The 72089-nt window shown below is 40.7% G+C and overlaps 1 protein-coding gene and 1 pseudogene across 3 annotated transcripts; one reads left to right on the forward strand and one right to left on the reverse strand.

Annotated features, from left to right (window-relative positions):
- Positions 1 to 478: 478 nt before the first annotated feature.
- TAF1B (TATA-box binding protein associated factor, RNA polymerase I subunit B) lies at positions 479 to 56028 on the reverse strand. Of its 3 annotated transcripts, none has more exons than XM_055540959.1 (15): positions 55802 to 56024; positions 54010 to 54108; positions 50662 to 50749; positions 48482 to 48579; positions 46680 to 46775; positions 44406 to 44559; positions 38165 to 38321; positions 33188 to 33287; positions 14730 to 14877; positions 10996 to 11173; positions 10411 to 10457; positions 9552 to 9642; positions 5239 to 5309; positions 4495 to 4717; positions 479 to 1259 (listed from the first exon to the last, which is right to left on the reverse strand). In XM_055540959.1, exons 1-15 carry the CDS (start codon positions 55817 to 55819, stop codon positions 1055 to 1057), a joined length of 1773 nt encoding a protein of 590 aa, XP_055396934.1. In that variant the 5' UTR covers positions 55820 to 56024; the 3' UTR covers positions 479 to 1054. The 3 variants fall into 3 exon arrangements, with proteins under 3 accessions (XP_055396934.1, XP_055396933.1, XP_055396932.1); XM_055540958.1 differs by lacking the exons at positions 479 to 1259; positions 55802 to 56024 and adding exons at positions 3610 to 3886; positions 54456 to 54569; XM_055540957.1 differs by lacking the exon at positions 479 to 1259 and adding an exon at positions 3612 to 3886 and having other exon boundaries at positions 55802 to 56028.
- LOC129623468 (eukaryotic translation initiation factor 1-like) lies at positions 19502 to 19842 on the forward strand (annotated as a pseudogene).
- Positions 56029 to 72089: the final 16061 nt, after the last annotated feature.

Consider the following 72089-nt stretch of genomic DNA (forward strand, 5'->3'; position numbering starts at 1 on the left):
CAGTACTGTACCTCCAGAGTCTAGCGTGTGTCTGGAACACAGAAGTTGCTCAGTAAGTATTGATTGCACAAATAAACGAATGATGAAATCAGAATGCCTTTTTCCAATATCCACACCAGGTATTAGACACCTGTATAATCTTTGCCTACCTAATATGTGGGAAACAACATCTCTGTAACTTGCATTTAATATGAGTGACACTGACTACCCTGTTTTTAGCTTGGCCTTTGTCTTGTTTTTTCAGAAAGCTAGCTTTTCATATCCCTTGTTCAGCTATCTTTTTCCTATTGCTTTGCAAGCACTATTGATATATTAAAGGACTTATCCCTTTGTTCATTGTACACTATAATGGTATTTTCCCAGCTTTTCAGTTGCCTTTGACTTTGTAGTCATATTATTAATCTTTTCCTTTTGCTTTCTGGTTTTGAGACATCTTAGAAAGTCCTTCCCCATTCCAAGATCATCACAGCATTCACAGTTGTTTTCTTCTAAGACTTTATACATGTATATACAAAAGATTATAATGTTTAGATCTTTGATCCACCTGGGATTTACTTTGGGGTGTAAAGAGTAAGGAAGTGATCTAGTTTAAAAAGAAAATTTAGCTTTAAAATACAATGAAGCAACTTCCCTGCTGGTCCAATGGTTAAGACTCTGAGCTTCCAATTCAGGGGCCCAGGTTCCATCCCTGGCTGGGGAACTAGATCCCACATGCCACAACTAAGAGTTCGCATGCCACGACTAAAGATCCCACATGCTGCAACTGAGACCCGGTACAGCCAAATAAATAAATATTTTTTAAAATACAAAGAATACAAATTCCTGGATACCATTTACTTAACATTTTAACGAGAACATTCATAATTTAAAAATAAATTCAAATAAATTTCACCTGTTTTCCAACATACATTTTTTTGTTTGATATAGGTATTTGTATGTATGTACATGTATGCAATAAAGCTCTATTTTTCACCATTCTCTAGAATTTTATATTACAATGAAATTACTTTCATTATTAAAATATTTTCCCTGGCAAGTTTCCACTTCATTTCTTTCAGTATTTTCTTGTTTTCCTGGATCTTGAAGATTTCTTGTTTGTTTTATTATATTTTGCTTTAAAAAGTCTCTTTTCTATTAAGCTCACTTCTTCATGGAGAAAGGAAGTCTTTATTCTCAGCAAGAAGGAGAAGAGATTTAGTATAAACTGGTAACTCAGAGAAAAATTGGATTCTTCGTAGGTTGTCACATGCTTACAATGGCTAGAAGGGGAAGAAAAAAGACACCATGTTTAAAGGGCTATTTAGAAAGGTATGCACTGGTCCCTTGAATATCCCCCAACAAGCTAAAAACTGTATATGGTTAGACTTAAGATAGTACTGTGAGCTAGAAGGAAACAAACAACCTGGAAGGAATCCTACATTTTATAAAGGAAAAAAATGTTAGCACTGTCTGTGGCCATCAGGCGTGGGACACAGGTGGTCCATAGCCAGTTCTCACAGCTCCTCCTCCACTCCAGGTGGGCCCCTCCTCTTACCACTGTCAAGGCAAACAAAAGCACACAGGGAGAGATTCTGGACATACTGAAAACATACCAGCAAAATAATCCCCAGCTCCCAACCAAAATAGGATACCAGGCTTAATAATGTATGTTGCAATTCTGTATTATAGAAGGAAGAGTTAATGAAGCAATTTTGCTTATTTTAAAGTAATAAGTAGAACCTGAATCTGATCAAATCTCTAAAACACTAATGAAAACTGCTAAGTAACTCTGCCAATCTCTGCCTACACCACCGTGGAAGCAGGGGGAAAGGGGAACACGTTAAAAGGTGTCATGGGCCGTAATCAGCAAAATCTAGACTACAGGAAATTGTACAGGACACATGACCTGGATTACTCAAAAAGTAAACTGCAAGGGGGAAATAAAAGAGATAAAGGGGGAATTTATGAACTAAAGCATTTAAGGGCTATCTCTACCAGCGGCAATGTAAGGACTTTATGTGGATTCTGAGTTATTTAAAAACTTACTGCTGACAATCAGGAAAATCTAGACATTGACTGCATGTTTGATGAGATTAAGGAATTACTACTAGTTTTTAATGTCAGATTAATAGTATTCTGGCTTTAAGAAAATTATGAAGTTTGGGACTTGCTTCCAAATAATCTGGGAGTAGAGGGGTAAAGCAATGAGCTGGCTAGGGTATGGGGAAAACAAGTCTAGCCATGTGGAAAGTTGTTAATGTGAGGGTGACTATGGGTAGGGGACGTTAATTATACTGTGCTCTCTACCTTTGAATATACTTGAAGTTTTCCATAATAAATAGTTTTAAACAAGTGAACAATATATAGATGGTATAAGCATTTAGACAACGATTTATGTTAACAAATATGGCCCTAAATTCCTGAAAGAATGTTTGCATTTGCACCATAGAGCTCAGACACCCATGAGATGTGACTATGGATAACTACTCTTGGTTCTTTCATCTGCAAAACAGAAAAAAATAACTACCTCATAAGATGGAAAAGAGGATTGAATGAGACTATATATTAAGCACTTATCCAATAGCTGGCACAAAGTAAGGGCTCAAAAATGTTCACTTTCCCTATACTCCTTTAAAACTGATTTTTAAATTTTCACTTAAAATCTTAAGCCTATTTTAATAATATACAAAAAAGCCAATACCCTACTATGTTCACTAGTAGGAAATTTAAAAGCCTCAAATGTTTGTGCATTGATTAGTTTAATGGAAATAGAATGTAAGCCATTTATATGAATTCTCACAAATTAGGTGCCCTCTTTTCTTCTTTTCTAATTTTTAATTTTAGCTCTATGAAGAAAGATTCTTTCGGACAAAATATTATCACAAAAAGGGTAAAAATATTGTTTCCCTTGCCTAGGGACCATAAAGAAAGTTCTATTTTTACAACAAAAAGATAAGAAAAGGTGTACAGTAGGACTTTTTATTTCTAAGTTGAATCAACAACAGTATCTTTTAAGGAGGAAATGGCAACCCACTCCAGTACTCTTGCCTAGAGAAACCCATGGAGGGAAGAGCCTGGCAGGCTATAGTCCACGGGGTCGCAAAGAGTCGGACATGACTGAGCTACTTCACTTCACTCACTTCCCTTATCATAAACTCGGAAAATTTAAATTTTCCTAAAGCTTTAAGTGATAAAACCAAATATAACATACAATCATTTAAATTCAGACAAGAAGGATAAATACCCTCATGATCTGAAGGGCTCTCACAGCCTTTCTCTGCTTAGTTCTCAAGGCCTGAGTGTTCTCAAAATTATTTCCCAGTACAATGCTTGTCTCTTCTGAACCCTCAAAACTGAGTCCTCCTGCATAACAAAATTCTCCATATAGCTGAAGATCTGCTCTGTTAAGCATGAAAAGATTTCATTTTAACCATTTTGGATAGAGATCTTTTAAAATTGCGTTATATATTATTTGGTTATTATTAATCAGAGAACATTCAACCTATTTTCAAAAGCCTTTACAATTATATGGTGACAAGTTGTCCACTTTTATTGTGGAAATATTAGAAAATACAGGTAAGAAAAACAAACCCAAAGAGAATGCACATAATTTGGGGACATGCTAAAGCAGATACATGGTCAAGTTTATTTAGTCCTGTGGAGCTACTGTGTGTCATGAATGAACTTCAGACCACTGTAATTTGAGTTCTTTTGTCTGCTTCTGTGGCTGGTTCCTCTCTTGTTTGTCAAACGAGTACCACTTATATTTGCTGTCAAGACATTCAGCAGCAGATACCTCTCAGTCTCCCGCCTACTCTGCATCTTCTGATGGCGAGGAATCTGGAAATCAGACAACTCAGCCTGATGGACACACACCTCCCAGCAGAGTGAGGGACTAAAGGGCCTCCTGAGAAGAGTGTATATACGTTAGTTATGGACTCAGTGGCCATTTTATTGGTTAGCTGGACCCTTTTTTGCTCACTATGTGGTTTTAGGCTATGGACTAAATAGGTAAGGTAATTTGACAGACGATTTTGGTACATAAAACCATGGTGATAACCATGCTTGATGCATAGAGTGTATTGCTTAGCCTTATAACTCATGCAGAGAAAAAAATCTTGGTTGTTTCATCTCTGATTATACCAAGGTCTATTTGTAACTAATTGTCTTATGTTACAGGATTACATCCATTAAAAACATCCAAAAATGCACTGATCGTGCCATGTGAAGAGCACAAAGGTGTAGGTTCCCCACTAACCCCCGAGGACCGACTGCAGGCAGACAAGGCAGATGGTACTAACGCATCAGGTCCTAACTTCCTGTCCCATGTGTGGGTCTGGGTGGCTCACCATCTTCTAAAGTCCAACCAATAACCCATCTGTCTCTCATTATGACCAACTCCTTTAAATCATAGGTGGCCTTTTTTTTTTTTTAATGAGAAAAGACTACTGCTTCAGGCCAGACTAGAGGTTTCAGGGTGGTTTTTATCCCATTATTTCTAAGAGCATCGCATACCTTTTACAGAACTTCTGTGTACTCAGCCAGTAGAGGGAATTCTTGGTTGTCAGGGACTGGCCTTTCTGCTGCAGGACTCCCTGGAGGCTATGCCCATGGAAACAAGGCCTCTCGCTGTCCTCTTCAGTCCAGTTGAACTGAAAACTTGAAGGTTTTTTTTTTTCAATGTTTGGTGCTGAATCCACCAGTGTGCTAAACTGTTTCTGAAGACTCACCACCATTTCTGGAAATGAAGGGAAAAGAAATGAAATAAAAACTCACGTTAAATGACAAAGTCTGTAGTTTACTTGATAGTAATGCACCAATGCTGGTTTTGTAGTTTTGACAAATGCTCCATGATGATATAAGAGCATAACCAGGGGAAACTGACACTGGAAGAGGGATGGCGAAGAACAACTTGAAAAGGCTAAAAAGGTAAATTTTATGTTATGTATATTTTACCACACACAAAAAAACACCAAAAACCAAAAAAAGCAGTTCTCCAAATAAAGAGTTCTGAGAGTATAGATATATATAGCATTTAAGATTTTGGCGAGAACTTAAGTTCTGTTTGAATATTGCAATGTTCCTGAAATAGATTTCTATGGACATTTCCTACAGAGAAGGACGTTTCTCTGGATGTGCAATGGGACACTTGTTAAACAACTGAGAAAAGGACTTATGCATTCACTTTTCAATTTAAAACACTTAGCTTTTCTACAGCTGGGCTGTTACTTGGTGTTAACGAGACGAAACCCCACTCACCTCTTCTTTTATACACTACCGGCCTGTCAATGGCTGAGTAGTAGAGTGGCTTTTCACCCTTCCACAGAAACCTGCCAAGATAAAGACGCATTTAGAGCAGGATGGAGATGAAATGGGCCTCAGCACACTTCAGAGAAGTTTCTCAATGGCAGTATCTGAAATTCCTGATACTCATATAATAGTTCTGGCTTAGAATGACCTGCTGACATGCGTCTCTACAGCACTCATGACTTAGACGTAAGCTAGTGGCACTGCAGGAGGCAGGAAGTCAATGAAAGGATAAGTGCCACACAAAACCTCCCAGATGCTATAAGATCACAAAGAAATGACTGATTATACCATCATCATAAAATTCCCATGCCGCTTGTTCTCATAAAGTGAGGCCACCTAAGAAACAACTGTTACTCCTTGTCTTTGGCCAAACACCCTTCTGCTGCAGATAAGGTAGTGGTACTTCTGACTCTGATAACTTGCGCAAAGTGAACAGTAAGTGCCTGCCTTCTAATGCAGAGGTGTAATCACTGTGAATAGGTTATGGTCTTCCTGAAAATTATATGTGAACTAAATCATACCACATTTAAATATTCAGAGAGCTTGCCATTTGTGATTCTTTCAAATATCTTTTTGTTATTTATTTATCAAATAATAAAAGTGACAATATATTCAAGGTAAAAAAATCTCTTAATAATAAAGAAGTTCCCTAAACAGTTTAATCCCACTCCCTAGATAAACCCACTATTAAAAACGCCTTGTGACTACCTCATCTAGATAGATTTTCTTATGCATTTATAGTAAATGCCCATACAGGTTACAATTGTGCTGCAGTCAAGGAGGTGTTATTACTTCCTTGAGGTTATATGCCCAGAAGATGGGAAAGGTGAGCCATCAAAAATGATTAACACTCGTCAGACGGTCCTTCTTTAAGCATTTACTTTACTTTGTTTACCTCTTTTCAAAACTACAAAAAATAGAGGCCCAGCACGAAGCCAGGAAGCCACAGGGTGGCTTTTCTCCAGGAAGCCACAAGGTCCTATATGCTCTGTCTGTCCAGTCTTCCCTCGAGATGTGGTTCCCCACTGCTGTATATTAAGGTATAATTTACATGTAGTAAAACCAACCCTGTTCAGTGTATAGCTGCACTAGTTTAGATAAACACATACAGTTGTATAATCACCACCATGAACGGTTCCACACTCTCAAATCTCCCATGCCTCTTGAAGGTCAACTCCTCCCGACCCTCAGTTAAACTTGGTCTCAATCACCAATCTGTTTCTCTATTCTTACAGCTTAGCCTTTTCCAGAATATCATATAAATGAAATTAGACCGTATGTAACCTTTTGAGTCTTTCATTAGCATAATGTATTTATGATTCATTCATATTTTTGGATGTATCAGAAGTTTGTTCCTTTCTAGTACTGAAGAGTATTTCATTTTACAGATATGCTACGGTTTATCCATTACCACCTGAAGGGCATCTGGGTTGTTGCCAGTTTTGGGCCACAAGGTTTCTTTCTTGTGAATGAAGTATACAGATCTCTATATATTCATATATAGGTTTCTGTGTGAACTTACTTTTGGCCCATTTAAAAAACTGAGTTGTTTTCTTATTATACGAAAATAATTCTGGATACAAACCATATATTGGATACAAATCATATATTCTGGATACAAACCTTCTATCAGATATGTGATTTGAACATACTTTCTCCTAGCCTGTAGCTTTTCTTAACAGTGTTTTTAGAAGAGAAGTTCTTTCTTTTGATGAAGTCTAACTTGTCTTTTTTTTTTCTTTTATGGATCATGGCTTTGGTATCATATCTGAGAAAATTTTTGCCTAACCTAAAAGGCTGCAAAGATCTGCACACGCTTTTAAATTTTCCTCCATGAAAACTGGCAGGCAAAGCACTCTCTAAAGCTATTTTTAGGTTTTCAACTGGTTTACTAGTGTTTCTCACAATCCCATGCACAGAGACCTATGCTGCGCTGTAGAAAATACTTTAACAACTTTTACCTGACAATATGGAAGATGATGTCTAGAAGAATAGAGAGAAAAATTAGAAATTTATGTCAACAACAGAGATGGGGAAGGGCAGAACAGGTGATGGGCATACATGGGAGCCCTGTGCCCACAGAGCAGTCAGTAGTGACTTAGAAGTCATCTCAGTCATCCCAAAGCACAGACTCTACGAAGGATCTTGGTAACAGATTCCCTGGACAAGCTCTTCCCAGAGGCCTGGTGTCCATCTGGAAAATGCCACTTTGAAACTAGACATACGTTCTTTGGTCACTAAATTCTCCCTTAAAGTAGCTAAAAGTCAGTGAGCCTTTTGAAGCACAGCTGACTGAGGTACTGCAGGAAGAATCTGGGCTCTAACAGGTATGTCTGAAGTGTAAGTTGGTGCCTGGTTTGGGTTCATGAATAGGCACCTGTTCAACCCTGAGATGCCCAAGTGGCATGGCCTCTGAATACCTAGCCTTTCAGTACTGGCCAGGACCACCCCAGCAGCACCAGAAAAGAAAGGTCCGATGGCTGGTTCTCCAAGATTACCTAAGAACTCAGGACAGCATATGTTCTCGCTGCTACTCTTGTGCCTGCTGAGAGCCAATGACTAAAGACATTCCTTCTCCAACAGAAAAGAGGAAGGCCTCCGTTCCCCAGGTGCCCACAGCTGCCAGAAGCTCACCCTCACTATCTGTCCAACCTGAACAGGAAGAAACTGCCCATCTCCTCCCCTCTTCAACAAGGATCCTCTCTCCCACAGTGCTTTATTCATCCCCGGAAGTCTGTTTCTCGATTTAAAAGCTCTCTTAAATTCAGGGGAGAAATAATCTAATTCTATCTGCAAACACTGAAATTTAGTTCTTGATTAAGAATATCAAGGAGGCATTATTAGCCTTACTTTACTGATGAAGAAACTGGAGTTATCATTTTAACTAATTTGAGGAATCTTGATTTTTCTCAGGGGATATAAAATGACTTGAGCAAATGAGTACTGTTGCAAAATTACATAAACTACAGAAATGTTAACCTTTTCTTCAAAGTTTCACAGAGACTCAAAGTTCCAAGAACAGATATAAAATCCATTCAAATCAGAAACCTATAGCAATGTACCCTCTACCACATAACACAGTATCTCTGAAAATTTATGAGCTGACTACATTTCAGTGCACTGAGGCCGCAGTTAAACAGCTGGTTTTAAACAATCAGGATTCACCTCTGCACTGTCTCTAATGCTATGCTCTTTCCACTCTGCCACAGTGGACCTGGGTGGGCTTCCCTGTTGCTCAGTGGTAAAGAACCGCCTGCCAATTCAGGAGATGAGGATTTGATCCCTGGGTCGGGAAGATCCCCTGGAGAAGGAAACAGCAACCCACTCCAGTATTCTTGCCTGGGAAACCCCATGGACAGAGGAATCTGGCGTGCTGCAGTCCATGGGGGTCACGAAGAGTTGGACACAACTTAGCGACTAAACAACAACAATGGACCTACATGAGGAGGAGAGCTCAAGGTCAAACAGTGAGACTGACTGAAATATGCTACTCTCTTTCTGCTTTGCTTTGTTTGGATTTTTACAGGGAACTTTATTTTGGAGGAACAGTCCAGTTATAGAAGACACAGGCTGACGTCTGCAGTCTTCTGTAATAGTGGGAAGCGCAGATGGGAACTGAGCCACTGTGGGAAACAAAAGAGGGAGGAATACCAGAAATGCAGAGAAGAGTCATGCAGATTACGAAAAGACGAGTACTGGGTACAATAACAGCTCCCTGGACTGGATTCTGGATCAGGAGGAGGACACTAATATTACTATTTTTTAAATCTTCTGGCCACACCGTGTGGCATGTGGTATCTTAGTTCCCTGACCATGGATGGACCCTGCCTCCCTTGCATTGGCAGTGTGGAGTCTTAACCACTGGATCACCAGGGACGCCCCTAAAAGGACATTATAGGGCTTCTCTGATAGCTCAGTTGGTAAAGAATCTGCCTGCAATGCAGGAGACCCCGGTTTGATTCCTGGTTTGGGAAGATCCCCTGGAGAAGGGAAAGGTTACCCACTCCAGTATTCTGGCCTGGAGAATTCCAGGGACTATATGGCCCATGGGGTTGCAAAGAGTTGGACATGACTGAGCGACTTTCACTCACTCATTAATAGTTAATAGAAATATTTTAAAAAGTTTAGACAGAGGGGTTAATTCTAGAAAAAAGGGTCATAATGCTGGTGAATCTGAACTGATGAAACTTGAGCTTTCAGATGTAAAGCAATAGACTTGAAAAATAAAGTCGGTGAATCTAAAGCTAGAAGAGGTAACATACTTTGCCCTGGCTTCCTCCCACTTTTGTTTTTTCTCATCAATAGCTTTCTTCATAACTTGGTACCATTTTCTGAAATCAAACCATGGTTTATCTGAAAGAAATGAAATCCATGATTATTAACCAAATATGTCACATTATTATAACACATGTTGCTCATTTGAGTCTTTACTCACTGATCTGACTAAACATTTATATGCCAGCCCTTGGAAGTTATGGAGGGACTGACTATCTCCACGCTCTAATATGACTCCTGAGCAATCTGCTGTCACTCCCTTCTGTTCTGAGCTCTCACCTATACTGTGGCCCTGTATTACACCAAAACTACCTTTAAAAAAAAAAAAATTGGAATATAGCTGCTTTACACTGTGGTGTCAGTTTCTGCTGTACAGCAAACTGAATCAGCCATACATACACATATATCCCCCTTTTTTGGACTTTCTTCCAATTAAAGTCACCACATAGCACTGAGCAGAGGTCCTGCAGCTCTACAGTAGGTTCTCATTAGTGATCTATTTTATACATAGTAGTGTAGATATGTCAATACCAATCTCCCAATTCACCCCATCCCCCTGGCTTTTCCCCTTTGGTAATCATATGTTTCTTCTCTACAGCTGTGTTTCTATTTTTGCTTTGCAAATAAGATCTTTACTATTTTTCTAGATTCCACATATTGCAACCATCTTTTTACATGTCTGTTTATCCTAGATTTGACTATTACCTCCTTAAGAATAGAAGATATATTAGATAATTACACATATAAACAGTCTGATACAAGGTACAAGTTTCTTCTTCTCTATATTTATTGTATCTTTTAATTCACCTTTTACAATCACTTGATTGACTAAAAAAAAAAAAGTACCTTCTTTGTTCTTTTCATTATATTTCTCAGCAATATTAGACAAAGACCTGGAGACACAAATAAACAAATCAATTTATTTGGAAATCATTCATTTGAAGACAGTTAAATTTTGAATTCTTCCGAAAGAAAAGTATAGAACAGTACTTGAAACTGATGCCAACTTTTAATGCAGAAGCGAGCACTGAAATAGGGAAGAAGACACTGCCGCTCTTTGTTGGCATTTTAAGATTCTTTCACTTTCCAAAATAATCTTTGAGGATACATAGTGCCAAAAGGCACAAGATGAAGTGCTAAGTGACTCTTTAGAATTTGTGTATGATGCTTTAAAACTCAGGAGAATGAGACACATGTGTATCTTCCTAAAAATGGAAGAAAACATGATCCAAACAACTTTCTAAAGGAGAATGAAATCTCTGACAAATGCCTGAGCCAAAACATTAGGTAAGGAGTAACTGCTGCTACCAGTCAGTGTTCTGTAACAACTGAGTCTCTACTTTCTACTGAGTAAAGGATATGGAGTCCTTTACTCTGAATTAGTAGGGGAAAACAATACAATTTTTTCCTCCTAAGAGTACACGCACTTACCATTCTACATTGTCATCCAATAAAAAGAGCAGTTTCAACGCCACTACAATGACAGCTACAGCTTGCACATCATATTTAACAGTTTTTGCCTTTTTAGCTATAGGATCAAATCTTAGAAAATCCACTTCTCCTATTCCAGTCGCTTTTACCACTAGGCAGGTTAAATTATGCATTTCATCTGTTGAAGAATAAAACAGAAAAATGTGAAATTAAATTCTTTGGTTAATGAGACCATACTAATGTATACATCCATGAGATAAGCTTTATCTTAAAATATGATACTATGCCAGAACTCTGAGGTATACCATTTTGTGTATAAATAAACCAAAAAATGAAATGTGTATAGAAAAACAAATGGTCGAATCCTGGCAAGGTCTATCTTCTCCTATTCTGACTTCCCAAAATGCCTGCTATCTATGGCACATATCTTGGCACCAAATATACAGGCACACATCCATCTTCTATTGCTTCATCCACGCTCCTTGTCTGTGTTTCTACAGCAATTTGCATTTACCTGAAACTAACTTTCCTGTAAGACCAAGGGCTTCTCTAATATGCACTCACTCGGGAAGCTAGGGAGCCTGGCCTTCCAGTGTGCATCTCGCCCGCTGCACTGCTTTCCCAAAGAAATTACACGCTCAGCACAGACTCATTTATTATTCAAGGCTGAGTAACCTGGGACTTGGAGCCAGAACACCTACAGCCTATATATTTAGGCTTTCTGATCATGAGCTTTGTGACTCCGGACTACAGCCACTCAACCTCAGTTTCTTCATTTGTAAAAGTGGGTTATGGTGAGGATAAACATAGGACATAAAAGACAGGAGAAGTGAATTATGCTTTGAAAACTCTGAATTACTAAGCAAATTTCTTTACTTACTAACTGAAGTACCTATATTTTGATTAAATTCAAGTAGAACAGTTGTTCTTTACAAGAGCATAATAAGTTGTATTGCATTTCCTATATACTGTCAGTCATTATGTTCTATTGATTCTATTCTCTTAATGTAATAACAATACTTTTATAACAGTACAAATAATATTATATACAGTACATACATGTCTCTCTATATAGTATTATATATAGAATGTATTACTATAAAAATGGTATTTCTTGAAAAATGTCTCCCCTATTTATTTAAAATTAATATCTTCAATTGCTTCTCTTATACTAAAAGTACATAGTAATAAAAAGCAAATGAAAGAAATTATGAGGAAGGGAGCCAGGACAGGAGAGAAAAACAAAGATTCTGACCTGGAGTATTATGGGACCTGGACAACTATATGATGCCTCAGCTGTTGAGCAGCCAGGCGTCACTCAGCTTGCCTACGTTTCATCTGAGATGAGCACACCCGCCCGTCCTCCCTTTCCACCTTCACAGATGAGGTAATACAGATGAAGGCACTTTGGAAACTCTACAGGGTTCCCCACAAATTAAACAGACATGATTATGAAAGCTGCCAGGAATTCTCTCTGGCCGGCTTCTCAGTCCCAGGATGAGGGACAAAACTAAGGGATGTATTTGGAGTTCAGTCAGAGCCACAAAAGAGGCCGTGCTTACTCAGCAAGGGTGTGTGTGTGTGACATGCTTGCTGGAAGCTGCTTTCTGCTCAGTTCCAGAGACGACATTGTCATACATAAAGGCAGTGAGGAGGGGCATTCGTTGCCCCAGCATGCTTAAAACCACCTTTAGTTTTCTGGGAACCCGAAAACCTCTCTTTGAAAAAGGGCCAAGTACACAGATCTCTTCTTTTTTATCAACAGCCCAAGAGAACTGTAGAGTGCAAACTTTCAGCTTTGAAAATGGCAATATTCTAGAAGTCTTCTTATAATCTCATGGGTAGGAGGCCAATCAATGTCACATTTTAGAATGTAATTTCTAAGGTGAAGGGACCACCACATCTTAGTTTGTAGATATATTTTGTTTACTGTTTCCTCCCACTATTACATAATACAAACTCAGTATAGGACATTTATAAGATACATAAAGTGCAAAGATGGAAAAAATGCATTACTATAACTTAGACATAGCACTTCAATATTTGGGTAAATTTATTTCCAATATTTTCATGAATATTTTAATTTTATATAGCTATGATTATATTATACATAATTTATAATTTGGCCTATTTCCTTTTCTATCATGACATAAACATTTCCCATGCTTTTATATACTCTTCACAAACATGATTTTAAAAGATGCACACAGTTCCACTGAATATACAAAATATTTACTTAAACATTACCTTTCCATTGGATATTTATTTCTGATTTCTCAGTATTAAAAATAAGGTCAATAACATTTGTGTAGTTTTTTTATCTATATTCCAAATTATTTCTATTGAATGCTTTGTGAGAAGTAAAATTTCTCTATCCTGGCTATTTTTAATATGGTCTCTAAAACAGCACTTTAAAACATCAGATGATAGCAGTCCCTCTCTGTATATTATAATGGTTTTAATTCTACTTGTTACTTTCAGGAAGAGTTAGGTGAGAAATACTATTAAGTTACACACACTGGTCAGAAAACACTGCCACCATCGTTTCTGTCCAATAGCAACTATGTGAGCTAAACACTTGCCATAACCCAGCCCGAGCCAGTTATATTTTGCAAATTCCTTACATTCTTTCCATATCTTAGTGTTTCCATTATAAGCTTAGGATTTTGGAGTATATAACAGAACATAGGAACTTGCCATATTTTGAAAAAACCACTCCAAAAGTAAATCAAAAAACCAAAATCCAAAACAATAAACCAATATATGTAACATGCCAAAGTGCAGAAATCAGACTTCCCAAATTCTGGAATCTTAATCAAAGAGCCAGTGACTTCTAAAGTTACAGTAAGAGACATACATTCCTTAGCTTAATAAATGATACATTTGAGAAGCTTATTTTTTCCTCTTTAAAAAATTTTATAAGACTTGATATTTACATTTGTGTATATATGTTACTCCAATTTATGTTTATTTTTATAGCTAAAATTATATTATACGTGCAGTTTTGTATATTGTTTTTTTTATACAACATGTCTTTTCCTTTCCTATTAAAAACATATTCAATCACATTTTTTTATATTGCATAAGCAATAATATAGTCACGCCATGTTTGTATTTTCTGTTAAGAATAGAAGCCCTGCATTTCTCACATTTCTAGTTTAGCAAGAAATTCAGGAATAGATTCCATCGGCGAATTCCGCTGGGGTGACCTGTGTCTTGGTGTATTATGAAGAAGGGCTAGTGAGGCTGCCTTTGCATCCTACCAGACCTTCAACTCTGTTTGCTTCAGGGACTGGAAATAGCAATATGTTACTAAACAATAAAAATATCACTGTAGATTAACTTCTGGGATTTTAAAAATTAGAATTCTTTAATAATTATGCTTCATGCAAATGGAGGAGTGCTGCCCTTTTTTGGTGGAGGTTCCTAAGTAATTAATAATACATACTAAATCATGTGTTACTTGTATTCAGCAAAAACTTACTGTAAAAACCAAACATTATCTCTCAAGCTTATCCCTTTCATTCAAAATAGAACTCATTACTTCTGAATAGTGTCCTTTTAACCATTTTAAATGGTCCAAAACATTTTAAGAAAGAATTTTGAAATTAAGCTTCATGTTACTGTGGACCCTGTCAGGTGACTTTAATAGTCTCTGATTGAGAGGATTCAATACATTTTTCATAATAATTCAATAAGTCAAGGCTTACTCACAATATATACCTCATACTTACCAGGGAGATTGACCTCCATCAAGTATTTCATACACAAGACGTTTGGATGAAGATAGCAGTTTTCAGTTATGTCTGGAAAACGCGGCAAATCTAAAAATGTGGCAACTTCAATTATTTTTTTAAAGATAACTTCATAGTTAGGCCAAGACTGGAATGAAAGAGATAGTCAAAGTAGCAATTTTTGCAACATAAATTATTTTTAAAACTACTTTCTGATTTTAAAAATAACATGTATTCACTGAATAAAACTTGGAGTATAGATTAAAAACATTAAAGAGAAACACCCATAAACCCCAAATATCCTCACTGAGCTGTTTTAAACAGTAATAGTGATAAATTAAAAAGCCGCTAAAATTCTATCTGGCTCAAACAATTCTTACTGGCCTTGCCCATGATATAGTGAAACCATTACTTCTTGCCAATCATGGAAAATCTGAGATAAAGCTGCAATCCTACTGGAATTATGATGTCGTCATAATCCCGGCAAAGCAGGACTTCCCTCTCGCCTTCCCTAACCAGCACCCTCTCGCCAACCTTCAAATTCACAGCTAACAGATTCAGTTCAGTGTCACATAACATTCACATGCTTCTATGTTGGAGATGACACCAGGGCTTAAGTCTATTAGTTAGAAACGTGTGATTCAGCTATTTTCTCACATGTTAGCCTGTAAGAAAGAGTATCTTACAGAATTTGGGGAAATGTATGAGCCAATATTAATAAAATAATTCTGTTCATTTTAAGAGCACCCTTGTAGTTAATTTGGTATGCTATTTATATTTCTGCAATTTCTAAACATTCTTCTCATTGATACTACATATAATTTTTCCTCATTTACTTATCCATTCACATAAAAATATTAAATTTAGAGTCTATTCTATGTAAGATACTTGGGGAAATATAAAGATGAATAAAGTGATCTCTTCAAGGAATATATACTCTAGAAAAGGAGGTCAGTGTTCAAAAATAACTATAGGATAAGATAGCTGTTGAGTGCTACAACCAAGATTTTTTTTTAAGATCTATGGGATTTCAGAAAAACTAACATTTCTGACATGGTTGCTGCTGCCAAGTCGCTTCAGTCGTGGCCGACTCTGTGTGACCCCATAGACGGCAGCCCAACTGGCTCTCCCGTCCCTGGGATCCTCCAGGCAAGAGCACTGGAGTGGGTTGCCATTTCCTTCTCCAATGTATGAAAGTGAAAAGTGAAAGTGAAGTCGCTCAGTCGTGTCCAACTCTTAGCGACCCCATGGATTGCAGCCTACCAGGCTCCTCCATCCATGGGATTTTCCAGGCAAGAATACTGGAGTGGGGTGCCATTGCCTTCTCCTTCTGACATGGTTGGACCTCGTTAAAATTAGGCCGGAATACAAACATTCTGGAAACCTGTTTGGCAATATTTATTAAAGTTGACTGGAAGTCAAGAGTGAGATTACTCTCAGGGTGCAGGTGATCACGACTGGAAGTAGGGATTGGATGGAGCTTCTGGGGTGCATAGATCGTTGTTTCTTGATCTAGGGGGCTGGTTCAGGTAATGAAAGTTCATCAGGTTGGGTACATTTGTGATATGTTCACTTTTCTGTATGTATGTCTAGCTTAAAAAAACATGGTAAGAGAGAAACTTCAGTAAACTATTTTGTGCAACAATCACTTCATACATCACCCTATAGGAGAAATGATCCAACCAGCAAATTCAGAGTTGGCAAGGCCTTTAAAGGTATCTGGTCTAAATTTACAAAACCCCTAGCAGCTGTATATCTAGCTCTTCTTTTAAATCTCCAGTGATGGGAACGCAATACCTTTCCTGAAGGTAGTCTATTCAATTTGTAATGCATTTAATCATTACAAAGTTCTTCCTTATTCTAAGTGAAAATCTGTTTCCCAGCAATTTGTACCAATAATATTGCTCTGTCATGTCTTGCCCATTTTCTAAATGTGTGAAGATGTTTGGGAACCAAGTGAAGGGAGGAATACTTCTCTGTTCAATGTTACTTTGGTACGTTCAGCTTACATGCAATTATAAAGCACAAGGGAATACATTATAATGGTACTGGCTCAGATGGTACAGCATCTGCCTGCAATGCTGGAGACCCGGGTGCGAACCCTGGGTTGGGAAGATCCCCTGGAGAAAGAAATGGCAACCCACTCCAGTACTCTTACCTGGAAAATCCCATGAACAGAAGAGCCTGGTGGGCCATAGTCCATGGGGTCGCAGAGTCAGACATGACTGAGTGACTTGACTTACTTACAGAAAACAAACTGTAAATTTCCAGAATTTATAACTATGTCCAATTTTACTTTGCCTGAGGTTACAACCTTCTTTGTACTGTACTTATTTTGATACCAGTATTTCAGTATCTAAACTTTTAATTCCTTATGACTATACAGTGGAAGTGAGAAATAGATTTAAGGGACTAGATCTGATAGAGTGCTGATGAACTATGGACAGAGGTCCATAACACTGTACAGGAGACAGGGATCAAGACCATCCCCATGGAAAAGAAATGCAAAAAAGCAAAATGGCTGTCTGGGGAGGCCTTACAAATAGCTGTGAAAAGAAGAGAAGCAAAAAGCAAAGGAGAAAAGGAAAGATATACCCATCTGAATGCAGACTTCCAAAGAATAGCAAGAAGAGATAAGAAAGCCTTCCTCAGCGATCAATGCAAAGACATAGAGGAAAACAACAGAATGGGAAAGACTAGAGATCTCTTCAAGAAAATTAGAGATACCAAGGGAACATTTCATGCAAAGATGGGCTCAATAAAGGACAGAAATGGTACGGACCTAACAGAAGCAGAAGATATTAAGAAGAGGTGGCAAGAATACACAGAAGAACTGTACAAAAAAGATATTCATGACCAAGATAATCACGATAGTGTGATCACTCACCTAGAGCTAGACATCCTGGAATGTGAAGTCAAGTGGGCCTTAGGAAGCATCACTATGAACAAAGCTAGTGCAGGTGATGTAATTCCAGTTGAGCTATTTCAAATCCTGGAAGATGATGCTGTGAAAGTGCTGCACTCAATATGCCAGCAAATTTGGAAAACTCAGCAGTGGCCACAGGACTGGAAAAGGTCAGTTTTCATTCAATCCCAAAGAAAGGCAATGCCAAAGAATGCTCAAACCACCGCACAACTGCACTCATCTCACACTCTAGTAAGGTAATGCTCAAAATTCTCCAAGCCAGGCTTCAGCAATATGTGAACCGTGAAATTCCAGATGTTCAAGCTGGTTTTAGAAAAGGCAGAGGAACCAGAGATCAAATTGCCAACATCCGCTGGATTATGGAAAAAGCAAGAGAGTTCCAGAAAAACATCTATTTCTGCTTTATTGACTATGCCAAAGCCTTTGACTGTGTGGATCACAATAAACAGTGGAAAATTCTGAAAGAGACGGGAATACCAGACCCCTTGACCTGCCTCTTGAGAAACCTATATGCAGGTCAGGAAGCAACAGTTAGAACTGGACTTGGAACAACAGACTGGTTCCAAATAGGAAAAGGATTACGTCAAGGGTGTATATTGTCACGCTGCTTATTTAACTTATATGCAGAGTACATCATGAGAAACGCTGGGCTGGAAGAAGCACAAGCTGGAATCAAGATTGCCAGGAGAAATATCAATAACCTCAGATATGCAGATGACACCACCCTTGTGGCAGAAAGTGAAGAGGAACTAAAAAGCCTCTTGATGAAAGTGAAAGAGGAGAGTGAAAAAGTTGGCTTAAAGCTCAACATTCAGAAAGCTAAGATCATGGCATCTGGTTCCATCACTTCATGGGAAATAGATGGGGAAACAGTGGAAACAGTGTCAGACTTTATTTTTCTGGGCTCCAAAATCACTGCAGATGGTGACTGCAGCCATGAAATGAAAAGATGCTTACTCCTTGGAAGGAGGGTTATGACCAACCTAGATAGCATATTCAAAAGCAAAGACATTACTTTGCCAACAAAGGTCTGTCTAGTCAAGGCTTTGGTTTTTCCAGTGGTCATGTGTGGATGTGAAAGTTGGACTGTGAAGAAAGCTGAGTGCCGAAGAATTGATGCTTTTGAACTGTGGTGTTGGAGAAGACTCTTGAGAGTCCCTTGGACTGCAAGGAGATCCAACCAGTCCATCCTAAAGGAGATCAGTCCTGGGTGTTCTTTTGAAGGACTGATGCTAAAGCTGAAACTCCAGTACTTTGGCCACCACATGCGAAGAGTTGACTCATTGGAAAAGACCCTGATGCTGGGAGGGATTGGGGGCAGAAGGAGAAGGGAACAACGGAGGATGAGATGGCTGGATGGCATCACCGACTAGATGGACATGAGTCTGGGTGAACTCCAGGAGTTGGTGATGGACAGGGAGGCCTGGCGTGCTGCAATTCAGGGGGTCGCGAAGAGTCGGACACGACTGAGCAACTGAACTCTACTGAAAAATTTGAGTTTTATTAGGTAAAAAAGGCTTTCAGTTTATGCTATATTATTAACATATGATCAACCTGTAGCTGAAGAATACAAAGTAAATTTCTGTCTAACCAAATAACAATGTGGCCTTTTAAGTCTGTTTCTAAATGCTCAGGTACAGTAATTCTATTTGTATATGAAAATACTATTAACAACTGTATTTTAATCTGTAAATTTAAAAAGGAAAAAATGACCCAGTCACTGAGCTGCCGCCAGGGACTCAGCGGCCTCCCCTTGCCTCCCAGTGGAGGCTTTGTCCCCCCGCCCGCTTTTTCCCGCCACCACCTTCCTCAGGCCATTTCCACCGAGGAAAAGGAATCATACTGCATGTCCCCTATCCAGAACATCCACTCTTTCGACCCTTTGCTGATGCAAGTGAGGGTGATGATCTGCTTTCTGCTGGCACTGAGGATTATATCCATATAAGAATTCAACAGAGAAACAGCAGGAAGACCCTTACTACTGTCCAAGAGATCACTGATGATTACGATAAAAAGAAACTAGTGAAGACGTTTAAGAAGAAATTTGCCTGCAATGGTACTATAATTGAGCATCCAGAATATGGAGAAGGAATTAAGCTACAGGGTAACCAGCACAAGAACATATGCCAGTTCCTGGTGGAGACTGGACTGGCTAAGGACGACCAGCTGAAGGTTCACAGGTTTTAAGTGCTTTCGGCTTACTGAAGCTTAAGTGAGAATTTCCTTGCAATGAGTAGAATTTCCCTTCTGTCCCTAGTCACAAGTTTAAAAATCTCACAGCCTGTATAATGTAACCATAATTTGGGGTTTGCTTTTAACTTGGGACTAGTGTAACTCCTACATGCAATAAACTGAAAAGAGCCCCCCCCGCCAAAAAAATATAAGTTAAAAATGAAAACATATACTCTCAGTGACCTTTTGGAAAAGCTGTCTTTTTATCTTTATAAAATCAACTCATTTAGACATCTGCTTCATTTTGCCCAGAATTTGAAGTATCTTCTCAAATTAACAATTAACGTTACTGACAAGATTTATGGTAACCCTAATCCTGCTTCCCTGGTGGCTTAAGTGGTAAAGACTCTGCCTGCAATGCAGGAGACTGGGGTTCAATCCTTGCATCAGCAAGATCCCCTGGAGAAGGAAATGGCAACCCACTCCAGTATTCTTGCCTGGACAATTTCATGGACACAGGAATTCTAGTCATGGAGCTGCAAAGAGTCAGACATGACTAAAGCGACAATCCTTTTAAATAATGCAGGTAGGAGATGAAATTAAGTACTTTTACCTGCAAACAAACAAACACTAGAGCAGTGAATGTTCCTCTTTGAAAAATAATCATCTCAGAAAACCAACTTAATGGATAACAAATTCATGACAAGTAATTGTAAGATCATTAATGAAAAGGAATCTAGTAAACAAAAAAGAATTGATGCTTTCGAACTGTGGTGTTGGAGAAGACTCTTGAGAGTCCCTTGGACTGCAAGGAGATCAAACCAGTCCATCCTAAAGGAAATCAGTCCTGAGTATTCATTGGAAGGACTGATGTTGATGCTGAAGCTCCAATACTTTAGCCACCTGATGCAAAAAGCTGACTCATTGGAAAAGACCCTGATGTTGGAAAAGACTGAAGGCAAAAGGAGAAGAGGGCAGCAGAGGATGAGATGGTTAGATGGCATCACTGACTCAATGGAAATGAATTTGAGTGAACTCCGGGAAATAGTGAAGGACAGAGGAGCCTGGTGTGCTGCAGTCTATGGGGTCGCAAAGAGTTGGACATGACTTAGCAACTGAACACAAACACAAAATATCCACACTGACATCCGCTACCTTCTGCCTCCAACATCATGTGAAATGGTGGCCCAACTGGCTCTACAGGGCTTGGCTACAGACTAACCTCCCCACACATCTGGTCCTATTCCAACCAAGCCAGGCGACTCTAGGGGCCTGCACCACCAGCTCAGCAAAGCATCCAACCTGGGGCAGGAGACCGGCAGGACTATGACATGGCACCGTTGTAGAGAATGTCATCACAGGATCACATTTTTGTTTTCGTGCCATTGTCCTTAGCCCAGAATGCGGAAGCAGGCTGTCATTTTGACAAGATTCCAAAACATGGATATAAAATAATTACAGTAAACATTTAATGACTGTATTAGAATAGTCTTATTTTGACTTTCAGAAAAATGTATGCCATGTATAGAACACACCTAAAGGAAAGATGTCATAAAAGTTGCTGGGCATTTGTGCTATATTTCATTTGGAATCTGTGATGTGTTAAGAAGAATAAGGGGACTACTAGAATACTGTTTAAAACTTTGCATGTTTCAGTTCAGTTTAGTTCAGTTCAGTCGCTCAGTCGTGTCCAACTCTTTGCGACCCCATGAATTGCAGCACGCCAGGCCTCCCTGTCCATCACCAACTCCGGAATTCACCCAGACTCATGTGCATTGAGTCGGTGATGCCATCCAGCCATCTCATCCGCTGTTGTCCCCTTCTCCTCCTGCCCCCAATCCCTCCCAGCATCAGGGTCTTTTCCAATGAGTCAGTTCTTTGCATCACGTGGCCAAAGTATTGGAGTTTCAGCTTTAGCATCAGTCCTTCCAATAAACACCCAGGACTGGTCTCCTTCAGAATGGACTGGTTGGATCTCCTTGCAGTCAAAGGGACTTGCAAGAGTCTTCTCCAACACCACAGTTCAAATGCATCAATTCTTCTGTGTTCGGCTTTCTTTATAGTCCAACTCTCACATCCATACATGACCATTGGAAAAACCATAGCCTTGACTAGACAGACCTTTGTTCGCAAAGCAATATCTCTGCTTTTGAATGTGCTATCTAGGTTGGTCATAACCCTCCTTCCAAGGAGTAAGCGTCTTTTCATTTCATGGCTGCAATCACCATCTGCAGTGATTCTGGAGCCCAGAAAAACAAAGGAGTTTAGGTATAACAGTACTTTTGTTTTATATTGGTCTTTGGTTATCCCCTAATTAGTCTACTTTTACCTCTAATTTTTTTTTTGTGGAACATGATGCAATAACATAAGATAGACAGAGGCAGAGATGAAAAGACTAGTCCGTATTGCTCAGAGCACATTTCTATCAGAACCACTTGCAAGACGCTGATTTAAAAGTCCTCAATCCCACACCAGACTTCATAAATCCATCCCTAACACTAGGTCTAAAAGAACCTATAGTTTAAACAAACTCTCCACAATATTCTTGTGCAAAATAATAATAAAATAAAATGAAATGGCTCTCCTCTCCTTCTTCCTGGAGCCTGGAAGGGACCCTCAGATGGTTTTAGTTCACAAGCCTGATGCGAGAAGTATACCCACACATTCCAGCGATGGCTAAGATGCTGCAGAAAGCCAGGAACAAAAGAGCACGTCAGCTGGTTTCTATTCACACTGCCTAGCAATAGTAATCCTGGAAAGGAGTGGGAGTGAGGGAACCTGAGAACACCTGTTATCATTACGTTCGTCTCAGTTTCCCTCAGGTAGATTTCAAACCTGCTAGATGATTACTCTAACAGAGGTTGCACAAACAATCCCAAAAGCGACAATCGGCCTACAGAGGAAGATGGTGAAAAAATATGGAGTAAAGTTTGAAGACTCAGAGTGTATTAAAGCTTGATCCATCGAGACAGTCATCTGGAGGGGCTCAGAGAATGACTGATAGCTCCGAAGGAGTCTTTTTCTTCCTTAAACCATCAGGGACCTAGTTTCACAAAGGGCGTAAGATTGCTCCGAGGCAAAATGAATCATCATGGCAAAGTGCCACTCAGTGGGTTTGGCTGAACCAGCATTGCATCTTTTCTTTTCACTCATTCAGAGAGGAGATCAGAATGTTGTTCATCAACATTCACAAAGCTGGAGATGTACTTCAGAATGGATTTCCAGGTTCCTCTTTATTGCTTCTTGCTGAGTCTAGTGAGGGATGACGAAATGACTAATTCTTGAGAGGCCTTAGAATCACTGTAGAGGACCATGGTAGAATAATAAGTATGTTACATACTAACTGTTTAGAAATTGGTCTGTGGGTTTAAAACACATAAAGATTTAAAAAAAAAAAAAAAAAACAAGGCTGAAAATACACAAGTAGCTCCACTGTGTGCTAGTCACTGGCAGAATAAATCCCACCTGTAAGAGAAAAGTCTGTTTAGGCCCAACTTTGGCTTAAGCAGCAACGTGCTTATCTGGTACTCTATACAAAGATGGTGTCTCTGAAAAAGAATAGATTTTTAGTTTATTCTACCAGATGAACTGAAAGATTTTTGCTAGAAATAAATGAAGCTTCAGATCAGCACCACACGTCAGAAATTTGACTCAAAAATAAAGCAGTAGAAGAGACAGAGGCAGAAAGAAAGAGGAGGAGGTTATCTTCAAATTAAAAAATAAAGAAAATGAAACAGTTTACCTCTTAGGAATTGGGAATCACAACTCAGAAAAAGGAGATGGTTGGGAATTCTAAAACTTAATTTTCACATCTGTTTTCCTCTTCTGAACTCGACTCAAGTCAGAGTAATGGCAGAAAGACAAACCCATGGCCCGCTTGGAAGAAGAAACAAACCACATCAATACTCTCTACTCTGGATTCCACTTCCCTATGTGGTAAAGTGAGTTTTGTCAGATTTGTTGTTGTTGGGGCCACCTGAATATTAACAGAACAATTTAATGGAAAGAAATAGTTCACACAGGATGAAGGTTCAAGGGTCTTTAAAGCCTTTTTTCCCCTCCTCCCTTTGGTTTCTTTTCTTTAAGGTGTGCTCAACTTTCTGGAATAACAAAAACAAAACAAAACCAAACACAGAAGAAAAACAGTCCCAAGCAACCCACACACACAAAACTCCACTGGCATTATCATCATCACCATCTCCTAGAACAATCGCACCTTTTGTCATTTCTGGTGGAGGTACAGCTGCTGAAGAAGCCAAGACTTAGTAGAGAAAGCTAAGACATGAAGGGAGGGAAGAAAATGCTTCCTTTGTTAACGAAAAGCTGTTTCCATTTAAAAGTTTCAACATACTATGGAATAGTGAATGCACTTTTGTGAGCAAACGCAAAGCGTACAATGAAGAAAAGCTGCCTGTCAACTAAGTAAACAGTCATCTGAAGGCATCCCAAACCTTCTCCACTTTTCTCGAAAAATGTAGGGGAGAGGGGGGAGGGAGTGTGTACTATTAGTAGCCACGGCGGAGGATGTGTCTAAAACGTATAGTAAATATGACACAAAGGGCTTCTAGAGGGCTATAGATCCATTTAATTACAATATTAAGAAATCCCAAGGTGAGTATGTTTTTTAAAAGACCACAAGGCTATAATCAATTGCTCTAGCATGTATTAAAAATGGCGTGCTTGGGAAAGCATTTTATTGAATTTCACAAATATTCCACTGAGTTTATTTTCCTTCATGAAGCAATGCCTGAAGACAGGTAAGGACAAGCTAGAGTTTCTGTTACACAACAGCAGGCTCTTGTGATAAACCTGATTACAATACCCTGTCAGAGGTGAACTTCCTGCTTTGCTATTAAAAAAAAGCACAGTGCCGCACCCTTACTTATTGTTGTTTCGAAGCAAAAATTCAGCGGAGAAAAAACTAATGCTACATGCACCTGTTAACCCAAACCTAAAATAAGGCTTTCTATGGCAAAGGGAAATTAATAAAGAATAAAACTATGTCAGAAGAGATGACAAAGCACTGTAATATATTACTTATGGAGGAAGGATAAAATGAATTCCACACGCATTATGATTCAGAAAACAGTTCAATTCGCATTTCTGGTCTGCTAGAATTAACTTAATTGTTGTAAATCTATTAGAAGTAACAGGAAATATACTTTTTTATATTCAAAATCTAGTCTTCTGAAAGCCTATGGTGAATGCATTACTTTACGTGAAATACAGTCTTGGTCATGGGAACAAGACCATTTTAGAAACATGCTGTCGACTTCCCAAACCAAGATAAACCTTATGAACAAATACAAATTTATGAACCGATGACCAACTGAACAGGAGAGGGTCATTTGGTTTGGCCTCAGGATCAGAGTTGGGAAAAACCTACCGCAGTTCTCCTTCTTAAAATGCATCTGTCCTCCAAACATTCTGCTTATTGTGGAATAGCTACATTTAAATTCACCTATCTGTACTGAAGCATATTAAAAGCTGGTATCCAGAAGAGCAGACAATCTCCAAATAATTTCCATTTGATCTTGGCAGGGTTACATAATTATTTTTGCAGCAGGCTAACCTTTGTCACTGGGCTTCCCTGGTGGCTCAGTCGGTAAAGAATCCACCTGCAATGCAAGAGACCTGGGTTCTATCCCTGGGTTGGGAAGATCTCCTGGAGAAGGGCATGGCAACCTGTTCTAGTATTCTTGCCTGGAGAATTCCATGGACAGAAGAGCCTGGTGGGCTGTAGTCCACAGGGTCGCAAAGAGTCAGGCACGACTGAGAGACTAAGCACAGCACAACCTTTGTCATTACTCAGTTTTCCTCAGGCAAGTACAAAACTTGGTTCTCATTCCTTCTCCTGGGAAGCAGAGTTTGGGGGAGGCCTGGGCTGAGCACCCTGGGTACCAGGGATGGGTACTGACACAGGATCAAACTAAGTCACAGACACTTCCCATGAAATCACTGGCTTCACTCTGCAAACATCAGGTATTATTTTTCTAAAAAAAAGTCATCCATGTAGCCTCAAACATACATTTTCTGACTAGGGTAATTTACTATTGGTTTCGGTACATGGGTGAGCAGTACGAAGAACTGATAAGATTATTAATCTCACAAGCTGGTTTTCATGAGTGATACTGACACACCCATAAATCGAGTTTGTAAATGTCCTTACTTATAAGCAGAAATTACATCCCTTATGCATTTACCACTAAAATATCAGTAGAATGCTTTTTTATTTTTTCAGCCAAATGCCACTAATAGCCTCCTGATACATAATAAATATAAAAGAAGCAGACTGAAAGCTTACTATTTAGGTAGAAAAAAATCCCCAACAAATCTATTTGAACTCTTCTCTAAATAAAGTATTTAATTCTGTTTTTCAGCTATTTCAAATCATTTAATCAACAAACACAGAGTCCTTTTCTATGTATACATAATTGTATTATATATGAGGTCTTATGTGTGTGTGTGTGCGCGCACGCCTGCTCAGTCATGTCTGACTTTGCGACCCCATGAACTAAAGCTCGCCAGGCTCCTCTGTCCATGGAATTCTCCAGGCAAGAATACTGGAGTGGATAGCCATTTCCTACTCCAGGGGATCTTCCCGACTCAGGGATCAAACTTGCATCTCTTGCATCTCCTGCATTACCAGGTGGATTCTTTACCACTGAGCCATCATGGAAGCCCATGAAGTCTTAAGGATGACAAATAGAAGTACTACATGATTCCTACTGTCAAAAGAGTAGCTAGGGATGCAAAGAATATACAAACAAACCAACTGCTACATCTGCCCATGGACTCCTCCTTTAGTACTCCCTCTGTGGTTCTCCCTCCAGAGGCAACTAATTATCCTAAATTTTGCTTACCATGAACTTTAAAAAAAAATAGTTTTATCATACATATCAGATCAGATCAGTTGCTCAGTTGTGTCCGACTCTTTTCGACCCCATGAATTGCAGCATGCCAGGCCTCCCTGTCCATCACCAACTCCTGGAGTTCACTGAGACTCATGTCCATCGAGTCAGTGATGCCATCCAGCCATCTCATCCTCTGTCGTCCCCTTCTCCTCTTGCCCCCAATCCCTCCCAGCATCAGAGTCTTTTCCAATGAGTCAACTCTTTGCATGAGGTGTCCAAAGCACTGGAGTTTCAGCTTCAGCATCATTCCTTCCAAAGAAATCCCAGGGCTGATCTCCTTCAGAATGGACTGGTTGGATCTCCTTACAGTCCAAGGGACTCTCAAGAGTCTTCTCCAACACCACAGTTCAAAGGCATCAATTCTTCGGTGCTCAGCCTTCTTCACAGTCCAACTCTCACATCCATACATGCCCACAGGAAACAGATAAATATACCTACATATTTAGTTTAACTTCTTTTTTGAGCTTAACAAAAATAGCATCATACTGTACATAGTTTCCTAAGACTTGCCTCTCACACTCGACAGAATGTTAGGTTCATTCCTGCTGCTTGTATCTAAGGTTATTTAATACACCATGTCTGACTATGTCACATTTTATCCCTTTTTCTGGTGACAGACATTTATATTGTTTCCAGTTCTATTTGTTTGTTTTTTATTCATCACCTAGCTGCCTTCTTTAGCCTGTTAGCCTTGTACCCTAAAACACTAATCTCCATCAACAGACAACTAGTGAGGTAATTGTGGCATATCTATTCTGTGAAGCTTCCAGAAAAATAAAAAGTTAAAGTTAGTAAGTTAATTGCAGTTATACAAGAGATTAAAAGAAAACTAAGATCATGGCATCTGGTCCCATCCTTCATGGCAAATAGATGGGGAAACAGTGGAAACAGTGTCAGACTTTATTTTTTGGGGCTCCAAAATCACTGCAGATGGTGACTGCAGTCATGAAACTAAAAGATACTTGCTCCTTGGAAGGAAAGTTATGATCAACCTAGACAGCATATTAAAAAGCAGAGACATTACTTTGCCAACAAAGGTCCGTCTAGTCAAAACTATGGTTTTTCCAGTAGTCATGTATGGATGTGAGAGTTGGACTGTGAAGAAAGCTGAGCACCGAAGAATTGATGCTTCTGAACTGTGGTGTTGGAGAAGACTCTTGAGAGTCCCTTGGACTGCAAGGAGATCCAACCAGTCCATCCTAAAGGAAATCAGTCCTGAATATTCACTGGAAGGACTGATGCAGAAGCTGAAGCTCCAATACTCTGGCCACCTGATGTGAAGAACTGACTCATTTGAAAAAACCCTGATGCTAGGAAAGATTGAGGAGGGCAGGAGGAGAAGGGAACAATAGAGGATGAGATGGTTGGATGGCATCACCAACTCAATGGACATAAGTTTGAGTAAATTCCAGGAGCTGGTGATAGACAGGGAGGCCTGGCGTGATGCAATCCACAGGGTCACAAAGAGTCGGACATGACTGATTGACTGAACTCAACTGAACTGAAGAGATTATCCCTATTCTTAGAAAATATACACTAAAACATTTAGGGATGATGTGCCATATAAATGTAACTTACCCTCAATGATTCAGAAATAGAATTGCGGAGATAGATACAGTGATAGAACAGCACAAAGGATAAAACTGTAGGATAAAATAGTAATAACACTTGAATCTGGGTAAAGGATATATTTTTATTTTTGCAGCTTTTTTATAAATCTAAAACTATTCCCAAATAAAAGTTTATTTAAAAAAAAAAAAAAAAGCTCTCTAAAGATATACCATGTTCTTGGATTGGAAGAATCAATATTGTTAAAATGACTATACTACCTAAAGCAATCTACAGATTCAATGCAGTCCCTATCAAATTACCAATGTCATTTTTCACAAACCTAGAACAAAAAAATCTGATAATTTGTATGGAAACACAAAAGACTCTGAACAACCAAAGCAATCTTGAGAAAGTAAAATGGAGCTGAAGGAATCAACCAATTAGAATACTTTCTTGTTAGGAAAATAAGCTATACACAAAATAAAACTAAATACACAAAAATAAACTAAAAATGGATTAAAGACCTAAATGCAATCATCAGAGACTATAAAACTCTTAGAGGAACATACAGGCAGAACACTCTTTGATATAAATCCCAGAAAGATCTTCTATGACCCACCTCCTAGAGTAATGGAAATAAAAACAAATGGGACCTAATTAAACTCTAAAGCTTTCACACAGCAAAAGAAACCATAAACAAAATGAAAAGACAGCCCTCAGAATGGGAAAAATAACTGCAAATGAAGCAATGGACAAAGGATTAATCTCCAAAATATACAAGCAGCTCAATATCAGAAGAACAAACAACCCAATCAAAAAATGGACAGAAGACCTAAACAGACATTTCTCCAAAGAAGACATTTAGATGACCAATAAATGCATGAAAAGGTGCTCGACATCTCTCATTATTAGAGAAATGCAAATCAAAACTACAATGAGGTATCACCTCACACTGGTCATGGCCATAATCAAAAAATCTACAAACAATGAATGCTGGAGAGTATGTGCAGAAAAGGGAACCCTCCTGCACTGTTGGTAGGAATGTAAATTGATACAGCCACTATGGAGAACAGTATGGAGATTCCTTCAAAAACTAGGAATAAAACTACCATATGACCCAGCAATTCCACTACTGAGTATATACTTTGAGAAAACCATAATTAAAAAAGATAACATGTATCACAATGTTCACTGCAGCACTATTTACAATAGCTAGGACACAGAAGCAACCTAGATGTCCATCAAAAGATGAATGGATAAAGAAGTTGTGGTACAAAAAAAAAAAAAAAGAAGTTGTGGTACATATATACAATGGAATATTACTCAATCAGAAAAACGAACACATTTGAGTCAGTTCTAGTGAGGTGAATGAACCTAGAGCCTTTTAACAGAGTGAAGTAAGTCAGAAAGAGAAAAAAAATATCGTATATTAATGCATATATATGGAATCTAGAAAAACGGTACTGATGAACCTCTTTGCAGGGCAGGAATAGAGACGCAGAGGCAGAGAACAGACTTGTGGACACAGTGGGGGAAGGAAAGGGGGGGACAAATTGAGACAGTAACACTGAAACATATATGTTGCTGTATGTAAAACAGATAGCTAGTGGGAAGTTGCTGTGTAACACAGGGAGCTCAACCCAGTGCTCTGTAACAACCTAGAGGAGTGGGATGGGAGTGGGAAGGAGGTTCAGGAGAGAAGGGACACATGTATACTTACGGCTGATTCACACTGTTGAATGGCAGAAACCAACACAACATTGTAAAGCAATTATCCTCCAATTAAAAATAAAATATATATATATGGGGGGGGGAGGCTAATTCCTCCAAAAAAAAGCTCTCTAAGATACAAGTGAAAAAGGCAAAGTGCAATAGTTATTGTTATCCAGATACAGTCCCATATTATTTTAAGCTTATACTTTCTATCAAAATCTCTATAAGAAATCATTACCCTCTTTTACTCCTGCCCCCTCACTCAAGATTAATTTAAAACTAGTCAACAAAAGAGATTGTTATTAGGGTGAGAATTTTGTATAAACAAAAGTTTATAACCATGATCCTCCAATAACATGGTCCAGCTGGTAGAAAATTGAGAAGCAAAGATTAGACAATATTTGTGAATAGAGATTATAATTTTCAAAAAAGTCCAGGAATAAATGAGCAATTGGATACTTTCAGGCATTCAAGAAAGAACTGTTTAGGTAACAATCAGCTAAAAAGCATCTGAATATCGACTTTATTTCTAAATGTCTAAAAAGTAGTATTTGGAACACTTCTATTTCTGCCCTTAAAGCACTAACTACTTTGGGAATTGACTTCCCATGATAAACAGAAAATTGGAAAAACTATATAAGGGGACTTCCCCCTGGTAGCCCAGTGGTTAAGAATCTGCCTTGCAATGTAGGGATGCAGGTTTGATTCCTATTTGGGGAACTAAGATCTCACATGCTCTGAGCGCTGCAACTACTGAAGCTGGCACCACTGAAAGGCCCAGGTGCCGCAATGACTGAGACCGTGCGCTCTGGGGCCTCGGCCCAGAACTAGAGAGCCTGCACGCACCACTGAGCCCATATGTCCCAACCAGAGTCCATGTACTGCAACAAAAGACCCCACAAGATGCAACGAAGATCCTGCCTACTGCAACTAAGACCCGATATGGTAAATAAATAAAATTTTTTTTTTAAGAAAAAATATATGAAACAATTTCAGGCATTAGAAAACAGGAAGCACAGGATGATATGCCCTGAAAGAAGAGAAACAAACGGTTGCAGGATGTTGCCTGGAGGCAGTCTGCAACCTGCAGTGCAGGGAGCAGGGAGTGAAACACAGCCCCGTGTTCTCGCTGAGTTAGAGAGGGATTAGAGTTCCTGGAAGCTGGGGTGGCTGTAATTTGCAGACAGAGTAAGAGTGAGGACGCAGATACACAGATAACTCTGGAGGTCTGCAAAGCGGTCTTCTCAAGTCTTTGGCTGAGTACCAAACTGTGCATGCTTAAAAAAAAACAACAAAACCTGAGGCCAGGGAAGAAAAAAAAATCACTGGATCTTTTCTCCCAACGAATCCAGACAATTCTCAGAGCTCAGAAAAGGCACCAGCTGGAGTGGAGAGGCTTCATAATAGTGGGGGCACTAGATGAAGTCTTTCAGAGGGACATCACTTAGTAGGCGGAGCTAAGTTAGTCCAAGAATAAAGGCTCTGGAACAGCCATAAAAAAGCTTGAAAACAAGCTTTTAAATGATCAAACTGATATCCAAGATACCTAATCATATACCAGAACAAAAATCCAGTATCCATCAACACAAAATTCACACTGTCTGCATCCAATCAAAACCACCAGGCATGGAAAGCAGGAAAACACGCCACACAATCAGGAGAGAAACCAGTCAACAGCCTCAGAGGTAACAGAATCCATAGCTGAGAACCTTCAAACATCTACTGTAAATACTGTCAATAAACTGGAGGATGAAAAAGAAAACATAAACATAGCGAGAGAAATGAAAATTAAGACTAAAATGGAATTTCTAGAAATGAAAATCATGGAATCTGAAATGAAAAAAATAGTGGAAAAAAACAGCAGATTACAAATTCAAGAAGTAAACATCAGTGAATTTGAAGACATCACCATAGAAACTATACAATACGAAACATAATGAGGGGGGAAAAAAAAGAACAGAAGGCTGTACTTCGAGTTTGAGACGACTATGTACAATGACCTTGGCAAACGATTCTACCTTCTGAAGGGTTTGAGCTTCCCTGGTGGCTCAGATAGTAAAGAGTCTGCCTGCAATGCAGGAGACCTGGGTTCAATCCCTGGGTCAGGAAGATCCCCTGGAGAAGGAAATGACAACTGCCTGGAGAATCCCATGGACAGAAGAGTCTGGCGAATCCCAGTCCATGGGGTCATAAGGAGTTGGACACGACTGAGCGACTAACACTTCACTTCACTCTGAGGTGTTTACTCACATGTGTAATTGGGAAGATGGTGAACCATACTCATGCAGAGGTTTAGTAAGGATCATAAATGTCTCTTAAATAAACTGAAAACAACGTGAAGGCTGTGAAGGTTAAGAAAGCCTATGAAAAGAATTCCTTAAGTGGGCAAATGCAGGATAATATTTAATATTAGTATTTAGTACCCTGAAAACCTGATGAAGAACAAAGGGAATATAACCTTTGAGTACTATAGTGATAAAGACTCATAATTAAAAGAACAGAAGATCTTCCACTGGAAACATGAAAAGAGAGCTAGAGGAGGACGAATGTAAACAAAGGACTTAAAATAGTGCCTCTCAAAACAAAAGTGCCCGTGCTCAGTCGTATTTGACTCTTTGCAATCACATGGACTACAGCCCGCCAGGCTCCTCTGTCCATGGGATTCTCCAGGCAAGAATACTTGAGTGGTTTGTCATTCTCTTCTCCAGGAGATCTTCCTGACCCAGGGATTGAACTCAGGTCTTCCACACTGCAGGCAGATTCTTTACCATCAGAGCCACCAGGGAAGCCCTAACATAGTCACTTTCAGTTCTTTCCTCCACAGCAACATAGTGAGCAAATAATAACATACACTGTTTTTTTAAATTTTAAATTAGTTCAAGTTCTCTATATAAAACTTCTGAAATTTAGTCTCAACAGTACACTTGTTTGCAGTGCACACATCTCACACTAAAGCTGTATTCTGAAAACAGCCTAAACAATGAAGAAACCACAAAAAGAAAATACAAATAATAGTTCTACTCTTTATTAAGATACGATTACTGTTCCATATTTGAATAGAACAAAAAGTGGATGACTTTTTTAAACTTCAACATGAAATAGTAAATCAGGAGATGAATATAAATCACCAATTACTCTAATGTCTCATAAGTGACTACAAAGTAAAAAAGAAAATAATTTACCTCTATGGCAAAGATTCCTTTGTCACGTCCATATAATTTCATCTCTTCTGGAAAATGCTGAAAAGCATGTATGTAAGGAATATGTTCCTCTTCAACAAATCTGTATTTTTGAAAAAGTTTCAATATAAGATATGTACTGATTTGGCAAAGTAAACAAAAGAGGGGAAAATGTTATATTTCAAAGACAAGGTAAGAAGCAGTTGAGTATATTGTATATCTCAAGTAGATTTAAGAATAATTAACCTGAAAATATCTGTATTTCTGTTCCCTTGTGCAGAGACAAGATTTAGTTGATTATCTAATAATCTCTTCTGTTTCTGCCCAAATAGATAAAATATTTCTAAAAGGTGTGTTTATCTTACTTGCCAATTTACCAGGCTTGTAGATATGGCATTCCTTCTGTCTATCCCTAGTTTCTCTGATGTGATTAGTTTCTACTCATCTTTTAAATCACTTCTTCAGGGAGACCTTTTTGATCTCTGTTTTCCTTGTTAGAATACCTCCTTGCCCACCATTTGGTCCCCAGTACCTGTGACAGTACACAGTAGGTACCTGTCACTGGAAGAACAATTAAAGAAACACTTGTTTACCCCTGTCTCAATGTCTGGTACATAGTAACTGGTCAACTATTTTGAGTAAATTACTGAGTTTGAAGAAGTTAGCACATAAATATAAATAAGTATTCATACATACTTATCTACAAGTCATTCATTCATTGGACAGAAATTTATCAAGTCCAATAATATATACCCAACACTATTCGAGACACAGCAGTGAACAAAATAAAAACATATTCTTGTTCCCATGGAGTTTACATTGCACTGAGAAGATAAAGATGACAAAACCAATAAGTGAAACATACAGTATGTTGCTGCTACTGCTAAGTCACTTCAGTCGTGTCCGACTCTGTGCAACCCCATAGACGGCAGCCCACCAGGCTCCCCCATCCCTGGGATTCTCCAGGCAAGAACACTGGAGTGGGTTGCCATTTCCTTCTCCAATGCAGGAAAGTGAAAAGTGAAAGTGAAGTCTCTCAGTCGTGTCCGACTCTAGCGACCCCATGGACTGCAGCCTACCAGGCTCCTCCATCCATGGGATTTTCCAGGCAAGAGCACTGGAGTGGGTTGCCACTGCCTTCTCCAATAAACAGCTTGCTGCTGCTGCTGCTAAGTCGCTTCAGTCATGTCCGACTCTGTGCAACCCCATAGACGTCAGCCCCCAGGCTCTCCCGTCCCTGGGATTCTTCAGGCAAGAACACTGGAGTGGGTTGCCATTTCCTTCTCCAATGCATGAAAGTGAAAAGTGAAAGTGAAGTTGCTCAGTCGTGTCCGACTCTTAGCGACCCCATGGACCACAGCCTACCAGACTCCTCCATCCATGGGATTTTCCAGGCAAGAGTACTGGAGTGGGGTGCCATTGCCTTCTCCGTACAGTATGTTAGGTAGGAGGAAATGGTAAAAAGAAAAACAGGGATAAAAAAAGAGCAGTGGGGAAGACTGACAGCATCTCATTCGCCCCTCCTAACCAAGAAACCAATACTCCAGTCATGACCCCTGGAGATACTGTCTCTACTTATAATACTATCATACTTTCCAAAAGCTTCAATCTGTAACAGACTGACATTTAACAAACTAGTTATTCATTACAGATAGTTTAAGCAGCACTGCATTAGAGTTAAGTTGTGTCCACTGAGAAAACATATCCTGAACCCCTTCACTTCATTCTAGTTCTATCACCACCACCCTAATCCAAGCCACTACCTCTTGTTCTAAGTATAGAAAAGACCACCCAGTCTCTCTGCTCCCACTTGTGTCTACCTAGAATCCACTTTCCTCATAGTTGCCTGAACAATCTTGAAAACATAAACCAGATCAGATCATGTCTCTCCTGTTAAACTCTTTGGTGGCTTACTATCACACTTAAAGGCAAACTTCTGATGGGTATGGGGTTTCCTCTTGGAGTGATGAATACATCCAGGAAATAGAGGTGCTGGCTGCACACCCTGTGACTATACTGAAAACCACTGACTTGTATACTTTAAAAGGGTGAATTGTATATAAATTATACTAAAAAAAAATCCAAACTCCTAACTTGGTTTACAAAGACCTATGTCTGGTCCTGTTTATTATCTCCTTGCCCTCATCTTCCTCCTACTCTTTCAAATTCGCATTCCCATCACATCAGCCTCCTCTGCTCCTGGATCATACAGAGCTTGCAACCGCTTTAGGGCCTGGCACTAGCAAACTCTCTTTACCTGGGACGCTAGTACTTCTGATACTCAACAGCTGGTTTTATTTTCATTCAGAGTGCAGTTTAAATTCCACCTTCTCACTGAGGCCTTCCCTAATAACCCAACTAAAGTAGTCATCTGGTCATTCTCTATCACATCACCCTATTTAAATCTTCTGAACAGCATTCCCTTGTCTGATTTACTTATTTATGTATTTGCTTATCTGTCCTCTCCTCTAGTCTTAAACTTCAGGAGAGCAGGGACTTTATCTATATGGTTCACAAATGTATTTCAAGGGTCTGGACTCTAGAACAACACCTGCAAATAGTAGATATTCAACGAGTATTTGTGGAATGAATATATGTTGGCTGTTTTTACTTATTATAATTGTTAAGTACAGGGTCCTTTAAAGGCTCCTCAAGGGTTATGAATTAATCTAAGGAGGATGCTGCTAAAGGATTTAACAGAGAAGTGATATACAGGATCAGTATAAGATACATGGGTATTGTGGAAAGGCTAATAATGTAGGCCCTTCAAATCAATGTTCTTTAAATAGTTTATTCAGGGTGTAGCAATAATAGTTCTCAAACTTTGGCATCCCTTAGAATCCCCAGACGGCTTATTAAAACAGAGATTGATTACCAGGCCCTGTTCCCAGAGTTTCTGACTCAGAAGGTTAGAATGGGTCCAAGAATTTGCCTTTCTAACAAATTCCCAGAAGCTGCTGATGCTGCTGGTCAGGACCACACTTTGAGAACCTGTGACTTAGAGCTCTTTTCCAAGAAAAGCAAGAGAGAGGACCAGTGGTAAAGTCTTTCTTCTACTCCTTCAAGCAATTAAACCAGGTCTCAAATTTATATGTCCCACAGAGCAAAATAAAAGCCCTCCGGCTAACTAGATCTAATCTTCTTGAAGGCAGTTTACAATTCCCCTTGGAGGGGGAAGCAAGGAAAAGCAAGGGAGAAAGGAGGGAGACAGAGGGGCGAGGAGAGAGGCAGAAGAAGAGGGGAAGAGAGACAGACAAATGTGTAGGATCTTATCCCATCCCTCCAACCACATAAAATATTCTCCCTGAGAAGAATTTTTGGGCAAATAATTTTCTCTATTATTTCTGGGCAACTATTATTTCTTCCTGGTTAGATTTCTCGGGGAGTTTTGTTACCCCCTTACAGATTGCCTTGTGTAGAACAGCTACCCTTTAATCCAGCTCCAGTGACGTGATCCTTCCTGTAAGATCCTTCAGGTTACCAGGAGGAAATGGACAGGAGAGGCACAAGATTCACCTGGGAGGTGGCTAAGTAATCCAGGTGAAGACAGAGACAGAGGGAATGGGGAAACATGGTTCTCAGAGTTATTTTGGAAGTATAATTGAGAGGACATATTGATTAAACTACATGCAGAGAGAGGAAAGAGTCAAGGATGGGTCTCAGGTGCCTGTATGAGATGAAACAGGGTATTCATGAAGAAGGCAATCAGTGGAGGAAGAGATGAACTGAGGAGAAAGATGATGGAGTATCCAGCAGGCAGCCGATAATGTGAATATATGGGTCTGGCCCTCACTAGACAAGTCTGGGCTGGAAATCCAGATCTGGGAGTCGTCATCGTACAGATGGTAATTAGAGCCTTGGGGAAGGGTGAGATCACCAATGAGGGCGGACAGAACAAGATGAGGTTTTAACGTAACAGTAAAATTCACTGAATCATGGACTATCTGCATGTCAAGTTAATCACATCTGAGAAAAGCCTTGTTATTTGGTTGATGTGGCCAAATTCAAAGGCACTATTCTCATTTACTGGAGGCACTTTATTTAACCAAAGGGCCTAGTGCCAATGATGATGATGACGATAAAGAAAACATAAACAGCAATAACTAGAACTGAGTTCTTATTATGCACCAGGTGCGATGTGCTTTTCATGTGGTACTAAGTATTGAAAGTAGTTTCAACTCTCTGAGGTAGATATTATTAGTAACCTCATTTTACCAATGAGGAAACAGAGGCAGAAAGAAATTAAATAACTTACTCAAGGTCCTATAGTACGTAAGTGACAGAACCAGGATTCAAACCCAGGGTTCTGGTTCCAAATCTATGCTCTGAAAATCACTCCACACACTGAGAAACTCAAATGTTATTATTTAGAACACATAATGAGCAAGGAAAAATGAACACATTAATGACTGTGGTACATCTTCTATTTAATGAGAAATTCTTACATACCATACCATAATTTATTCATTACCTATAAAACCCTGCAGATAATCTTGAAAACTGTACATGCTGACTATCCACATAACAGGTTCTTCTAATAGCTTTGTTTTCCATTTTAGCTTATAAACACAGACAATCTATCTTTTAGCTCTTAACAACACCAAGGTATGCTTTTGTATAACTACTACTAATATTTGTCATGTGAAGGTCATCTATTCATCTTCTCTCTTAAAAATGAAAAATACTTAATAATACTGTGCAGGTACTTAAACGTCACTTTCCACCTTCAAAGCATTTTATTCACATTGGATGATAAATTCTCTAATACCCCAAGTAAGATAAATAGTATTATTTCCACTATATAAATAAGGAAACCCAGGAGATGAATTCTTAGCCCAGGGAGAATTACATTTCAGAGTCAGAATTCAGACTGCCTAATCTTTCCCTTCCTTAATTGAAGCCTCCTGGTAAAATCCAAAATATCCACAGGCTGTCACACAGATAATCAGCAAAAGCATCATCGTAAGAGGCCCAGCTTACCTCAAAAGATCTGAAAGAGTAATTGTCTCTCTCTGCCAAAGTAATGACAGATAGCAGAAGGCTAGCGTCCGTGGTACACTCATCTTCATGACCCCCTTCTCCTTCCGCAGCGAATATTCCACTCCATCAAGAGACCCAGAACAGACAGAGGTCGTTTCTTAAGGGACAAATGGAGATTTTTTTTTTTTAAGCGTAAGCAACTATTTTGGACAAGAAAAGAAGAAAAACAGCAAAATCCAAAGAGGTATTTTAAATATCTTAAAATTACTGATAGAATCTTTACACAGAGCAACTTGGCAATAAAGGGTAGTAATGATTTGGAAGAAAACTGGCCAAAATGTTAAGTGCTGGTTCTCTGTGGGAATGGGGTGTGTGGAGAGTCTAAGGAGTGATCTGTTTTTTCTGGATTTTTTGTAGTGAACGGGAGCAAGTTTTCAAATAAATAAAAGGACAATTACTAAGCGAAGCAAAAATGTGTCATTCCTTTGTCCCCTTCTCCGACAGGCTCTCCAAATAGCTAAGGCAGCACCTCTCCCACTCCCATGCTCCGGGCGTCCTCCCCCATGGCATTATTTCATCCTCGGTGCATTCATTCCACAAATACTTGTCCATCTTACTCTGTGCCTCTCTTCCAGGTTTGGGGAAATGACTGTGTACAGTATCTCATCTCTTCTTAAACTCACAAACTAGTAGTGAGGGACAGTAAATGACCAAAAAAAAAAAAAACCTGACAGACAGTGGTTAAGTGCAACATGGAAAAACAGCAATGTAGGGGCATACAGAGTAATGGGAAGGGAAGAGACCTGTGCTTTTTCACATGGGTGGTCCCAGAAGCCCTGTGGGGAGGGTGACACCTGAGCAGAGACCTGGCTGAAATCAGAGAATAAGGCTGAAGGATCTGGGAAGGAACACCGAGTCTATCAGCAGAGTCAACTTGAAGGAACAGCGAGGAAGCCAGTGTGGCTAGAGCACCATGGGTGAGGGGGAGAGTGGCAGGAGATGACCACAGAGAATTGTTAGATGATAAGAAACCAAACTGTTAAAGGGCTTTGTTGGCCATGATCTGTCTTTCAGATTTTCAACTAAGTATAATAAGAGTTTTCTGGAAACTTTTAAACAGAAGAGCAACATAATCCCATTTCTGATTTTCAAAAGGTTACTCTGGCTGCTATGAAGAATAGAATTAGAGGACGGCACACAGGAGACCATGATGCCAGGTCTGCAGCAATGGGTCTTTGTGCTGGAGTGGAGATCCTGTACATGGTGAGGGGCAGCTGGACCCTGGACATATTCTGAAGGCACAGTCAGAAAGACTTGCTGATGGACTGGATGTGAAGTATGAGAAAACAAGGGGAGACGAGTAGAAGTCTAAGGTTTTGGGGCCTGAGCAACAAGAAGAATGGAGATGTCACTTACTAAGACAAGGAAGGCGGCAGAAGATCAGGCTTGACCAGAGAAATCAAGATATCAGACCTGCACATGTTAAGTGTAAGACTTTATTAAACATGCAAATGGAAATGCTGAGTAGGCAGCTGAATATAAAATTCTAGAGTTGAGAGGATAGGAATTTTAGAGCTGTTGGAATAGTTGGTGTTTAAAGCCAGGAGTGAGGGTAGATGGAAAAGCGGGACTAGGAATAACCCTGAGAGACTCCAAGTTTTCTTAAGCAAAAACTCTCCAATTTATCCCTCAAAATCCCCTTTTCTAAATCCTGAAGATTCTTTCTTCATAGCATTTATCAGCAACTGCCCTATTCTTTTTCGCGTGTGCATTTATTGTCCAGCTCCTCCCAGGACACTCTATGGAGCTTGAAGACAGACAATATTGCTCACCATGGCATCCACAGAGCTCAGAACAGGCTCCAGGTGGAGAAGGAATCCAATAAATATTTGGTGACCAATGGTCTAGCAGCTCTACTTCAAAGATTTCATCTTAGTGAAATGATTTTTAAAACATGCAAAGGTTCAGGGTCAAGGCATGTTATGGCAACACTGTTTATAATAAGAAAACAATTTAAAACAACATAAGTGACTAGAATAGAAATTTAATTAACTCCATGCAATGAAAACAGTGCATAACAATGTACACAATGCTTTGTGTAAACGCATTGGACTGTTCTCCAGGTACAGCTGTTGGACGAGGTATATTAGCATCACCTGAGAACACGGTAGAGATGCAAATTATTGAGCTCACCCGCCCTCCATCCCTACCATCCTCCGATGGATGCTAAAGGCTGACGACTATGGTTTTAAAAGAATATACAGGGACACAGATTTCTATAAAATATTATTTTTAAAACTTCTCTATATATTACATATATAAAAACATGTAGGAACTTCCAGTTAAGATGGCAGATTGAAAACAACACATTAGCTTCTGTTTTGTCCCACTTTAATTATAAATTAAAGAAATTTAAAAAATATATACATACAAGAACAAATAACGTGGAAAAAGAGATAACAGCAGTAAAATGTTAAAAGCTGAAAAGCAAATGGACAGGTGGGTATTGCCTCAGCAGTGCTGAGAAAGCCGGATTCACAGCCAGCAGTAGGGAAAACAGAAGCCAATGTAATTTTCCCTGGGGGCCTCTAAGGACGGCTCAGGAGTCGGTTAAACCAGGTAGCCCTGAAAAGTGCGTGAAGTAGGACCAACACCAGGAAGACTGCTTGGAAGCCTGACTAAGAAGTTATACACCCAGACTCCTTCCCAAGCTCCATGCAGCCAAATGACTGCTCCTCCCCAATCTTGCCCGAAAATGGGAAGTTTCTCCTCCAGAGACCCTCTCCTCCCCTGAGGCCTTCTTCCCACCCAGTTCCCAGGACAGTCGGGGTTACACCCTCCCAAAAAAAAAAAAAACCTCAGAGATGTTTCTGGAAAATCTGGTCAGCTGAGGGGTAAAAGAGTTAAAGATGACAATGCTGGAGGTTCATCAAGAAAATAAACCAGAGCAGAAGTGACAAGACTTACTGTGGGTAGAAAGCTTTCAATCAACTTTTCAATCTCCATTCTTAAACAGGACTAGCCTTCTTAGGCTTGCTAAGCACTTGAAGAAACCCTCTAGTATAAAAAGGCAAAGAAAGAAAGAAAGTGAAGTCGCTCAGTTGTGTCCGATTTATGGACTGTAGCCTACTAGGCTCCTCCATCCATGGGATTTTCCAGTAAAGAATACTGGAATGGGTTGCCATTTCCTTCTCCAGGAGATCTTCCTGACCCAGGGATTGAACCCAGGTCTCCCGCATTGTAGGAAGACGCTTTACCGTCAAATCTTCAAATCAGTGGGAAATAACATTAATGTCCTTAGCAAAATAAGAAAAGATGCTCCACAAATTGAGGGTGTGTACCAAGAAAGAAGATGAAGTGAGATAAAGAAATCAGAAATTTAACCACAGACAGGTGACAGACTTCTCGGGAACGGTGGTAAAGAGATCCCCAAGACAGAGGTCTGGAGATACATCATTCTAGATCAAAGCAGCTCAGAAGTTCCAGGATCTATTACGGAAGATGAAATTGACAGAATAAGGAATTGAGAGATTGTCAGAATTGAGGGGAAGTGTGGAGATACATTAGTAACAGATTATAGATTCATGGACTATAGATTCATAGTTTCACTAAGTTGTATTTGACTCTTTTGTGACCCCATGGCCTGTAGCCCACCAGGCTCCTCTGTCCATGGGGTTCTCCAGGCAACAAGAGTGGAATGGATTGCCATTTCCTTCTCGAGGGGATCTTCCCGACCCAGAGATCAAATCCATGTCTTCTGCACTGGCGGGCAGATTCTTACCACTGAGCCACCTGGGAAGCCCAGATTACAGATTAGTAATAAATAAATAGAAAGCCTGCCTGGAGAATCCATGGACGGAGGAGCCTGGTAGGATGCAGTCCATGGAGTCGCTAAGAGTCAGACATAACTGAGCGACTTCACTTTCACTTTTTACTTTCATGCATTGGAAAAGGAAATGGCAACCAACTCCAGTGTTCTTGCCTGGAGAATCCCAGTGATGGGGCAGCCTGGTGGGCTGCCGTCTATGGGGTCACACAGAGTCGGACACAACTGAAGTGACTTAGCAGCAGCAGCAGCAGCAAACAAATTATCAACTCTGGAAAAACCAAAGCATATACAGAAAAAGTAATCATAGTAAGCTATATGACTCAGCTCTGATGAATATTTATATACATTTACAATTTAAGCACCAAAAAATTGACCAAGCAAAAAATTATATTGGAAAGCTAGAGAAGGAGAAATTCATAATTGTGTACTGATAATTATGTAGCAGGGGGTGGGGAGGGACAGTGAGGGATGAGTGAAAGAGCTAAGGCTTCGTCATCCACAGTGGGAATTTAATCACTCATGTGCAAAACGAGAAATCAAGACGTAGTAACAGAAGCATGTGATACAGCGATACAGCATTTAAAAAAAAGTTGAAAATGAATGCCTCTGGGAAACGGGACATTTGAGGGAGATAGTGGACTGCAATTTATTTTTATTTGTGTAACAAGTCCTATAAATCTATTTGAATCAACATGCATGTAGAATTTTGATCAAAAAAATTCAAAGAATCAAGAAGTAGTTCACATTTTTGGAAAACAAAACTCGTGCTTTCTCTCTCTCTACATATATGAATAAAAAACCTTCTAGAATGTAGAAGAATACAGTAATAGTGGTTATTTTGGGGTGGTACAATAACTCGTGAGTTTATTTTCTTTATGAACATCTGTTTTTTGTGTTTTTTTTTTTGCCAGGCCACACAGCTTACAGGATCTTAATTCCCTAAAGAGGGATTAAACCTGGGCCCCAGCAGTGGAAGGGCCAAGTTCTAACCACTGGACTGCCAGGGAATTCCCATGAATATCTGAATTTTATAGTTTTGTATTAATAATGAGTTGTTTTAATAGTTACATTTAATAGAAAAATGAAAATAAAGCTCTAAGGATCATCATTTACTAAGAAACAAACATGCAAACAAAAATCCCTAACATAGGTTAAACAATCACGATGTCTTACTAAAAAGGCTTGGATGGTTTCAGAGTCCTAGTTCTCTGAGATTTTTTGAGTCAGGTGGCCTGAGGCATGGAAAAGGAAACCCCACATGCCATGCTGCCCAATTATCCTACGACCTAACTTCTTTGGACACAAAATGTAACTTATTTGATAACTGTGTCATTGTGCAGTCCATCAAGAAATGCAGATATGCTGAAGGAAAAAAAGGAAATGACAAAAAATAAAAAGAAACGTGGATATGCTGATAAAAGGAATTTTTAATCTCTGGAGGGTGAGGGGCTTGCAAAGAAGCAGTCCATACTAGAAATGTTTTGTTGAAAATTTTACATAACCACACGTAATGCAGACTTCAACAATTCCTAACACCATGAAGTTTGCAGGCTATCTCCCAGACAACCCTAGTAGCACACATCAAGACCTTCACAATCTATAATAAAATCTTTCTGTTTTCCACCACGTTTCTTTGTTTTTGTTTCTAAAAGTAATGTAGAAACAACTAAAATCATGAATAAATGCTCTGAGGAGAAGGTCTGTATCTGTAACCTTAAAGACACTCCTTATCTATTTTAAATTATGGAATTAAACCAGAAAGTAAGACATACATGCACATGCACGCACACACACACACACAATATGGTGATCTGATTCAGCCTGCGTTAGTCTACGCAGAGAAACTGGGCAGCTTATCTTTGACTCCTGTCTATCTTACCACATGGCTAAGTTCTATTAGTTCTCTGCTACAACTTTTCTCTGAGCCCACAGCTATCTTACTTGAGCTAGCCTCCTTTTTGGATCTACTTATTGCTTGAAAAGTGAAAGTGTTAGTCATTCAGTCATGTCTGACTCTTTCCACCTCATGGACTGTAGCCCGCCAGGCTCCTGCGCCCATGGATTCTCAAGAACAGCTCCTGGAGTGGGGAGAAATTCCCTTCTCCAAGGGATCTTTCCGACCCAGCAGAGATCGAACCCTGGTCTTCTGCAGGTAGATTCTTTCCCATCTAAGCCACCTGGGAAGCCTTACTGTTTAGTTCCCTTTAAAAAATCACACCTAAAAGCTCATGCGGAAACAATGTACCTTTTTAAAAACTGCCCTAACATTTCACTCAGTTCACCTTTCTCCTTGCCATATGATTCAACAAATCATTCTTCCTTGCTAGGCAAGTTCCCCTCCTTGGAATATGAAAGGACAGGACTCCATTATTTCTAAGATGCACGGCCAGAGCGTTAGTTTGTCATCTTTACCTGAGTGTGATGCTTTGATGATGGGGAAAGGCTTTGGAGTGCGGACATCAGGCTGAGACTCTGCTCCACTCTCAGCAAAAGACAGACAGCTCACGTCACTCAGCAGCTCAGGCTCACTCTCCCAATCTGAATGGCTCAAATTATCTTCTAATACCTGTTTTGTAAAAGAATATAAATTATGATTATATCGGAATTACAACATAATTCATTTCCACAAACTGTAAATAATGCTTGAGCATCACAAACACCAGAGAAGGAACCACTCTAGAGACCTGCAGGCATCTGCCTGGTCCCTGAGGCCAAGAGAGCCAGACTTCTGCACGTGCTCCTCAGCAGCTCCCAGCCATGTTTCTCAGATAAGGATGCCAAACAAGCATGAGCACAGAAACAGGCAGACACAACAGGCCTAGTTCTCTCTGTAAACACCTCTCCTACAGCTCTAGCATCAACACCAATACAAACATCAAGTGTCAATAATGACTCCAGACACACTAAGGCTTGACAATCATACATTATCTCTTACCATGATTTAATTTTTCACAAGTGTATCACTGAAATAGCAGTCAGAGTGTCCCTTAGAAAGGTTAGCTGGCCAGCTACCTAAAGGCCTCATTAACTGACATGACCTTGGGGAGCTGATCACAGTCAAAAAGCCATGCTCTCAGTCATGTAGGCCAGAAACTTGATCTCACTGTGAGGAGATAAAGCTCGTATTAAAGGAACTCACAGAGAATGAGACAGAAAAAAGAACCCAGGGACAGGATAATGCTTGTTTCTTCTGTCAAGCACATCCCCTCTGGTAGGTGAGCCCACGAGGTGCCAGGCAACCATAAAGTTGGCTGATACATGGAGATCACTGAGAAAACTGAAGCAATCCTAAGGAAACTCCCACACCACACACTTGGCCCTCTGTCAGCCTCTGCGCCCTTCCCTGCTCCCATCTACAGCAACGTCTCCCTCTGTGTACTTGATTCCACCTCTCACTGTTGTTCAGTCGCTAAGTTGTGTCCAACTCTTTGCAACCCCATGGACTGCAGCATGCCAAGCTTCCTGGTCCTTCCTGGAGTTTGCTCAGACTCATGTCCATTGAGTCACTGATGCCATCCAACCACCTCACCTCCTTTTGCCCTCAATCTTTCCCAGCATCAGGATCCTTCCAATGAATATTCAGAGCTCAGTCTTGGTCCTCTTCTCTGTCTTTACTCCTCAGGGATGTTATCTGGTCTTGTAGTTTTAAATACCATCTACTACATATACTGTTTTCAATTCTAATGTGCACTCCCCCATCTCCATATTTTAACATCCCTGAAATCAGGAATATCTTATAGTCAGCGCCATGGCACAATTTAATTTGCAGCATTTTCTTTTTTCTTGGGGGTACTTAAAAATAATGGTGCATCTTACAAACAGTGGTATTTTAGATTTGATTATAGTGTGAGCTGACAACTTCCAAATCTGTATCTCCAGTCCAGATCTCTCCCCCGGAACTGAAACGTATCTGAGGACTCCACATTTCCTCCTGGATGTCCAATAGCTGTCTCAAACTTACTGCTTAGAACTCAACTATAGTTATTCCTGCTCCATCTGCTATTTCTAAACTTTTCATTCCTGCAATTTCTAAACATCTCATTTCTTTCACTAAACTCTGTGTGTGGAACCTATGAGACCCTAACCAAACAAGGAAACATTGGGCCAAGTTTCCAAGCTCTTAACAAATGTGTGTCAAACAGAGTCAGAATCCCTTGACAGTCCTAGAGAGTAAGAACCACACAAAACACATCAAAGCTTATCAAACCTGCATTTCCCAGCAGTGGAATCCTTCCCTATTCCAAACAAAATGATCCATGGCACATTTAATAAGCAGTGAAAAGCAAACTGCTAAAAATATAACTGCTTTGATGGACGGGGGCGGGGTGGTGAAGGATCCAGATGACAACTGAGCTGAATCTTGAAATGCCAGGTAAAGCAAGCAGGTGTTCCAAGCAAAAAGAATAACATTTGCAAAACAGTTTTAAATAGTACAGTGGTAGAAACTCCTTTAAACTTCTATTGAGAAACTTAACCACAAATTTCTTTATGTTTCAACTGGTCAAATAAGAAGTCAAAATTAATTTCAGTGCCTACATCACTGACCCTGTCCTTCTGGACTATAAATGAAACCTCTTCACTGAAACTCCTCTGAAAACCATAATTCAGGTAAGGCTGAACCTCATCTTCATTTCTATCTCTCACCAGATATGTCTTTTGGTCCCACTTGTCAGACATGTGACTCACCGTAGTTTTCCTTCTGCTGGTATAAACTGGGTTTTTACAATATGCCTGCTTGCTCTTCTGAAGGTAGCGCTTCCAAAAATTATGCAAAACTTCATTCTAATGTGGAAGAGAAACAAGAATGCTTCAGGTTCTGATGAAAATATACTGGCCCATCCAGACCACAGAACCTCTATTCTCTTGTACTTTACATACTGCTTCCATCTAAATGTATTCTTACCTTTCTTACTTAAATTTCCTTGAAAGAATTATCATTTCAGTATCAGGTATATGAGAAGCACTGAATATAGTCTTCCTAATCTTAGATTTTAGGAAAGGAAGGAACTAGTTCCTTAACATCACCTAGGTGAATCCCTTCTTTTTACAAGTTAAGTAAATCAAGATCCAGAGAAAGAAAGTCACTTACGTGTGACTACACTTCTAGTTAGGAGCAAAGCTGCTATTAATTCAGTGACCTACTGACACCCCTTCCTCCTCCTGCCCTCTGTCCAAGGGAAAGGAAAACAAAACAAAGCAGCTTTTCCATTTACTCATCACCTACTAGGCACAAGGCATCCATAAGCTTTAACACAATCCTGCAAAACAGTTATTAGCTCATATTTTGCCACTGAAGACACTGAGTAACATGGCCAAAATGACCCATGAATAGGATCTAGAGTCAGTTCTGACTCTGGAGCCTGGGTTATCATGACACCATTCCTGCACCTTTTAGCTGGTCAGGTCTAAACACTCATACTTATTGGTTAATTTCAGAGAAACTGTTTTTAGGATTAATCTCGATGAAGTAGGTATCAATAGAAAGCTATACAGGTGTAAACCCTACTGAAGCTATTTGGTGGAACTACCTGAAACCATTTATTAAAAAACACTCATACATCGGATACCTATGCCAGGAGAAACCAGATTCACAAACCTGCAGGCTACCAAGAATCTTACCTAAGCAATGGCTGTCAAGGTTAAGGCTCACGCTTGGGCTATGCACTGGCCTATGGGTCATTCTGCCTGCCTGCTGCAGACATTCATTGCTTTGAATAGCAAAGGCTGCTTTACCAATCTTTTCTTGGTGACTTCAGTAGTTGATCTTTCTTCCTTCGCTTTTTGCTCTTGTTTTCATTTATGAGCATAGTGCTAGATAATGTCCTTTCACTCATTCCACATACACATGGAAACTTCTCTCCAACTAAGCTGACTCCAGCGGCATCAGTGTCGCCTGGAAACGTGTCAGAAATGCAGATTCTTGGGCCCTACTCCAGACCTGCTTATCAGAAACTCTGGAATGGGGTCAAGCAATCTGTGTTTTAACAAGTCTTCCAAGTTGATTCTGATACACACTCAAGTTTCAAAACCACTGATTTAATGTATCACTGCACAAAGTGCATTTTCTGGAAGTCCTGATGGATGCTACTCCCCCCATCCCACCCCCTCACACACACCAGAGGATGTTACTCTCAAATTGTGAATACTGCACATTGCATCCCCTAGGAAATGAAACAGCACATTAACACATAAAAGGCACCAAAAAGTGGACAAAGTTATTTGTTTTATTTTAACCTAATGTTTCCTAATTATCTGAAGACTAAAACCTTTCTTACTTTCTTTTGGATGTACTGCTTATTTACACCCTAGAGAACACATTTTGGGGATTGCTGGTCTTGCAAAAAGATTAAAGAAAAATTATCAGAAAAATGATTGTTTCTAATAGGCCAAGTGCTATTACTGATAACCCTACTATTAATTCCACTATAAGCCTACTGTTCTTCAAACAACAAAATGAAAGGTTAACATCTGAACTCAAATGGACTTACCTTTAACTCTGGGCCTACTCCAAGGCTCCGTAAGGCTTCTGCTTGTTGATAAAGTATGTGCTGAAAACCTTCACACACATACCAATCCCAGCCTTTCTCTAAATGACAAATGACAGACTTCAGACATCTGAGTTTCTTACTTACTAAATGTAATGCTACTGCACAGTTACAATTGTGTTTCACACACTTCAGCTGGAATTTTTTCATATCCCTGAGTAGAGTTCCATTCTTATACTCTCACTTCCAATCTGGCACATCTATACACAAATGCCAAAATAAATTTAATTTTTCTGAAATATCAATATAAGGGCAGCAAAATGGTTAGTCACCACATTAAAAAAAGAAAACAAGTTTTATAAATGTACCGAACAATGCCCAGCAGAAGCCTAAATGAAAGGATACTCAACACTCAGCCACTGTTTCTCCTCCGACTCCTCTGTTCCACCTCACATAGAAAGGGAACAATGAGTATTTAGAGAATGAATGAACTAAAGCGAAGAGGGGAAGCTCCAAGATCGCAGGAAAGGGCGTACAACAAGAACACATAAAGCAAATGAACTGCTCAACAGCTTTCTCCTTTCATCAAGATGGTTCTAGGTACGAGTGTGAAACTGAAAGCAAGGAAACTAAGATTTATTGAACTCAGTCCAGTCACCATGTATTTTAAGTATTAATAGGTTATTTTCTTGCAACCTCAAAACAGTCTTAAGAGATTCTGAAGGAATGGACAAAGCTACATGCTTAAATAAAACTACCAGTTAAAAGAAAATGCTCAAATCTGTTAAGACTCTTACGTTTTACCCCTCCCAGGTCGACAAATACTGCAACTCTTTGAAAAAATATGCTTCTGAAGTCTGCTGCTATGACTCCAAGATGCCCTCCCCCCTGCAGAAAGTCACAGGGCTCCTGTGCCCCTCCCTAACCTCAGTGTCACAAGGCCTCCCCACCTCTGCTGACTAACTCACTTTCTGGAAAGGGTCTCAGTTTGCATAGGAGTAAAATAAGAAGCCTGCAAAGGTGAGGGAGTTTAAACTCCCTAAGCAATAGCCAGCCACGTGTGCTCTCTCCTTCCTGCACCCTGTTCTGACAAACTAATACATTTGTATCTTAAATTCAGAGTCTGGGTTCCTACTCTCTATAATAAATGGTATTACCCTCTTACTTTACACATGAAGAAAGTAAGGACAAAGAGGTTGAATATAAGACTCTCAACATTTAATTTGAAACACCTGATGTTCTTTCAGCAATTTAAGCTTAAACTATACAATTTTTACTACCTAGATGCCAAGTCCAAATTAATCAGGTTTTATTCTAATTAAATTTAACTAAGATTAATCAGGTTTTAGCCTAATAAAAACAGTCACTACTAAAGTTTAAACAGGAACGTGAGCTGGCATCTAGGCATTCTCTGTTATTCATCTAAGAACAGCAATGTATTTCATGCAGTTATTTCACCAACATTTATATATATTATATATTTCACGTGTGTATCCTTAAAGCTACCTCAGGTAGAAGAGTCCGCCATTATCCTTAGCCTAATTTCAAACCTGAGCATCTGGCTCTAGGCAATCAGTCACAGAAATAAAAAGCATCAACTAAACTTCACCTCAGATTCTTCTCAATAATGGTTAATTATATGTACTCCCTGGATTAATGAAACAGATTGCCTTTCAAAGTACACCCATGCTGAGGTTATTTTAAAGGAAATTAATTTTCCCTATTATAAAAGGGTGTGTTCAAAATCACTGTGAGAAACGGATTTCTGAAAGCTGAGTATCATATTTAACTTGCCTAACCTGACAACTCCATAGCTGAAACATGTCAGAAAAGAAGCAATTTTTTTTAAAAGCACAGAAAATCATGAGAGATTACAGATACAGAATAGAGAAACATATGCCAACAGATACAAAGAAATACGCTCCCTTGACTAATATTATTTTTTGCATAGTAGTTGCACCACTGAAAAATCAAATCATCTATAATAAACAGAATAAAAAATGGGTATGCTTTAAGAAGTTGCTTCCAATTCTACCAAAAATAATTATCGACTTTAATTCTATTTTGGCTTAAAATTCAGGCAACTTCATTAGAATCTATTTAAAATTCCAATTGCACACACCCAAATTATGAAAATGAAAACACGATTGAAAAATACAAGCACATATGAAGAAAGAGCTTACCAAGTTTTCGTTTTCTTTTAAGTCCCCGGTTGATGGCTTGTATTTTAGTATTAGGAATAGCCCCAGTGTCTATAACTTCCCTAGATCTCTGCAGGAAACAGAAGCAGACTGTTAAAACAGACCATACACAGGTAATTTCACTTCTCCTTGACTGTGTTTCCAAGCATGCTCTGGGGTGTGTAATGAACCAGACTGTGGATGCCGGGACCAATGACCATAGCATTTTGGGAAAATTAGATAAAGTGGAACACTCTGGTTAGCCTTTATGTTATTTTCTGATTCAGAACTTCTTAGTACCTAAAACTGTGTGGAGAACAGTTTTAAACATACTAAATAAATTACTGTCAAATGAATAACCTTTTATTTTCAATCAGTTTTTAATTGTTTGACACCAATCCTAAAGTCAAATTTATTCACCCTTTTCTCCACCCCAAACCACTTTGAAACTAAAATAATTTCTGTATTTATTGTAGTCAGCAATGCCTAAGCTACACACAGATTACTTTCATCCTACTTTTCTATGTGTTGGAATCATACTCTAAAACAGCTTTATAAAATTATAAAAGTACTACTTTCATTCTTAATCAGACCTATAGGATTTTAGAATGACATATTGCTGAGTACAGTTCACCCCAAAGTCTTCAATTCTAAGTGCTCTCAAGGGCTGGGACCTAAGATTCCGGTTCTCTCACAACCAAAATATATTAATAAAAGCATCAGCCCTACGTGATGGGGGAAAGGTGAAGATTTTTAACCAGCAGCGAACACTACCTATGTATTTGTCTAAATCTAGAGATTTGGAATGAAATTTATCTTCAACTTTCATTAAGAATAAAAGAAATGCCTCTAACAACAGGATTTTGGGAATACATTCTCTCTCTCTGTATTCTACAGAAACCACATTCAAAGCCGTTCTGGTGGATGGGGTTGGCCACACTGAGAACGTAAGACATTTCACAACACACACCAGAGCAATTACTCAACAAAAAAAGGTAAAACCTATAAAGAGTGGGGGTGGGGTGTGGGGGCGTGGGGAGGATGGCGGGGGAAGGCTTAAAATAAGAATTAGACAAAACGTAAAATAACTAAAAGCTAAAAAAAGTTAAATACCCAGACTGAAGCTGTAACTAATTACAGAATGGTTATACTGTGGACTATTTATACAGTTAATTAATACATTCACACAAGATTGGGTGTACTCACCCATATCCCCTTGCCCCTCTCATATACAGACAGTCTCTCATATAAAAGACTAAATGGAAGCTACTGAAATGTATGTTGAGCTCACTGGTGATTGCAGCTTTCATCTTCATCATTTCTACATTTTCTACAGTAAATCTGCTCTTATGATCATATAAATCTGTTAAACTCACACGATCTTAGCTTATACCTTTATTAAATACCCATAAAATACTTGCAAGAATGTCTATACATAGACCGGATTTAAGATCTGAAAATATTTTTCCTGTATAAAATCAATCACGATAACATTCTAATTCCTTTATGAATTCAGAAGGCCTTCCTTCAGATGATGGGTATCTAGAAAATGAAAATTACATACAAGAGTAAGTTGAGGGGCAATGAAAGGAGCAGAAAAACACAGAAAGCTGTACCACAACCTCCACTCTCCGTAGGTCTAACCACAGCTCACCAGCCATTTCCCACCAGGTGGATTTAAACATTGGCACACCAAGCCCACACCAGTCACGTCCTTTTCTGTCTGAAGAACGTGACATAAAGCCAAGAGAACCACTGAGGTTGTCCAACACACAGCTCTGGCTATCACACGGGAGGCACTGAGATAGGTTCTGGGCCTATAGGAAGATGGGGCCCACCGTCCAGAATGCTCCACTCTTGACAGATTATTCCATACAAAGCTGGTACCCTTCAAGCGTGGAAATACTGGTATTAGGATCTTTCAAGTTAAAAACTGACTGCAGCAGATTTTATCAGACAGAAATAAATAGAAATACTATCAAAGACAAATAAAAGAAAGCAATTAGTTAATGCATTAATAGTTTAATTTCTCCAAAAAAAGTATATGCTGTCTTCGTCTGCTAATGACAGTCCATTATACACATCTTGCTTCACCGTGTTTACATTTGCACTGCTGGTACAAAACCAAAAACTGTGAATGCCTCAACAAACATCGACGCAAAGGACTGAACTGCACATGTTCAAAGGGTATGATCTGATGTGTGTGTATGTGTATCCATGAAACCATCACCACAAACGAAGTGATGAACATATTATCACCCCAACAATTTCATCGAGTGAGTTCATATTTTATGAATACTGTGGGTGACCAAATGGGAAGCAGAATGAAGAACAATAACTGTCTCAATGATAGTTGCAAGCTACATTAACCACTTTTCTCAAAAATCCCAGAGGACTACAGGGCAAAGGTAATAAATATATCTGCTCTTCCTGGCTCTGTAGACTTTGAGCAAATCCTCTTCCGGAGAGAAAAGTCCTGGTGTGTTTAGCCCACCCAACAGCAGGCTGTCCACACTCTGGATTATTTTGGTTATGTTGTTCTGTCCTGAGGGTTGTGGTGACGAGAAGAGGACCTAGCACTCCCTGTGTGAATGCAGTCTCATTTACCAAGGACCCACAGGACATTCATTCCTGTCAGAGGCTGACATCCTGTCCTGGGGGTAAATGAGACTGCATTCTCATGTACCAATGAGGCAGGTGTGGTGGAATAAAATGAACACTGGCTTGAGTCAGAAGCCTCAGGTTCAAATTCTGCCTTAACACTTTCTAGCCATGAGACTTTGGCAAACTCACTCACCTGATGAGGCCCACTTGCCCCACCTGTAGACAGGCATAATAGTGTATCTCACACATTGTTAAGTGGAGAAAATGAATGAATGGATAAGAAAACACTCATGATGTGTAAGGCATTGTGCAAAGACATAATGATAACAATGTATATTTCCAGTACTCAGGAGAGTCCTCTAACATTGTATATTCTAAACCTCCATGCTATCATGGCACATTAAAAACTCTTAAATAAGTACTAACTAATGAAAAGAAATTTATCATCTTCCAAGTGCAAGTTTAATTACTTCCCCTTATAAATATACCATACAGTCTAAATCAGGAAAACACTTATATTTATGGCCCAAGATAGTTTCAGAAGCTCATACTAAATCTAATTCACAAAGTCTTTAACCCTTGTGTCAGCATTTGAAGATGACTTATATTCTTGGTATTTGGGCACTGCTTAGTAATAAAAATAGATCAATTTGGCAGTGCGCGGTGGGGGGGTACTATGCCATATATTAGGCTGAAATTGCAATTTTTAAAGCACAAGCAAATTCATAAATGAGACCTGTTACTTACTTCTGTAACATTGTGGCAAGAAGTGCAATAATATTTGCCTTCATCAGTAAGACCCCAAGAAACAGCGGCACACTGAGAACAGCGCTCTCTGAACTCTCTCTGTGGGAGAAAAGGAACATCACATTTAACACACTGCACCTAAACTCTGCTGTTCTACCTACAGGCTTCCCTGCAATTTTACTCTATCAGTAAAGAATCACTGAAAATAGAAAACATACCAAAGAGACTATTATCTACAAACAAGGAGAATAGCAGTTCCATCTGAGCATTTTGAAATGGAATTAAACTATTAAATGTTTCTAAAACACGCAGTGTGTGGGAAGGGGAAGAAAAAAGGTGGTAGGGGTAAAGTTGGGGGTGGGGGAAGATGAGTAAATAAAACTTGAAAATGCTGTGAGGAAAAAAGATGATGAGATTTAAGTACAGAGAAGACTTAAACAGCATACCATTTGGAACTTCCTCCAGGACACTAAGAACACATAACCCACCACAAAGGAACCAGAGTTTTATTAGGGTTGTTTTAAGTTTCCATTTGTTCATTCAGCAATCCAAGGAGTACCTACTATGTATGCTCTAGACACTTAACTAGGTGCTGGAGATGTGACGTTGAGCAAAAGACAAGATCCCTACTCATAACTCTACACGCTCACGGTGAGTTCTAGTTGTTCATTTCATTAACCCAGCATCTATACACCGTTAACCATCATTCAAGAGGCATTTATCAGCACCTACAATGAGAAAAGCCTTCTATCACCATGATGCTTCTGTACATACATAGACTGGCACTGAATAATCAATTCTCAGCTCTTTGGTGTGTGAAATCTTATTATTATTGATCTAATTACCCAATATTCCTCTAACACCATCAGTTCAGTTCAGTTCAGTTCAATTCAGTTGCTCGGTCGCGTCTGACTTTGCAACCCCATGGACTGCAGCAGCCAGGCCTCCCTGTCCATCACCAACTCTTGTAGTTTACTCAAACTCATGTCCCTTGAGTCCGTGATGCCATCCAACCATCTCATCCTCTGTCCTCCACTTCTCCTCCCGTCTTGGATCTTTCCCAGCATCAGGGTCTTTACCAATGAGTCAGTTATTTGCATCAGGTGGCCAAAGTATTGGAGTTTCAGCTTCAGCATCAGTCCTTTGAATGAATATTCAGGACTGATTTCGTTTAGGATAGACTGGTTGGATCTCCGTGCAGTCCAAGGGACTCTCATCAAAGACTGGCAAAACGCACGGCCAAATGATTTCAAAAGCAGGTCAAGTTTTCAGGGACCCTATACTAGTAACTAGTGAAATCTTGGCCGTGCCCTCACACCCGAATTTGGCCCTCCCTACGCAAGGCCGAGACGAGGATTCCCAAAGACTAGGTGCTGGAAGATGTGACCTTACTTGGGGTTACAGGGGTTACTTGGGGGGCATTAGGGTTCCAGCCCCCGGTCTCCCTCGCCCTACCTCCAGCATCAAAGGGAACTTGAGGGTTGTCCAGTCTAGAGGAGGTGAGCCACGAGGGCGGCCACCTCACAAAACCCACAAGTTCATCCTACCCCTAAAACACACCCCCCTCGATCAACACTTCACCCCGTCTCCACTCACAACCTCAGCCAGCCAGCAGCTCCAGCCTGTCTCCCCCACCACGCCGGTACCCGCGGCCCGCCAGCTCCATCCCTTTCTGACCCGCCCCACTTCGAGACCAGAGCGCCTCCAAGCCAGCTGGCGTCCCGGCGCCTTCTCCTCAGCCTCACGGCCCTCCCGCCCCGTCGCCTGGTCGCGCAGCAGCCGGACTTCTTACCGCCTCCTCCAGGTCCATAACGGCGCCTCAGCCGCTTCAGCCCCGGGACCCGTTACCCGGGCAGCGAGCGCAGCTTCCGGGAGCGGCGGGAAGAGCCCTCCGGGCGGAAACCCAAACTCTTGACTCTGGATTTCCGTCTCCTACAGCCGCAGGGAAGCCTCTGCGAGCGGTGGAAGGAAGCTCCGCTAATCCGGCATCCCTCCCAGAAAACATCCCGTTCCTACTCTAGGAACCGAAGCTAATCAGTTAAAAAAATAAAAGGTGGGCGGCGCCTACTGCTGAGCGGATTCAGTCTCTTCCGACAGCCGGTGGGAGATGCAAAAAATGAAAAGAAATGCAAAAAGGCCAAACAGTTGTCTGAGGAGGCCTTCCTTACAAATAGCTGAGAAAAGAAGAGAAATTAAAGGCAAAGGAGAAAAGGAAAGCTGTACCCATCTGAATGCAGAGTTCCAAAGAATAGCGAGGAGACGTAAGAAAGCCTTCCTCAGTGGTCAGTGCAAATACAGGAAAACAATAGAATGGGAAAGAGCGATCTCTTCAAGAAAATTAGAGATACCAAGGGAAAATTTCATGCAAAGATGGACACAATAAAGGACAGAAATAGTATGGAGCTAACAGAAGCAGAAGGTATTAAGAAGAGGTGACAATAATACACAGAAGAACTATACAAAAAAGATCTTCATGACCCAGATAATCACGATGGTATGATCACTCACCTAGAGCCAGACATCCTGGAATGTGAAGTCAAGTGGGCCCTAGGAAGCATAACTACAAACAAAGCTAGTGGATGTGATGGAATTCCAGTTGAGCTATTTCAAATCCTAAATGATGACACTGTGAAAGTGCTGCACTCAATATGCCAGCAAGTTTGGAAAACTAAGCAGTGGCCACAGGACTGGAAAAGGTCAGTTTTCATTCCAATCCCAAAGAAAGGCAATGCCAAAGAATGTTCAAACTACCACACAATTGCACTCATCTCACACGCTAGCAAAGTAATGCTCAAAATTCTCCAGGCCAAGCTTCAGCAATACGTGAACCGTCAATTTCCAGATGTTCAAACTGATTTTAGAGAAGGCAAAGGAACCAGAGATCAAATTGCCAACATCATCTGGATCATCGAAAAAGCAAGAGAGTTCCAGAAAAACATCTGCTTCTGCTTTATTTACTATGCTAAGGCCTTTGACTGTGTGGATCACAACAAACTGGAAAATTCTGAAAGAGATGGGAATACCAGACCACCTGACCTGCCTCTTAAGAAATTTGTATACAGGTCAAGAAGCAACAGTTAGAACTGGACATGGAACAACAAACTGGTTCCAAATTGGGAAAGGAGTACATCAAGGCTGTAATTGTCACCCTGTTTATTTAACTGATGTTCAGAGTACATCATGCAAAATACCGGGCTGGAAGAAGCACAAGCTGGAATCAAGATGGCTGGGAGAAATATCAATAAACTCAGATATGCAGATGACACCATCCTTATGGCAGAAAGTGAAGAAGAACTAAAGTGCCTCTTGATGAAAGTGGAAGAGGAGAGTGAAAAAGTTGACTTAAAACTTAGCATTCAGAAAACTAGGATCATGGCATCCAATTCAATCACTTCATGGCAAATAGATGGGGAAACAATGGAAACAGTGAGAGACTTTATTTTGGGGGGGTCTCTAAAATCACTGCAAATGGTGACTACAACCTTAAAATTAAAAGATACTTGCTCCTTGGAAGAAAAGTTTTGACCACTCTAGACAGCATATTAAAAAGCAGAGACATTACTTTGCCAACAAAGGTCCATCTAGTCAAAGTTATGGTTTTTCCAGTAGTCATGTATGGATGTGAGAGTTGGACTATAAAGAAAGCTAAGCACTAAAGAATTGATGCTTTTGAACTGTGGTGTTAGTTCCCTGGTGAGAGTCCCCTGTGGTGAGAGTCCCCTGGACTGCAAGGAGATCCAACCAATCAATCCTAAAGGAAATCAGTCCGAATATTCATTGGAAAGACTGATGTTGAAGCTGAAACTCCAATACTTTGGCCACCTGATGTGAAGAGCTGACTCATTGGAAAAGACCCTGATGCTGGGAAAGATAGAAGGCAGGAGGAGAAGGGAACGACAGAGGATGAGATGGTTGGATGGCATCACCAACTCGATGGACATGAGTTTGAGTAAGCTCCGGGAACTGGTGATGGACAGGGAAGCCTGGTGTGCTGCAGTCCATGGGTTAGCAAGGAGTCGGACTCGACTGATTGAGTGAACTGAACTGAACTGACAGCTGATCTCTCCTGGCCACTCTTAAGTATGTGGGCTGGGAGGGGTGCCATGGTTTGGACCCCGACCCCTCTGGACTCTCCACCTACTTCTGGCTTTTCACAGCACAGGAGAGGTGCCAGGTTCTGGAGGAAAGAACACATTGTTGAATTAGACATGGGTTTCTTATCACAGCTTTTCTGTGCCTCCTCTGTAAAAATTAGCTACTACCCATGAGTCCCTTTCAAGGGATCCTCACATGGTAAATAATTATTAAATTTAATTTCATTGTTTTCCCTTCATTGAACACATTCATTTCATTAAACAGGTGCTGTTTTAAGTCTTGGGGATTTAGTAGTGAGCCCAGTAAAGAAAAATTCCTTCTTTTATGGAGATTATAATCTAGTGGGTAGAGAAAAAATAAATAAGGAAAATATATGGTATATTAAATGGGCATGATTGCCAAGGAGGGAAAAATAAAACAAATAAAGGAGAATGGGGGCCATAATGTGGTTTCAATTTTAAATGGAGTGGTCAACAGTATGAATGGAGTAGTCAACAGTATGAACACCAAGGGGTGGGACAAAGAGGGATGGGACAAATTGGGAGATTGGGGTTGATGTATTGATACACTATTTATACTAAGTCTAAGTGTAAATAGATAACTAATGAGAACCTACTGTATAGATCAGGGAACCTTACTCAGTGCTCTGTGGTGACCTGAATGGGAAGGAAATCCAAAAAAAGAGGGATGGGATACACGTATGTGGTATACCTATAGCTTATTCACTTCACTGTGCAATAGAAAGTAACACAACACTGTAAAGCAACCATACCAGTAAAAGTTAATTAAAAAAAATAAGTGGTCAAGAAAGGTCTCACTGAGAAGGTGACCTATGAGGCAAGGGAGTAAGAACCATGCTGGGAATATCATTCCCAGCAGAGGGAACAGTGAGGACCAGGGCCCTAGTCCCGAGTATCATTTCAGGATCAGCAAGGAGGTCAGCCAGTGGCTGGAATGGTGAACTAAAGGGAGAGTAGAAAATGAGGTGGGGGCAAAATCGAGTTATAAGGGCTTAGAGAAACTGTATAAGCAGGTGGAGGATTTACACAATCTGACGTGTTTAAAAGATCAGTCTGGCTATTGTGGGGCTTCCCTAGTGGCTCAGACAGTAAAGAATCTTCCTACAATGCAGGAGACACGGATTCAATCCCTGGGTCAGGAAGATCCCCTGGAGGAGGAAGTGGAAACCCACTCCAGTATTCTTGCCTGGAAAATTCCATGGACAGAGGAGCCTGGCAGGCTCCAGTCCACGGGGTCACAAAGAGTCAGACACAACTAAGTAACCGACACTGGCTATTGTGAGGAGAATGGACTTCCAGGGGTAAAGGCAGAAGCTGGGAGGCAAGTCAAGAGACTATTAAAATAATCCTGGTCGCTTGAACCAGGTGAAAACAGGGGAGACAGTGAGAAGTAGACATGGAAATGTGTATTTTGAAGGTGGAACCATAAGGATAACTTGATGGACAAAAAGTCCATCAAGCAGCTATAGAGGAAGAAGGGAGTCAAGTATGACTTCAAGATTTTTGTCCTGAGCACCTGGAAGAGTGAAGATATATTTGACAGGGTAGGGGCAGGCTATGGTTGGAAGAGTTTGGGAGGAGGTAGAGGAGGAATCAGGAATTTGATCTTTGGCATATGAAGTTAGAGATGCTTATAAGACGTGCAGGTCGGATGAGAAGGCAATTGGATGTAGGAGTCTAGCATTCAGAGGCAAGTTCTGGTCTGAAGATATATTCTTGGGTGTGCTCTCTGCCTAGATGGTATTTAAAGTCATGAGAGTAGTTAAGATCACCAAGGGAGTAGTTCTGTATTCGCTCACTCCTTCTTCACTTGTCAATTCATTTCTTTCCCAAAATCATTAAACACCACTGTGTGTCAGGGCACTGTGCCAGGAATTGGGAAAGGACAGATAAACAGGACCAAGTTCCTGCCTTCAAGAGGCACCCAGTGCAGTGGAGTATTCAGTCTTATTATTTTATCATGGTGCTAGTTAAATGCTCTTCTCCAGCTGTCATTTCCCAGGCTTGGCTCTGAAACTTCAGACTCTTATCTATGTTCAAAGCACCAAGACATGTCATATGAACAGCTTGATTATAAGCCTCTAATTTTCAAGACTGGCCCTGATTTCAAATGTTGAAATATTATAATGGGGAGGGGACAGAATTGAATATCCAACTAAACAGCAGTTGTGTATTGAACTAAAAGTTCACCAGGGGTTTCCCTGGTGGCTCAGATGGTAAAGCGTCTGCCTGCAATGCGGGAGACCCGGGTTCAATCCCTGGGTAAGGAAGATCCCCTGGAGGAGGAAATGGCAACCCCCTCCAGTACTCTTGCCTGGAAAATCCCATGAATGGAGGAGCCTGGTAGGCTACAGTTCATGGGGTCCACATAGAGTCAGACATGACTGAGCAACTCTTAAGTAATTGAACTAGACTATGAGCACCATGGCATTGGGGATTTTTGTCTTTTTGTTTATGGCTAAAGACCCAGCCTGGCTTGAAACTCAACATTTAAAAAAACTAAGATCATGGCATCCAGTCTCATCACTTTATGACAATAGAAGTGGAAAAAGTGAAAACAGTGACAGATTTTATTTTCTTGGGTTCCAAAATCACTGCAGATGGTGACTGTAGCCATGAAATTAAAAGACACTTGTTCCTTGGAAGGAAAGCTAGGACAAAGTTAGTGTGTGCCTGCTAAATTGCTTCAGTTGTATCTGACTCTTTGTGACCCTATAAATTGAAGCCTGCCCAGATCCTCTGTCCACGGGATTCTCCAGGCAAGAATACTAGAGTAGGTTGTAGTGCCCTCCTCTAGAGGATCTTTCTGACCCAGGGATTGAATCTGTGTCTCCTGCATTAGGTAGATGGGTTCTGTACCACTAGCACCACCTGGGAAGCCCCATGACAAACCTAGACAGCATATCAAAAAGCAGGGACACCACTTTGCCAACGAAGGTCTGGATAGTCAAAGCTATGGTTTTCCCAGTAGTCATGTATGGATGTTAGAGTTGGACCATAAGAAAGCTGAGTGTTGAAGAATTGATGTTTTTGAACTGTGCTGGAGAAGACTCTTGAGAGCCCCTTGGACTGCAAGGAGATCAAACCAGGACTGATGCTGAAGCTGAAACTCCGATACCACCTGATGGGAAGAGCCAACTCACTGGAAAAGACCCTGATGCTGGAAAAGATGGAAAGCAAAAGGAGAAGGGGGTGGTAGAGGATGAGATGGTTAGATAGCATCACCAACTTAATGGACATGAGTTTGAACTCCAGGAGACAATGAAAGACAGAGGAGCCTGGCGTGCTACAGTCCATGGGATTGCAAAGAGCCCACTTTTTTAAGACATTTATAAGCTCATGGAAATGAACTCTCAGGGAGAGAAAAGTGCTGATGCAGAAGAAAGAGGGCACAATTTCAGGGGGCTCTCCCTGAGCTGAGAGATGGCCAAGCAAAAGGATTGGCCTCATTGACAATTCTTCTGTGAACTGAGAGTGTGTGAGCCAACTCAGACACTCACTATGGGAATACCCAGAAAGGCTTTTCTGATCATTTCTGGTAAGAGGGGACATCATCAGCTGAGTGTGGGGTTAGGGTGCGGGGGTATGGAAGGTCTGAGGAGGAATCAGAGGTACTATCTCTTGGAAATGGGAGAGTTAAACCAGAAATCTAATAAATTATCAGGCAGCATTAGGGGGCCCCTGGATGTCTGTGATCTTAAATATAAAGATAAGGCCACTTAACACACCCAGTCACTCAGCTACTTATTTGGTTAAAACATCCCATTTACTCCATTAGGTGTATTGACAATTTCAAAAATGTCTCCTGGGCAATGTACCACTGACAGCCATTTGTCATCCCGTGTCCAAATCTGACACTTGTATTTTGGTGTGAAAAGGAAAAAAGATAACTTATCTGTAAGTCTGATAGGTTTTTTAAGCATTTTGCCATAAGATATCCACAACCATCACTGTGGAATGAAGGCCTTCCACGGAGATTCAGCCCATTACAGGTTACAGTAGTGATCCTGTGACGGCTGAACAGTTTTGTGTTTAAAAAATTAACCAGATCCATTAACCTACCTTGGGCTTCCCAGGTGGCACTAGAGGTAAAGAACCCACCTCCCAATGCAGAACAAAAAAGAGAAGTGGGTTCAATCCATGGGTCAGGAAGATCCCCTCTGGAGAAGGAAATGAAAACCCACTCCAGTATTCTTGCCTGGAGAATCCCATGGATAGAGGAGCCTGGTGGGCTATAGTCCATGGGGGTCACAAAGAGTCGCACATGTCTGAGTGACTTAACACACACATGGCATCCTGCAGTGACGGGCACACTCCTGCCTTCAGCCTTTGCTGCCACTTCCTGCTGGTGGATGAGGCCACAGATGGGTTATGCCCACAGCACTGAAGGCAACCTAATCTCAGTCTTTTTATCATTCTAGTCAAAGCGGCCACTCCTTCACTGGTTGTATGGATACAATTTTACCAAAAATATTGCTTTCATAACAAAAATTATTTACTGTTGAGAATATATGCTCCCTGGTGCATCTTCTTGTTAGCAGCTCCTCAGTTCAGTTCAGTCACTCAGTCGTGTCTGACTCTTTGGGACCCCATGAATCACAGCATGCCAGGCCTCCCTGTCCATCACCAACTCCCAGAGTTCACTCAGACTCACATCCATTGAGTCAGTGATGCCATCCAGCCATCTCATCCTCTGTCATCCCCCTTCTCCTCCTGCCCCCAATCCCTCCCAGCATCAGAGTCTTTTCCAATGAGTCAACTCTTCGCATGAGGTGGCCAAAGTACTGGAGTTTCAGCTTTAGCATCATTCCTTCCAAAGAAATCTCAGGGCTGATCTCCTTTAGAATGGACTGGTTGGATCTCCTTGCAGTCTGAGGGACTCTCAAGAGTCTTCTCCAACACCACAGCTCAAAAGCATCAATTCTTCGGCGCTCAGCTTTCTTTACAGTCCAACTCTGACATCCATACATGACTACTGGAAGAATCACAGCCTTGACTAGACAGACCTTTGTTGGCAAAGTAATGTCTCTGCTTTTGAATATGCTATCTAGGTTGGTCATAACTTTCCTTCCAAGGAGCAAGCGTCTTTTAATTTCATGGCTACAGTCACCATCTGCAGTGATTTTGGAGCCCCAAAAAATAAAGCCTGACACTGTTCCCACTGTTTCCCCATCTATTTCCCATGAAGTGATGGGACCAGATGCCATGAACTTCATTTTCTGAATGTTGAGCTTTAACCCAACTTTTTCCCTCTCCACTTTCACTTTCATCAAGAGGCTTTTGAGTTCCTCTTCACTTTCTGCCATAAGGGTGGTGTCATCTGGATATCTGAGGTTATTGATATTTCTCCTGGCAATCTTGATTCCAGCTTGTGCTTCCTCCAGCCCAGTGTTTCTCATTATGTACTCTGCATAAAAGTTAAATAAGCAGGGTGACAATATACAGCCTTGACGTACTCCTTTTCCTATTTGCAGCTCCTCAGAAGTTCAATAATTCTTTTCACACTTCATTTTTAAAAAATTTTGTTGTTCAGTCACTAACTCATGTCCAACTCTTTGTGATCCCATGGACTGGAGCACACCAGGCTTCCCTGCTCTTCACTATCTCCTTTGTTCAAATTTACGTGCATTGAGTCAGTGATGCTATCTAGCCATCTCATCCCCCACCACCCTCTTCTTCTCCTGCCCACAATCTTTCCCAGCATCAGGGTCTTTTTCATTGAGTCATCTCTTTGCCTCAAGTGGCCAAAGTATTGGAGCTTCAGCTTCAGCATGAGTCCTTCCAGTGAATATTCAGGGTTGATTTCCTTGAGGATGGACTGGTTTGTTCTCCCTGCTGCCCAAGGGACTTTTATTTTTTTAAATAATTTTATGTATTTGTTTATTTTTGACTGTGCTGAATCTTCATTGTCGCACGGGCTTTTCTTTATCTGCCTTGAGCAGGAGCTGCTCTCTAGGTGCCGTGTGAGGGCTTCTCATTGTGGTGGCTTCTATTATTGCAGAGCATGGCTCTAGGTGCTCAGGCTTCAGTAGTTGAGGCTCGTGAGTTACAGACTCAATAGTTAAGTGTGAGCTCAGGTGCTCTACCCCATGTGAGATCTTCCCAGGTCAGGGATTGAACCCATGTCTCCTGCTCTGGCAGGTGAATTCTTTACCACTGAGCCACCAGCGAAGCCCCCACATTTCATTTTTGAAACAGTCTAGGGACTGCCATAATCAGGGACTTATTAGAAACATCTATATTTTATTCAACTGCCTAAATTGCAAGCCTGTATGATTTGTTCTCATTCTTGTTTCTTCTAAATTTTCAGCATTCTCTCTATCTTACAAGATTATTTGTTGCCTATTGTTTCAGCCATATTTATTACAGCAGAGTGATAGAAAGCTGACAAATACAAAATATAACTTTAGGGAGAGGATGGCTGCTTTAGAAAATATAGCCAGGTAGGTGTCTGTGGTGACCCGGCTGGGGGTCACGAGGGAAACCTCTCAGAAGAAGCGCCAGGCGAGCCAAGATGGGAACACAGCGAGCACCCCTGCAGGAATTTGTGTCCTAGGGAGAGTGACAAGGCCTGAAGCCACTGAACTTGGTGTATTTGAGGAACAAAAGGAAGCCTGTGTGGCTGGAGGTTAATAGGTGAGAGGTCGAGTTATTTACATCGGGGTCAGGAGCTGGGCAGAGGTCAGGAGCTGGGCAAGGCTAGACTGCCAATTGCTAAAGCTCTCGTGGACTCACAGGGCTAACATACAGCCAGGGCACCCATGCAGCCCCTTCCATGTGTTACACCAGGCATCCCTGGTGGTTCCAACATCTTGGCCACCATCTTTGGCTCCCACCAGGGAGGGGGGTTGGGACTCTGGGTGGATCAGCTGCAGGCTGGCTGGCCAGCTGTGACCCCTGGTCCCAAGTGCCCACTGAACCTGGGCCTGTCTGGAGGGTATACAGTCTTCATGAGACTTCGGCTTAAAGAGAGTAGGGAGAGCTGGGGGGGAGCAGAAAAATGGGGCCCCACACAGGCACCAACCGGACATTGGGGCTGCACAGGAGAGTGGGTGGGCTGTGGAGGAAGGAGGGGCTTGAGGACACCAGGGTGCAGACCCTCTTCTCACCATCCTTACTGAACTTGACTTTCATTTGGGGGCAAGCATTTGTTAAAAACCTTCCAGGAGCCTTCTGGTCAAGGGCACCGACAGCCCTGGTTTCCTTAGAGAGTGACAGCCAGGGCATAGCTAGCATTTTCTTGGCCAGGAACCAATCCAAACACTTTAACTCGTTTGAACATTATCATCACCATCAGCCCCATTTTACAGACAAGAAAACGAAAACAAAGAGATGTGAAATTTCTGTACACAGTGCTACACTGAAAGTTCAGCCCAGTAAGTTCATCGCCAGGACTTACCAGTGAGCGAGAAAGAAATGAACCAAAGTTGCTGAATGGGATCGTTTGCTTCTCTTCACCAGTTTTTTAGTTCATTCGGTTCCTTCCTCTCCATCTACCTCATTTCAGCCCTCAAACCCCCTGAGAGGTAAGGATTGAAGGTCTCATTTTATAGATTGGCAAGCAGAGGCTCAGAGTCTGATGCTGGGTGGCCAGTGTGGTAGCAGCCACATGTGGCTTTGTAAATTAAAATGCAATGAAGTGTAAAATGTTCTGTTCAGATAAATAAATATTTTAAAAAATAAAAATTTTTGTAAGCAGCCAAGCCAGGAGTCAAAAACCATCAGCCTGGTGGAGAACCCAGTTTTGGCCGCCATGACTTACCCTCTCTGAAAGGTCAGCCTCATGAAATACAATAAAATATTGTAGTGTAGATTCCAGTGGTTTAGCCAAGAATAAGATGTTGACTATGTAAGAACCTCAGATGGTATTGTAAGGCTCAGAAGATGTCTGAATATAATTACTCTGCGTTCGACAGAAGCTGAGGGACAATTCAGTAGCACAAACAATATCGTCTTATTAAGAGAAATTCTCTATTTTGAGACCACAAGTTACATAGTGTCTTGTCTACTGATTTAATAGAGAAGTTATTGGAAGAGTTTGAGGCATCTCACTCTGTCAAATCATAGCTCCAACAGGGGCATTATCTAATTAGTGAGAACGTGTTAAACCAAAGATCACATGAAAACCAGAAATGACTTGGAAATTGTCAGACTGATTTGACAAATGCTCTGTGTTTCAACTTACCTCATCTGTAGGCAGTTTGATTATATAAACAAATATGGTTTGGTTTATTTAGAAAATAAAAGAGAATGTATTTTAAAATTGTGATTTACATAGAAACATATATATGAATATTTATTTCCCTACCAGTTGTTAAATATGGGTATTTTGAATATTTCTTCTGAGGCCATGGAAGGTATTTCAATTTAATTCTAAATGTGCTGAGAAGTCATTGAAGGATTTTGAACAGAAGAGTGACATGGTCTAATTTGTGCTGTCAGCTGTTATTCAAGTCTCTGTATAGGGAACTGCCACAGAGCATAAGCGTGTTATGAAGATGGCTACTGGGGAGTGTCAATTGAAAAAATGCACAACCTACAAGCTGAGAACTATGCTTGATTCAGCAGACATACTGAAGACATAAGCTTGGGAGATGGCCTCTCATAGCTCTGAGGGACTTCTCCAAAGAGGTAAGGGAGGAGCTAGGATATGCAGGAGTTTTTGCAAAAACAAACAAACAAACAAACAAAAATCCTAGGTAGTCAGGACATCAAAGCTGGCTCCCCACTCCAGTATTCTTGCCTGGAGAATCCCATGGACAGAGGAGGCTGGCGTGCTGTGATCCATGGAGTCACACAGAATTGGACACGATTGAGCAACCAACACTTCCACTAAAGAAAAACCAGAATCTGAAGGTAATGAGCGCTGAAGAATTGATGCTTTTGAACTGTGGTGTTGGAGAAGACTCTTGAGAGTCCTTGGACTGCAAAGAGATCCAACCAGTCCATCCTAAAGGAAATCAGTCCTGAATATTCACTGGAAGGACTGATGCTGAAGCTGAAACTCCAATATTTTGGCCACCTGATGTGAAGAGCTGACTCATTTGAAAAGACCCTAATGCTGGGAAAGATTGAAGGCGGGAGGAGAAAGGGATGACAGAGAAGGAGATGGTTGGATGGCATCACCGACTGGATGGACATGAGTTTGAGCAAAGCTCCGGGAGCTGGTGAGGGACAGGGAGGCCTGGCATGCTCCAGTCCATGGAGTCAAAGAGTTGGACAAAAGAGTGACTGAACAACATTGAGTTCAGTGTAGAGTTGAGCTTAGCATAGGACTTCACCAGATGAAAACGGCGTTGACAAGACTTCAGTAATGCATTAAGGATGACAGTGAAGTTGGAGTGGGGTCAAGGCTGAGCCGGAGGAACAGGATTAACAGTCAGTAAAGACCTATAAGGAAGAGTAGGAAGGTGCAGAGGGGTGAAAATGTAAACTATGGCAGCATGTTTTCATGTGAATGGAAATGAAGTATTGACTAGGAGGAGAGTGGGCTGCAGAGAATTCCAAGAGTGGATGAGAGGGGCAGACTGGTCCCCCATGAGGCCACCCTGAGGGGCTGCATTATTCCCACCTGACCAGGCCATGGAAATCTCTGGAATGTGACCACCACTTGGCCAGGCTGGGGCCCCCAATCTGCTGGGTGTGGCCACAGCTGAGCATCTGAGCTGGTTCCACCACCTCCTCCTGACCCCCCCGGATGCTCTCAATGTCCCAGGGCTTAGAGCCCAGGACAGCTCAGCTAGATTTTAGTTAAGAGGATCTGCTGAGTGTGGGAATAGCTAAGTACTGTTTCTAGGAGGCAACAGAGCAGAGAGACTCTGCAATCAGGAGTGCAGATCTGAATCTTGGCCCTGAAACTTACCTGCCAGCCATGTGACCTACACGAGTCACTTCTCTGAGTCTCAGGTCTCTCGTCTGCATGTGGAGATGATGACTTTACCAAGACACCTACTGAGACTGTAAGGTGAAAACAGGATGCTGGGGACTTTCCTGGTGGTCTCGCTTAACGGTTAAGACTCCCAATTCAGGGGGCCCAGGGTTCCATCTCAGGTCGGGGAACTAGATCCCACGTGCCACAACTGAAAAATCCTGTATGCCACAACTAAGACCCAGCACAGCCAAATAAACACATGAAACAAATAATTTTTAAAAAATGTTCTGTCAACTGGTTCATGAGATACAAATGCCATAAGCTGTCCTGAGGCTTCATTCACTGCGTCATTCCCCCATTCATCTCACAAAACAGGCACAACTCACAGAGGAGGCATTTTGTTGCACACATTCCTGGGCCATTCCTCTCTGTAGTTTAATTTTCATAACTAGACTTTTAAGTTTGTTTTTTTTTTTTTAAAGATAAGAGCAAGTCTTGGCTCCTTGTGAGAACCTCTGAATTTTATTGCAGACATAAGTATATCACGTCAAGATCATCAGTTGAAAGGGAGGGGAGACCTATTATTATCTTCAAAGCTTTCTGGGGACCTATTAAAGGCTAATAACAAAGCACCGGGCTAGTCTAAAGAGCAAACGCCATCCTTGACACCTATCATATGCATGAGCCTCCCCTCTCCCTTGGGCTCTATTGATATTTCTGCTGGAGGAAGAGGAAATCAAATGTGGACCACCGAGGGCTCCAAGGCCCGCTTCACCCTGGTCTGTCCATCACTGAGGCTAAAACCGCCTTGGTTTTCACAGTGCTGGGGAGAAGGGTAAAGAAATGAATACTCGAAGGGCCCAGGGGGTTTGGTGCTGTAAAAGGCCCATTACTCAGGTTATCGCGTCACTGGGCTGGGAGGTCATCAGCTCTTCTCATCAGAGGGGAAGGGAAATTGAGGCCCAGGAGGTCAAACCAGGTCACATGGCCAACAAGAATCAGAGGGGGTACCTTGTCATTCATTTCTCCCTTCTTCAAAGGGCCCACTCTTTCTGCTGACAGAGTAGGTGCTTCATAAAGGTTTTCGTAGTGAATGAGTAAGTGGATGATTGAATAAAGTCCTCTGGATTCACAGCTGCCTTGTCAGAGGACATCAACAGCCAGAAGGCACGGCCGCAATTAAACAGAAGCAAAACAGCTTTGTAAGATTCATGTGAGGCGCTCAGAGTGTGGCTTAAATAAGTCAGGAGTTTTCAAGCTCTTGAGTGATAAGATCTCAGCCAAGTTGCAGAACCTGCTGGGGGCTTGTTTCTCTATTTCTAATCTTCAGGCAAATATGTCTTGCTCCTCCCTCCCTTCCAGGAAGCAGAGTTAACAGAGCACTGGTGTTCGTAGCTCCGGCCACGGGCCCTAAAGTCCTTGAAGGATGAGTCCTGGCTTGTGACCCTCCCGTGGCCAGCATTGCTACATAGTTCATGGGTCACAGCACAAACTGGAAATGTGGATTGAAAACTAATAAGAATTTCAAGACGGTGACATCAGAGTGCTAAACTGAGCCTGGGTCCCTTCTGTGTATGGGGTCCCCTGTGACTGCACAGACTGCCCACCCACGAAGCCAGCCCTTCCTGTGGCCGCTGATTCCAGAGTAGGGAAGAAAAGATTTTTTTTTTTTAAAGGTCTTAAAAACAGATTGGTGGGACATCTTAGGAGCACCAAAAATAAGACAAATCAATAAGGTAGCCATGGAGATCTGGTTTCCTGAAACAAACAATCTTAGAATACGAAGAGTTTTAAAATTTCATCTAGTAAAGACAAACATCATATGATATCAGTTATAAACGTGGAATCTAAAAAAAAGCACAAATAAACTTATTTACCAAACATAGAGTCATGATAGGAAACAAACTTATGGTTACCATGGGGAAAGGTTGTTGAGTCGCTAAGTCACGTCCAACTCTTTGAGACCTCATGGACTGCAGCAAACAAGGCTGCCCTGTCCTTCACTATCTCCCAGAGTTTGCTCAAACTCATGTCCATTGAGTCAGTGATGCCATCTCATCCTCTGTCTCCCTCTTCTTCTCCCGCCCTCAATCTTTCCCAGCATCTTTTCCAATGAGTCGACTCTTTGCATCAGGTGGCCACAGAGTTGGAGCTTCAGCTTCAACATCAGTCCTCTCAATGAATACTCAGGGTTGATTTCCTTTAGGATGGACTGGTTGGATCTCCTCGCAGTAGAAGGAACTCTCAAGAGTCTTCTCTGTCACCAGAATTCAAAAGCATCAATTCTTTGGTGCTCGGCTTTCTTTATGGTCCAAATTTCACATTCGTACGTGACCACCAGGGGCAAAGGGGAGGAGAGCCAATAAATTGGAAAATTGGGATTGATGTATACATACTACTATATATAAAATAGATAACTAATAAGAACCTACTGCAAAGCACAGGAAACTCTATTCAATACTCTATAATGACTTATATGGGAAGAGAATCTTACAAAGAGAGGGATATATGTATAAAATAGAGACTCAGTCAGAAGCAGTGACTTGGGTAGTCATGGGGTCCCACAGAGAAGGCAAGTCCTCTCTGAATCTCATATCATCTCCTTATTATTGAAACAGCGTAGGCCAGATTGAATAATGTGTTATTTGCTTATTTTCCCTTCCTGAACTTCACTAAAATAACAGCAAAGTAAAAGAGTTAAGTCCGCACAGGAACTACACTCAATATCTTGTAGTAACTTTTAATGGAAGAGAATGTTAAACTGAATCACTTTGCTGTACACCTGCAACTAACACAACATTGCAAATCAACTATTTCAATAATTTTTTAAGGGTTAAGTCCACAAGGACTAGGGAAATGGAAAGAGAGGCAATAGTAACTGAAGAGGCTTTGACAGTGGGCAGGTGGGATAGGAGGACACATATTTCAGAAATGAGTGAAAATCTGATTGCTGCCCCTCTCTCTTCCCAGAATGCCAGTAGCAAGTTTTACATCCCTCCCTGCTGCCCCTGCCCTGCCAGGCAAAAGATAACAGTCTTCTCTGGAGTGGAGCCCAGACACCACCATTTAGGATTCTTTACAATGAGCTGGTATGAACTTCTGTCCTATTAGACTGAAGCCCTAGGTCCCAAGTCTGGTTTATCTGCAAAGAGCTTTCTAGGCTTCCAAGTGAGAGGCGATAGCTAAGTACCTCCAGACATGTGGGAAAGCTTCTAACCTGAAAGAATGGAAAAAAGAACTGGGAGAAATCAGAGAGACTGTCAAACTATCTCCCTGAAAAGAGTAGGGATGATATTGTGTACATGGAAAAAAAAAAATCTTTAGAAAAATCCCCCAAACAAAGAAAACTTACATATATGAGTCAAAATAAAAATTTAACATAAACAGTAAATTCAGAGAAACTTCCAGAAGATAGTACAAAAAGTCAGAAAAATGGAAAATAGAGAAAAGATAAAGCAAGAGGGTACGTCTAAGAGGTTGAAGACCAACAACTAGAAATGTCAGAAAGAGAGCCAAGGGGACAGAATTATCAAGGAGATTTTCTCAGAACTATGGCATGAGTTTTCAACTCAAAAGAGCTCACTCAAGGGATGTGCCTAGCAGAGAGAAAGAAAAAACCCACAGTCAGACACACCACTGTTAACTCTGAATACCAGTGATACAGAGAAGATAGTATAAACTTCCAGAGAAAAAAAGAAGAGGGTCAGAGTCAACAGATCTCTCAACAACAAAGCTTTAGGATCTAGTGGACAATGGACCAATGCCTTACATGCTCTCCCTTATGTCCACTCTTCTATATAAAGCTAAACTGTTCATCTCCTTTGATCTGCAGTCCATGGGGTCACAAAGAGTCGGGCACGACTGAGCACTGAACTGAAACTGTTCATCAGGTGAGGGTAGAATAAGATATTTTCAGACATACAAGAATGAAAATCATTTACTTCTCTTGTACTTTAATGAACTACTGGAGGTAGTGATCCAATGAAAAGAGGGAGTAAACCAAGAAATGAATACCTGGAATCTAGGAAGTGAGGGATCCAAAGTGTAAGTGGCAACAAGAATTCCCTCAATGAAGATGAATGGAAATTTCCAGA

The sequence above is a fragment of the Bubalus kerabau genome, chromosome 11, assembly GCF_029407905.1.
Source record: "Bubalus kerabau isolate K-KA32 ecotype Philippines breed swamp buffalo chromosome 11, PCC_UOA_SB_1v2, whole genome shotgun sequence".
NCBI lineage: Eukaryota > Metazoa > Chordata > Mammalia > Artiodactyla > Bovidae > Bubalus > Bubalus kerabau.

Coding starts and splice junctions, on each gene's coding strand:
- TAF1B (XM_055540957.1), bottom strand. Junction 46,776..48,481: donor GAGTAGGCCCAGAGTTAAAG/GTAAGTCCATTT, acceptor CTTCCACATTAG/AATGAAGTTTTGCATAATTT. Junction 14,878..33,187: donor AAGGAATCTTTGCCATAGAG/GTAAATTATTTT, acceptor CTTTCATTCCAG/TCTTGGCCTAACTATGAAGT.